Genomic DNA, 72,089 nt, shown 5'->3' on the forward strand with positions numbered 1-72,089 from the left:
AGCTTTGCCTTCACACCGCCTGTCAGCCTGCTCTCTGGTGTCCGGGTGGTCCTAAATCCAGTTGGATAAATACTCTAAACAGCCTACAAAACTCCTCTGAGGTGTCCACATGGTCCTAAAGCACACCACTGGCTTGTTTTGTATCACATTTCAATGATAAAACTGTGGGGGACAAAAATACAATTTCAGAATGTTTGGGAAAGTTGCGTCCCTGCATCTCAGTACAGTATGTGCGGATTTGTGACTTCACCTGGCTACCCCTACCCAGGCAAACAGCTCTGCACCCCCTGCAGCAACTTGCTCTGCAGATACCCTTACCAATTATCAATGAACCTACCAGGTACAACCCCAAATTCGTAAACACGGGCACCCTCATAGATATCATCCTGACCAACCTGCCCTCTAAATACACCTCTACTGTCTTCAACCAGGATCTCAGCGATCACTGCCTCATTGCCTGCGTCCGTAATGGGTCCGCGGTCAAATGACCACCCCCCATCACTGTCAAACGCTCCCTAAAACAATTCAGCGAGCAGGCCTTTCTAACCGACCTGGCCCAGGTATCCTGGAAGGATATTGACCTTATTCCGTCAGTAGAGGATGCCTGGTTATTCTTTAAAAGTGCTTTCCTCGCCATCTTAAATAAGCATGCCCCATTCAAAAAAATTTAGAACCAGGAACAGATACAGCCCTTGGTTCACTCCAGACCTGACTGCCCTTGGCCAGCACAAAAACATCCTGTGGCGTACTGCATTAGCATCGAATAGCCCCCGCGATATGCAACTTTTTAGCAAAGGCTAATTTTTTCAAACATAAATTTGCATCCTGTAGCACAAACTCCCAAAAGTTCTGGGGCACTGTAAAGTCTATGGAGAATAAGAGCACCTCCTCCCAGCTGCCCACTGCACTGAGGCTAGGAAACACTGTCACCACCGATAAATCCACAATAATTGAGAATTTAAATTATTGGAAAGCTGCCACGATCATCCCTCTCTTCAAAGGGGGGAGACACTCTAGACCCAAACTGTTATAGACCTATATTCATCCTGTCCTGCCTTTCTAAAATCTTTGAAAGCCAAGTTAGCAAACAGGTCACCGACCATTTCGAATCCCACCGTACCTTCTCCACTATGTAATCTGGTTTCTGAGCTGGTCATGGGTGCACCTCAGCCACACTCAAGGTCCTAAATGTTATCATAACCGCCATTGATAAAAAACAATACTGTGCAACCATCTTCATCGACCTGGCCAAGGCTTTCGACTCTGTCAATCACTACATTCTTATCGGAAGACTCAACAGCCTTGGTTTCTCAAATGACTGCCTCGCCTGGGTCACCAACTAATTCTCTGATAGAGTTCAGTGTGTCAAATCGGAGGGCCTGTTGTCTGGACCTCTGGCAGTCTCTATGGGGGTGCCACAGGGTTCAATTCTCGAGCCGACTCTTTTCTCTGTATATATCAATGATGTCGCTCTTGCTGCTGGCGAGTCTCTGATCCACCTCTACGCAGACGACACCATTCTGTATACATTTGGCCCTTCTTTGGACACTATTAACAAACCTCCAAACAAACTTCAATGCCATACAACTCTCCTTCTGTGGACTTCAACTGCTTTTAAATGCTAGTAAAACTAAATGCATTCTATTCAACCGATTGCTGCCCGCACCCGCCCGCCTAGCATCACTACTCTGGACGGTTCTGACTTAGAATATGTTTTAGAACATGTAGACAACTTTAAATACCTAGGTGTCTGGTTAGATGGTAAACTCTTCTTCCAGACTCACATTAAGCATAGTAAAACTAAATGCATACTCTTCAACCGATCGCTGCCCACACCCGCCCGCCAGACTAGCATCACTACTCTGGACAGTTCTGACTTAGAATATGTGGACAACTACAAATACCTAGGTGTCTGGTTAGACTGTAAACTCTCCTTCCAGACTCACATTAAGCATCTCCAATCCGAAATGAATTCTAGAATCAGCTTTTTATTTCGCAACAAAGCCTCCTTCACTCATGCTGCCAAACATACCCTTGTAAAACTGACTATCCTACCGATCATTGACTTCGGCGATGTCATTTACAAAATTGCTTCCAACACTCTACTCAGCAAATTGGATGTAGTCAATCACAGTGCCATCCGTTTTGTCACCAAAGCCCCATATACTACCCACCACTGCGACCTGTATGCTCTCGTTGGCTGGCCCCCACTACATATTTGCCAAACCCACTGACTCCAGGTCATCCATAAGTCTTTGCTCGGTAAACTTATCTCAGCTCACTGGTCACCATAGCAGCACCCACCCCTAGCACGCGCTCCAGCAGGTATATTTCACTGGTCATCCCCAAAGCCAACACTTACTTTGGCTGCCTTTCCTTCCAGTTCTCTCCTGCCAATGACTGGAACTAATTGCAAAAATCACTGAAGCTGGAGACTTATCTCCCTCACTAACTTTAAGCATCAGCTGTCAGAGCAGCTTACCGATCACTGTACCTGTACACAGCCAATCTGTAAATAGCACACCCAACTACCTCATCCCCATATTGTTATTTATCTTCTTGCTCTTTTGCACCCCAGTATCATTATCTGCACATCTATCACTCCAGTGTTAATGCTAAATTGTAATTATTTTGCCTCTATGGCCTATTTATTGCCTTACCTCCCTACTCTTCTACATTTACACACACTGTACATAGATTTTTTCTATTGTGTTATTGACTGTACGTTTGTTTATGTGTAACTCTGTGTTGTTGTTTTTGTCGTACTGCTTTGCTTTATCTTGGACAGGACGCAGTTGTAAATGAGAACTTGTTCTCAACTGGCCTACCTGGTTAAATAAAGGTGAAATATATATATATATATATATATTTTTTTATGTGTAAATGTTTGTATGTGTACTGTATGTACATAGGTCTAAAATGTGTCAAGTAAAAACCTTCCTACTGTATGTTTGTCCCTTGAATATATCTGTCTATTTTTTTCATTAAAATTACATTAGCATTAAGATTATGAATAATTCATTAGTCTTAAGTGTGCCCAGATGCACTTAGCCTTCACCCCCCCATTTCTTTCCTAGCCCCTCTGTCTCTCCTTTCTCACACTCCGTGCCCCGTCTCGCTCTTTTCTTACCCCCCCTCCCCCCCTCTCTCTGTGTGTCTCCCTGTGAGTAGAACACATGGTTCATGGCTGGTTTAATGGGATGGAATGTGACAGGTTATGTTTTCATCTGCCTGATATGGAGCCTAGGAGGAATGGTTAGAGAAAGGGAGGGATAGAGATTGAGTGTGGGTCTGGGCAACCATAGTCTAGGTACATCATTAGATGCTTGTCTTGAATCAGTTGGAGATTGTACTTTATACCCCCGCCCCACACACTTGCTACACACACACACACACACACACACACACACTCACACACAGCTAACTATGTAAAAATAGCCTAAATAAAGCCAACACAACATTTTAGCCTGCAGGTAGAAACTATCCTGATAAAAATGAATATCATATAAATCACATTGGCTGGGCATAGACTAGTCCTACCTCTATATGCAGAATCAGGTGCATGTCCTTACTCAACATTGACAAGAGGAATTCAAACAAAATTGACAACTCATAATTGTAATGAAATAAACAAAAACTTGTTTCTCACAAGTGTAGCATAGGTTATGTGTTCTGCAAAATACATGTCCACTCTGACAATGAGAATGGTAACTGACTGTAGAAATAATATATTTAATGCAATAACAGAAATCACCGTAACCAAACAAACATTGCAGATTAGAAATGATGGGAATTACCGCTAAATGTAGGCTACTACTGGTGATATATGTAATGGGGAGTTGATAGACAAAGCAAACAATGGACACAATAAATTTATAAAACAATGAATACCCACGAAATGCCAGGAATGAGAGCATTCTGGAGAGAGATGTGCCTTGTGCATCTGAGCCACAATCCCCATATTCTTGGACTGTGGCATCCCTGCGGCCTCCAATTGATTAGTCCACTGAGACAGGGGCAAATCTTATACAGGTGCCATGTGCCATAAAAATGTTTATTTACGACTGCTCGAAGAAAAAATATGTTTTCAATGCAGACCCCTACTGTCATACAGTATTCCATGTAAGGCACTCAGACCTTAAAGTTGAACAGTATACCTTTAATCTTGTAATAAATGTAATCCAGTGATGCATAACTTGACATTCCTGCCATCCATTTTGACATTGGGGGACGATAACCAACCTTCCAATTAAAGACAATGCATTTCTTAGCTGCTATAAATTCTAGATTACACAGTTTCTTCTTTTATAAGTCTCCAGTATCAACATTTCAAGGCAAACAAAAACAGGGAGCAGGGAGAATCTGTAGACATGCTGATAAAATAACATACTTTTTGCCAGAATTCAGCAAGCCTTCACAAAATCATAACATATGCAAAGATGTCCCCTTTTGTGTTTTACACCTCCAGCAGAGGAGTTACATTATATTTAGTTTCACTGGCATATAGTATGTTCTATGGATGGTCTTAAACTGCATTAATTTATGTGTGATATTATATGAACATGACTGGGCATTCAAACCTGGGTATCTATGCATCATCAGTGTGTCCCAGGTCTTCCTCACATTTTTGTTTGACATGTTTTGTCTCGTCGGGGAAATCCACTCAACCCTTGATACAGTTTTGAAGTGTTTGCTGCACAGAGAGAATAAAGTGTTGTTTCTGCAAAAGTTCCTCTCAGCTCCGTCCCAGACTGGTCTTCCCTGGCTGCCTGACCCTGCTGAGACCCCTATCACCATCTGATCCTGCTCAGATGAGGCATGGAAAATCATTTCCTTGGTGTACATTTACAAATTATATCATCCAAGCATAGAATGGTTCAGTAATTGAAATGACCATTACTCCCAGACTGTAGCGTACCCATTAATTCAAAACGGAACTGTAACGATGTCCGCTGAGAGTCGGGACGCAAGTTCAGGGAGTGAATACCTTTAATTAATAAATGAACCACGAACAGCGCACCGACATGGAACAGGAACAATGACAACTGGGAAAGAAACCAAAGGGAGTGACATATATAGGGCAGGTAATCAAGGATGTGATGGAGTCCAGGTGAGTGTCATTATGCCCAGATGCGCGTACCACTATTGACAGGTGTGCACCATAACGAGCAGCCTGGTGACCTAGAGACCAAGAGGGAGCACACATGACTGGAACTTTGTATCCATTCATGATTGTTATAATAAACTGCAAAATTCACCTGAGCTCCGTAGACTGGTCTTCCCTGGCTGTCTGACCCTGCTGGGATACCGGTCACCATCTTATCCTGCTAAGACATGATGAACATAGTGTTGTGTACTGATTGTGCACCATGACAGTCTAGCCTGCAATATATATTGCAAAATCGTTGGGAAGAGATTTTCGATGTACCAATTCCATGGCACATGGTTTATGAATTGACACCCAAAACAACGGCGGATTCAAAACGTAGAATTTTTCTATTAAAATTACTACAAAATTCTTGCAACCAAAAGAATGTTATGTATATGGGGGATACAACCTTCCCAGCTATGCAGATTTTGCAGCGAGGAGGCAGAGTCGTTTGATCATTTATTTTGTTACTGCCCATATGTAGCTTGTTTTTGGTCACAGGTCCAGGAATGGCTGAAGAATTGCAACATTTCCCTGGAGCTAACTCTGCTGATAGCAATACTAGGTTATTTGAAAAGTCATAGTCAATCGATCAATAATATAATAATTATTTTAGAAACATTTTTATCTTTCATTTACAACCTGTAGAAACTATGAGCATAGAAAGGTTCAGAACTTTTGTGAAGCATCACAGCACAGTTGAAAAATATATGGCAAATAGAAATCCAATATGGATGGTGTTAAGAGATAGATAGGAGGGGTTGAATGGAGCTGAAGGGTGGGACTAATAACAAGAAGATAATAAATATAAAACATACTGGGTCTGTAAAATGTATATAGGTTCAGAACTGTTGTGAAATTGCACAGTCAAATAGAAATCAAACTGGATGGACATCCGAAATAAAGGATTGTCAGGACGAAAAACAACAAAATATAAGTATTGTAAAATAGATTGTGTCTGTAAAATGTAAATAGTACATATAAGCTGGAAGTAGAAGCCTAAGTGTTATTGTTTATTCGTTTACTGCAATTAGGGGAGGGGTGGTAGGGTTTGCGGGGAATAATAAAGGAACATATTTTTTCAAAAGATATGTGTGTATACAGTGGGGCAAAAAAGTATTTAGTCAGCCACCAATTGTGCAAGTTCTCCCACTTCAAAAGACGAGAGAGGCCTGTAATTTTCATCATAGGTACACTTCAACTATGACAGACAAAATGAGAAAAAAAATCCAGAAAATCACATTGTAGGATTTTTAATGAATTTATTTGCAAATTATGTTGGAAAATAAGTATTTGGTCACCTACAAACAAGCAAGATTTCTGGCTCTTACAGACCTGTAACTTCTTCTTTAAGAGGCTTCTCTGTCCTCCACTCGTTACCTGTATTAATGGCACCTGTTTGAACTTGTTATCAGTATAAAAGACACCTGTCCACAACCTCAAACAGTCACACTCCAAACTCCACTATGGCCAAGACCAAAGAGCTGTCAAAGGACACCAGAAACAAAATTGTAGACCTGCACCAGGCTGGGAAGACTGAATCTGCAATAGGTAAGCAGCTTGGTTTGAAGAAATCAACTTTGGGAGCAATTATTAGGAAATGGAAAACATACAAGACCACTGATAATCTCCATGCAAGATCTCACCCCGTGGGGTCAAAATGATCACAAGAATGGTGAGCAAAAATCCCAGAACCACACGGGGGGACCTAGAGAATGACCTGCAGAGAGCTGGGACCAAAGTAACAAAGCCTACCATCAGTAACACACTACGCCGCCAGGGACTCAAATCCTGCAGTGCCAGACGTGCCCCCCTGCTTAAGCCAGTACATGTCCAGGCCCATCTGAAGTTTGCTAGAGAGCATTTGGATGATCCAGAAGAAGATTGGGAGAATGTCATATGGTCAGATGAAACCAAAATATAACTTTTTGGTAAAAACTCAACTCGTCGTGTTTGGAGGACAAAGAATGCTGAGTTGCATCCAAAGAACACCATACCTACTGTGAAGCATGGGGGTGGAAACATCATGCTTTGGGGCTGTTTTTCTGCAAAGGGACCAGGACGTCTGATCCGTGTAAAGGAAAGAATGAATGGGGACATGTATCGTGAGATTTTTAGTGAAAACCTCCTTCCATCAGCAAGGGCATTGAAGATGAAATGTGGCTGGGTCTTTCAGCATGACAATGATCCCAAACACACCGCCCGGGCAACGAAGGAGTGGCTTCGTAAGAACCATTTCAAGGTCCTGGAGTGGCCTAGCCAGTCTCCAGATCTCAACCCCATAGAACATCTTTGGAGGGAGTTGAAAGTCCGTGTTGCCCAGCAACAGCCCCAAACCATCACTGCTCTAGAGGAGATCTGCATGGAGGAATGGGCCAAAATACCAGCAACAGTGTGTGAAAACCTTGTGAAGACTTACAGAAAACGGTTGACTGTCATCTGTCATTGCCAACAAAGGGTATATAACAAAGTATTGAGACAAAGTTTTGTTATTGACCAAATAATTATTTTCCACCAAAATGTGCAAATGAATTCATTAAAAATCCTACAATGTGAATTTCTGGATTTATTTTCTCTCATTTTGTCTGTCATAGTTGAAGTGTACCTATGATGAAAATTACAGGCCTCTCTCATCTTTTTAAGTGGGAAAACTTGCACAATTGGTGGCTGACTAAATACTTTTTTGACCCACTGTATATACAGTGCCTTGCGAAAGTATCCGGCCCCCTTGAACTTTGCGACCTTTTGCCACATTTCAGGCTTCAAACATAAAGATATAAAACTGTATTTTTTTGTGAAGAATCAACAACAAGTGGGACACAATCATGAAGTGGAACGACATTTATTGGATATTTCAAACTTTTTTAACAAATCAAAAACTGAAAAATTGGGCGTGCAAAATTATTCAGCCCCTTTACTTTCAGTGCAACAAACTCTCTCCAGAAGTTCAGTGAGGATCTCTGAATGATCCAATGTTGACCTAAATGACTAATGATGATAAATACAATCCACCTGTGTGTAATCAAGTCTCCGTATAAATGCACCTGCACTGTGATAATCTCAGAGGTCCGTTAAAAGCGCAGAGAGCATCATGAAGAACAAGGAACACACCAGGCAGGTCCGAGATACTGTTGTGAAGAAGTTTAAAGCCGGATTTGGATACAAAAACATTTCCCAAGCTTTAAACAACCCAAGGAGCACTGTGCAAGCGATAATATTGAAATGGAAGGAGGATCAGACCACTGCAAATCTACCAAGACCTGGCCGTCCCTCTAAACTTTCAGCTCATACAAGGAGAAGACTGATCAGAGATGCAGCCAAGAGGCCCATGATCACTCTGGATGAACTGCAGAGATCTACAGCTGAGGTGGCAGACTCTGTCCATAGGACAACAATCAGTCGTATATTGCACAAATCTGGCCTTTATGGAAGAGTGGCAAGAAGAAAGTCATTTCTTAAAGATATCCATAAAAAGTGTTGTTTAAAGTTTGCCACAAGCCACCTGGGAGACACACCAAACATGTGGAAGAAGGTGCTCTGGTCAGATGAAACCAAAATTGAACTTTTTGGCAACAATGCAAAACGTTATGTTTGGCATAAAAGCAACACAGCTGAACACACCATCCCCACTGTCAAACATGGTGGTGGCAGCATCATGGTTTGGGCCTGCTTTTCTTCAGCAGGGACAGGGAAGATGGTTAAAATTGATGGGAAGATGGATGGAGCCAAATACAGGACCATTCTGGAAGAAAACCTGATGGAGTCTGCAAAAGACCTGAGACTGGGACGGAGATTTGTCTTCCAACAAGACAATGATCCAAAACATAAAGCAAAATCTACAATGGAATGGTTCAAAAATAAACATATCCAGGTGTTAGAATGGCCAAGTCAAAGTCCAGACCTGAATCCAATCGAGAATCTGTGGAAAGAACTGAAAACTGCTGTTCACAAATGCTCTCCATCCAACCTCACTGAGCTCGAGCTGTTTTGCAAGGAGGAATGGGAAAAAATGTCAGTCTCTCGATGTGCAAAACTGATAGAGACATACCCCAAGCGACTTACAGCTGTAATCACAGAAAAAGGTGGCGCTACAAAGTATTAACTTAAGGGGGCTGAATAATTTTGCACGCCCAATTTTTCAGTTTTTGATTTGTTAAAAAAGTTTGAAATATCCAATAAATGTCATTCCACTTCATGAATGTGTCCCACTTGTTGTTGATTCTTCACAAAAAAATACAGTTTTATATCTTTATGTTTGAAGCCTGAAATGTGGCAAAAGGTCGCAAAGTTCAAGGGGGCCGAATCCTTTTGCAAGGCACTGTATATACATATATGTATGTATATGTATGCATGTTTATATATATATATATGTGGGTATGAATATATATAAATATATGTATTTACCCCCAAAATATATGGGGGATCTGAAATGATTCAGACAATTACATTGATGGAAGCTACAATCTATCTGCAATATTAAAGCTGATCCACACACTAAATGTAAAAATAAAAGTAGGGAATTAGCCAGGGAAATGGACAGATCAATAACATTATATTGCTATACTGACTAATAAAAAAATCACATTGCACAGTCAAGAAATGTCAAAATATTGGTCTTCAATCATTTGGCAGCTTGTTTCATCGTTTTATTCAGGTCTAGCAGAATTGAGGCATCAATAATAGCTAAAGTTAGTGAGCTAGCTAATGTTAGCCAATGTTTGGCAAGCTCTAATGGTACATCAACTGCCGAAAAACTAGCCAAGTTAATTTACTTCTGTTGAAACAGGACAAAAAGGCTATAAAACATTTCAATACACACAACAGCTGTTAGATGCTGCTACCTGACAGATGGCTAAAGCTGAACTGGCTGTGGTGGCCCACTAGCTAGTTCATTCTCTTCAGGAGGAACTTCAGTCGAGAGAGGATGAATCATGTAATGTTACATGTTACATGTCAGTTACACTACTAGCTCAGCACTGGAAATAAATACTTATTTTTCTGTTAAGTCAAACAACAGTTACCTTGCCAGCTACATCAATCAAATAAAGAGGAGCCTGTTTAGTTTCTGCTCTGCTTGCTGTTACAACCCGGAGAAAACACACAGAGACAACAGCTCCAGACAGCAGCATCGTGCTGGTCCTATAATAATAGCTTTGCCTTCACACAGCCTGTCCGCATGCTCTGTAGTGTCCGCACAGTCCTAAATCCTGCCGGCTGAAACCACCAAACAGTCTACCAGACCTCTCTGAGGCATCTGCATGGTCCCGAAGCACACCGATGCCGCTTTTTGTATCACTCTGCAATTATAAAACTGAGGGGGTCAAAAATGCAACTTTAAAATGTGTGTGTGTGTGGGGCCCCCCCGTCCCCAGTGAAAGTTGCGCCCCTGCACACACACACACACACACACACACACACACACACACACACACACACACACACACACTACATGAGGCCATTACTGCTGGTCCACTGACTCACTTCATTCTGCTGTGTCTGTGCATTCAGAGTACCATTAGCCCAAGACTGTGTGAATAATTGCTGAATGGACCATGTTTTCTGTGCTATCTACTAAGATTCCAAGGCAGGGGGTTGGGGTTGTGGGTGAAGTGAGAGGGTTGAGCACATTAATGGATGTTTAAGCTCAATCATCAAATAATACAGACTACAGCGCCTTACAAAGTGAAAGTTCATCCAGGGGATGAAGAATACCAATATTTTGAAAAGATATAGCCTAGTTCTATATTCGTTATAAAGGAAAATATTCTGTGACCAAGTCATGAGGATAAATATATTACTTATTCATAACACATTTCAAAGCTGTGTGTAATGTGTGCATGGGGTACAGATTACAATTATCGCAACACAAATCAGATTCCTTGAATGCTTATTCTGAAGACGAAATTGAATTTTACTATGGCAACCACGTGTTTCCACAATGTAACATTATCAAAATGTGAATATATTTATCTTTCACAAGGTACGTATTATGCTGCAAGTTAGTTTTACAGACCCACAAGAAAATACCCCATTCAGAGATAATCTTGACATAATGCCCTCTGTAAAAACATGTCATTGTCTTATTGTTGTGGTCTGTCAGGCTCCCTGTAATTAATTTCCTGTCTATCTCCCTGGAGCAAAATAGGAAAGGATAGAGAAAGAGGGATAATGAGCGAGAAAGGGAAAATATGCTTATTCTGTGTATACTCGAAAAGCATGCCCTTAAAAAAGCAACTAAATGTAGTTATTTATTTTCTTCAGTTCATATATATACAGTGCATTCGGAAAGTATTCAGACCCCCTCACTTTTTCCACATTTTGTTACATGACAGCCTTATTCTAAAACGGATGAAATTATTTTAATTACATCAGTCTACACACAACACCCCTTAATGACAAAATTAAAATAGGTTTTTAGACATTTTTGCAAATTTATTCAAATTAAACAGAAATAACTTATTTACAGTACATAATTATTCAGACGCTTTGCTATGAGATTTGAAATTGAGCTCAGGTGCATGCTGTTTCCATTAATCATCCTTGAGATGTTTCTACAACTTGATTGGGGTCCACCTGTGGTAAATTTAATTGATTGGACATGATTTGTAAAAGCGCACACCTGTCTATATAAGGTCCCACATTTGACAGTGCATGTCAAAGCAAACACCAAGCCATGAGGTTGAAGGAATTGTCTATAGTGCTCCGAGACAGGATTGTGTCGAGGCACAGATCTGGGGAAGGCTACCAAAAAAATTCTGCAGCATTGAAGATCCCCAAGAATGCAGTGGCCTCCATCATTCTGAAATGGAATAAGTTTGGAACCGCCAAGACTCTTCATAGAGCTGGCCGCCCATCCAAACTGAGCAATCAGGGGAGAAGGGCCTTGGGAGGTGACCAAGATTCCAATAGTCACCCTGACATTTCTTCTGTGGAGATGGGAGAACCTTCCAGAAGGACAACCATCTCGGCAGCACTCCATCAATCAGGCCTTTATGGTAAAATAGCTAGACGGAAGCACTACTCAATAAAAGGCACATGACAACTCACTTGGAGTTTGCAGAAATGCACCTAAAAGGACTCTCAGACCATGAAACAAGATTCTCTGGTCTGATGAAACCAAGATTGAACTCTTTGGCCTGAACGCCAAGCATCACGTCTGGAGGAAACCTGACACCATCCCTACGGTGAAACATGGTGGTGGCAGCATCATGCTGTGGGGTTGTTTTTCAGCAGCAGAGACTGGGAGAGGGAAAGAGTCCGGATCGAGGAAAAACTGAACGGAGAAAAGTACAGAGAGATCCTTGATCGAACATCTCTGGAGAACCCTGAAAATACCTTTGCAGCGACGCTCCCCATCCAACCTGACAGAGCTTGAGAGAATCTGCAGAGAAGAATGGGAGAAGCTCCCCAAATACAGGTGTGCCAAGCTTGTAGCGTCATACAGAAGACTCGAGGCTGGATTGCTGCCAAAGGTGCTTCAACAAAGTACTGAGAAAAGGGTCTGATTACTTATGCAAATGTAACATTTACGTTTTTATACATTTGCAAAAATAAAATAAACTGTTTGCTTCGTCATTATGGGGTATTGTGTGTAGATTGATGTCAAAACTATTTAATCAATTTTAGAATAAGGCTGTAACATAACAAAATGTGAAAAATGTCAAGGGGTCTGAGCACTTTCTGAATGCACTGTATTCCATCGATTATAACCTCATACATGAATGTGCTTGTATTGACATCAACTGGTTGCTTAAGGGCAAGGAGCTGTATCCGTATAACCACTATTTATTGCCGCAAATATTCTGTGATCCATTTGCAACCACCCCTCTAACCACTCCCTGACCATACCTAGTCTCTAATCTTTCCTGACCCTGCAAGTCTGAATTCATAAATGGTTATCCCACTGTCATATGTGAAAGACAAAGGGGTCAAGGGATATATTTTAGTCACTTTCGCAGGATTTACGGGTATAATATGGGTTGTTGTAGCTCCTGAAGCGTTTTTAGTTTGTTTATTTTACACGGGGCAGAGATTTTTTTTTTTTTTTAAGACGACAGAGAATAACCTCCTGTCCAACCCTATCCCCTCAGTCCTAGTCAACAACAATTGTAATCTCCTTTACTCCAGGTGATTTTTCTTTTTGTGTTGATATTTTAGCCTTATCTCTTGATCACTCTCCATGATCCTCCTGTTTAGTCTCCTTCCTCTCTCACCCTGACAGAAAATATAACATCTGGAGGGACCAGACAAACTATGAACTGCAATCACTTTCATGATATTAAAATTTAAAAAAGGAGCTGATTTGCTCTTATTCATTAAACTATGATAAGTTAAAATGTAATATTGATATTAGTAATCCTTTGAGTCATTTGTGGTCAGCGCATAAACTCTGGGAATTAAAGACACTGTCAAGTGTTAAGGTAGAAAATGACTTGGGATAAGAAGGATAGACTGAACGTATGCATTTGATGTCATTCTAATTACAGAGATGGATGTGATTTTCATTGTTCTTGAGGGAAAACAATCTGAGGTGGTAAATCCCTTCGTTATTTTACGTTGCCTGAACAACAGTAGCCTGCCTATATGTGCTTTTTATTCGACTTTTATGTAGTATTAATTTTGTCCTATTTTCTCTCTAAAAACAATAGGCCATCCCCGCCATCTCATTATACCTAAAGGACTTGTTTACTGATTAAGCATTGTTTTAGACATTTGAAGGAAAGGTGATTTAATCAGTGCAGATTCTCCTTATATAAAACTCTCAAACAAGAACTTACTGTACTGTAGCCTATAGAAGTGATGAAGCCATTGCCATCGTATGTCACCTCAAATTATCGCTTTGAAATAATTGTTGAGGACAATAACAGCAAAATCTGATGTGATGTGTGCTTTGCTCACACTGTATGGAATCAACTTCTCCTACCCTTCTGCACCTTCCAACATCCTGATCGTTTTTGGCCTAATCACAGTCAAAATCCCCTCAGTCCCAGACGTGACTCTCAAACAACCCTGAACTGAAAGTTGATCTTGACACCAGTGAACAAAGGTCCCTCTTTGTATACAGTACTGGGAATGGAAATCCTTTCACAATTGGTCGCCCATTATAATACTTACAGTTAAAGTTTACATACACCTTAGCCAAATACATTTAAACTCAGTTTTTCACAATTCCTGACATTTAATTCACGTAACAATTCCCTGTCTTAGGTCAGTTAGGATCACCACTTTATTTTAAGAATGTGAAATGTCAGAATAATAGTAGCGAGAATGATTTATTTCAGCTTTTATTTCTTTCATCACATTCCCAGTGGGTCATAAGTTTATATACACTCAATTAGTATTTGGTAGCATTGCCTTTCAATTGTTTAACTTGGGTCAAACGTTTCAGGTATCCTTCTACAAGCTTCCCACAGTAAGTTGGGTGAATTTTGGCCCATTCCTCCTGACAGAGCTGGTGTAACTGAGTCAGGTTTGTAGGCCTCCTCACACATGCTTTTTCAGTTCTGCCCACACATTTGACAAGGGACTGAGGTCAGGGTTTTGTGATGGCCACTCCAATACCTTGACTTTGTTGTCCTTATTAAGCCATTTTGCCACAACTTTGGAAGTACGCTTGGGGTCATTGTCCATTTGGAATATCCATTTGCGACCAAGCTTTAACTTACTGACTGATGTCTTGAGATGTTGATTCAATATATCCATATCATTTTCCTCCCTCATGACGCCATCTATTTTGTGAAGCGCACCAGACCCTCCTGCAGGAAAGCAACCGCTTTTTTATGGCGGTTTTGGAGCAGTGGCTTCTTCCTTGCTGAGCGGCCTTTCAGGTTATGTCGATATAGGACTTGTTTTACTGTGGATATAGATACTTTTGTACCCACAACATGACTCGTACAACTCGTACTTCACGGTTGGGATGGTGTTCTTCGGCTTGCAAGTGTAACAGTATAGACTTTACGTCCTTCCCCTCGCCCCGACCTGGGCGCGAACCAGGGACGCTCTGCACACGTCAACAGTCGCTACCCATCGTTCCACAAAAGCCGCGGCCTTTGCAGAGCAAGGGGAACCACTATTTCAAGGTCTCAGAGCAAGTGACGTCACAGATGGAAACACCACTAGCGCGCACCGCCGCTAACTAGCTAGCCATTTCACATCGGCCACACAAGCCTCCACCTTTTTCCTCCAAACATAACGATGGCCATTATGGCCAAACAGTTTCATCAGACCAGAGGACATTTCTCCAAAAAGTACGATCTTTGTCCCCATATGCAGTTGCAAACCGTAGTCTGGCTTTTTTATGGCGGTTTTGGAGCAGTGGCTTCTTCCTTGCTGAGCGGCCTTTCAGGTTATGTTGATATAGGACTTGTTTTACTGTGGATATAGATACTTTTGTACCCGTTTCCTCCAGCATCTTCACAAGGTCCTTTCTTTGCCGTTGTTCTGGGATTGATTTGCACTTTTCGCACCAAAGTACGTTCATCTTTAGGAAACAGAACGCGTCTCTTCCTGAGCAGTATGACGGCTGCTTGGTCCCATGGCATTTATACTTGGGTACTATTGTTTGTACAGATGAACGTGGTACCTTCAGGCATTTGGAAATTGCTCCCAAGGATGAACCAGACTTGTGGAGGTCTACAGTTTTTTTTTTCTGAGGTCTTGGCTGATTTCTTTTGATTTACCCATGATCTCAAGCAAAGATACACTGAGTTTTAAGGTCGGCCTTGAAATACATCCACAGGTACACCTCCAATTGACTCAAATTATGTAAATTAGCCTATCAGAAGCTTCTAAAGCCATGACATCATTTTCTGGAATTTTCCAAGCTGTTTAAAGGCAGTCAACTTAGTGTATGTAAACTTTGTCATGCACAAAGTAGATGTCCTAACCGACTTGCCAAAACTATAGTTTGTTAACAAGAAATATGTGGAGTGGTTGAAAAACGAGTTTTAATGACTCCAACCTAAGTGTATGTAAACTTCCGACTTCAACTGTAGCTATCCATACGGCAATGATAAGAAAAGAGCAGTTCAATGCAAACATGAGGATGTGTGTGTTTGGGCGTGTGTCTCTCTCTGTCTGTCTTTTGGTCTGTCTGGTGAGGGGACTCCCCAAAAACATGACACTTCGCCCAAAGTGATTTTCGCAGCAGGTTAAGAAAGCATTTTTAAACGAACCCTTTTCATAATCTTAATTTAATTCTCCTGCTGCCTAAATTCTCCTAACTTGCTACAAAAAAATCACTTTCAATAATAGCTGTATAGAAATGTTTTTAGATAGTCCCATCTGGTGAGTGGGGTGAGCAGAAGGTCACAAGAGAAAAGAATGTGAAGTATTGGGGAAAGAAGCAGTATGTGTTAATTGTAGGGGTGCCCATGGGGCTGGGGATCAGAAGTGTCTGGTGCGAGAGAGGCAGGTTGAGTGTACCAGGGTTGGAGTAATGGAGAGGGTGTCCATATGCTGAGGCAGTGAAGAAAGTAGCGGAAGATGGGTCAATGGGGAGGGATTCTGAAAGGATTGTGTGAGTGGTAGATATGTGCCAGTACAGAGGGATAGGCCAACGAGTGATATATGCTTCAGTAAGATTGGCTTTGTAGCATACATAGCAATGGTTATCAACTGTACCGCAAAAAAATAGAGCTTGTGGTGGCAGCTGCGGGGAAGTATTTGGATGTACGAGATTTGACTTCAAAAGAGTTACAGTTGAGTGGTGGTGTCCCATCCTTCCAGGCTGTTGGCCTGAGCTAGGACTAGATGGGTTTAAATATTGGAATAGGGTTAGATTACACAGTATTTTATTTTTTTCCCCCCTTTTCCCACTCAAGGTATAAGAGATTTATACCCCAGTCTAGTTGGTGGCGGTAATGCAACATTTATTGGATGCCAAACGCCGTTAAACCACGAAAAAGAAGAAGAAGAAGAAGAAGAAGAAGAAGGAGGAGAAGAAGTGCGGGGTGGAAATTGATGGGTAGGCTGAGTTTGACTGGTTTGTCACAAAGTGCAAATTTTGCCGAACCTAGTTGGAGCGCACGCCCTCACTTATTGTTGTGATTATTTTCTAGCCTCAAATGTTAGCTAGCTATCGTTGCTCACTGGGAACAACACATTTAAGACATAATTTTTGTATCTAAACTAATTGCTATACTTTCGAAAATTAATAAGACAGCCGCTTAATTTAAAGGATATCCTATCTCTTCATTCAAAGGTACAATAGGTAAGTTAGCTAGTTAATGTTAGCTAGATAGCTCAATTTAATGTAGCTAGCTAATTATTTTTTCACAAACGTTATTTCTGACAATCGCCTCAGTAGCTAGCTAGCCATCCCATATATATGAATGCAGCTAGCGTATGTTATGCTGCTAGCTTGTATTTATGTTTTCTTTGCAACCTTGCTGCGATAACGTTAGCTAGCCATTACTGTTTACATGTTTTAGTCAAGGTCAGTTTATACAACATGTACTAGTGTAGCTTTGCAATGTTATTGACCTGACTACGAACTTAGTCATCCGTGCGTGGGTGACTGACGCACCCAGGCAGCCAGCTCTTTGACAGCAGTTGAAAACATACCTAGCAAACCTGTTGACAATTATACATTACTGATGTTAAGTAGGTTTTCGATGGAGTTTGTATAATTAAAAATAAAAATAAATCCTGCAAGCAGCATTCCTTTTGTGGCAGACATAGATCAAGCTATCTCTTTGATCTTGTCCTATAGGATGACACGGGTGCTAACTGCAGCCCCAGAAAGATGACCGGCACCACCCTAGGGCATGGTCAGGATGGGACCAGATGTGCCCTTGCTCAATGAATACAAGCAGGAGTTCTGGAAGCGTTTCCCTCAGATGGTGCTGGGGGGTCCGTGCTTGAAGTTGGGCTACTGCACCCCGCCTTATATCTATGTCAACCAGGCGGTCTTGTTCTTGACACCATGGCTGTTGGGTAGCATTGTCATGCTGCTGTGCCAGCTGCAGGAGGAGCTCCATGCTGCCGTGCTGTCTGCTATGCTCATGCTTGGGGCAGCAGTGGGTGTCCAGGCCCTGGCACTGTATGCAGCCCGCAGGAATGGCACGGTGGAGAGGTTGGGAGTGCCCAACCCTGTGTGCTCTTCCCTGGGGCTGATGAGGAGGAGGTGTAGTTCACCAACTGTGTAGGCCCAGAGACAGTGAGGTTCATCGCCCCAGGGAAGAGGTTTGGGCTGAACGTGGTGCTCCACACCATGCTGGCGAGGACCCTCTGTGGCCTGGGAACATGGTATGTGCTCCTGGGTAGGTTAACTACACTCTACGGCAGTGTGGGTGTAGCCTTTGTGGTCTTTGTCCTGAGCTGGGTGACTGTACGGCAGAGTACTCCCTTATCATCAACACGGCCGCAGAGATGGCCACATTCCAGGCACAGGACACCTATGAGATCATCCCACTCATCCGACCACTCTACATATTAACTTTCATAGCTGTGGACCTTGCTGATAGGTAAGAAATAACAAAATTGGTCTTAATGACTGTTTTGAAACTTATGGATATTTTGATAGGATTGCTTACATTTTGTGATTTGCTTGTTTTTTTCCCTATGCTGGTGTCCAGATTTACAGATCCAGTACCAGAGTTCCAGCTAACCAGTCAGGTTCTTCATGTGGTGTTCCTGGTCCGGCCTCTGCTGTTGGCGCTGGGCATGCTGTCACCTCTGGACGCCCTCCTCCTTTGGGGCATGGAGCAGGCACTGGTGTTCGGTTTGGGCTGCTCTCCCATGTCCAGTAACCTTAGGTTTATTTTGCTTGCTACATCAGTTGTTTTTTTGTCAACATTTAGATGCTGTCTGATTATACTTAAGTCACTGATGTAGTTCCTTGAGCTCTTTACCATATGCCTGTGTGAGCGCCTATGATTCTGTGCTCTCTGTCCTTCCTAAAGGTTGCTGGGGATGTTCGCCATATCTGCATATGTCACTGTTTGTACCTTCTTCATCCCGTCCACCGTGGGTGTGGTCGTCTTCTCCATGGCCATGGGGTTTCTGCTTAGTTTAGATCTCAGACAATTTGGGGCACATTGTAGAGGAGGGCCCAGGGTGACCCGTGGTGACAGTGGATGGCGTAGGGGGGCATCCTCTGCCACTCCCCGCTGGTTTGGCTGGCAGTTGTGCTGCAGGGAGATGCTGCTCTACCTGGGGCTACTGCTGGGGGCCATGGCTGAGGCAGGCCTCTTACATCACTTCCTCAGTCCCTCTCAGCCCCAGAACCTGGCCAGGGGACCTCAAGCTACCTCCTCATCCTCTTCATTTTCTGCTGGGCTCTCGGAGAGATCCAGGGAGCCTATGTTTTTGGAGGAGTATTCCTCAACCCACTGTACCCAAGAGGAATGGCCAATGTCCGGGTGTTCAAGCAGCGCAGAAGGGGTCTCCCCGTGGCTGGGGCCATCAGGAGGGTGCTGCTCAATCTGAGTGAGCTCACCTTGCGATATAGTATTGCTTTGTCATTACTGAAACATACTATTCATGCATCTTAATATATTATATTTAACAGTGACTGTGTTTTACATTGCAGTGTCTCCCTTTGCAATGATTGCTTTGCTGATGCTGGATGGCTCTGTTCAGCAACTCCACACAGCCTCTCTCAGTGTGGGATTCACCCGGGCCTTCAGGATGGTACACATTAATTATTTTATGTATAACGTAAGCATGTACTGTATATCAATCAACCAGAGTTTCTCTCTCCAGTGACTTCATGACCATTGATCCTCTGTTATCAATATGATTTAAGTCATGTTGATTTGAGTAATGGGTCTCTGTGTTGTGCAGGTGTGGCAGAGCTTTGAGGATGCCCTGTTTCAGATGGTGGTGTCAGTGAGGCTGGCTACAGGGGAAACCAGACTGCCTGGGTGGGACAGTATGGGCATAGGGGTCCAGCTCCTTCTGGTAACAACACATTTCAGCATTCATGACATAGGCATGATCTTTTTCCGAAAAAATATTTACAGTTGAACATTGAAATTGAAGTCCTGGTTAAATCTTTAGTATCTCCCAAAACCAGAAATGCAAAGTTTTTGTCTTTCATTTGTCAACCCAGGTGGGCCTGCTGAGTGATAGGCTGCTCCAGTTCCTGTCCAAGCTGAAGTTTGCCCTGACCCTGCTGGTGACCTCCTGGACTGAGAAGAAATAGCGGCTTCAGTCGGCCGGGACCCTCCTGGCCCTGAACGCTTCCCTGTGTCCTCTGCTGCTCTCTGTGGTGTTCCTGTTTGCCATGATCTCTGCTCCTCTGCTGCCCCTCTTCACCCTGCCCATCTTCCTTTGGGCTTCCCTCAGCGTAGTTGGGTTGGGCCCGTGGGCACCGCCTGCCTCTGTCCAGACTCCATCTACTACCAGCAGATGAATGGGAGCCTGGTCTTTGCTTTGAGGAGTACCTTCACCAGGGGATCACTTCGTTTGTGGGTGTCACTCTTTAGTTATTTTCCCCTGTTTCTTATTTGCATTTTCTACAATTCATTGGTGAGCAGTGTTTTCCACTAGCACTGGCTGTCGGCTAAACAGCCGACAGCCAGTGACAGGGAAACGATGCTGGCTTGACTGTCTGCTGTGGGCAGTGTGATTTGTGTGTGCTGAGGTTTGGTTGGTTGTAGTCAAATTTATTTACAAAGAGGAAGGGGAGAGCATGATGCTTTGAATGAATTTCAGGGCTCTACGATGTGACCATTATACTTGCATATGCGCCAATAAGTAGATGCGTACGAACTGAGAAAGTAAGCTTAAGTATGAGCATGTGCGAGTTGTGATTTATAGCAACAACAAAAAATCCATCCATAGCTATTTAATGTCTTTATGCAATTTTGTTTCATAGCTGGTAGCTAATCACACAAAGAACCATAGAAATAAGAATGATTTATTTCTATACAAAGACCTATGTAGAGTCCCATATATCCCAACTTGCGTGCAGCAGCAGTGCCTGGGGCGCTGTGCGCACTGAAATATACATTTTTAGAAGCGCACAACTATAGAAGTTGGTCAAATTTACCAAAAAGTCTACTGAAGTGTGACTTTGTCCTTGTGTTTCTTGGCTATTTACGTTGCCACGCTAGGTTGTTCAATGTTTGTTTGAGCTTGCTCAATTGGTACTAGCAAAGGTATGTCGGAGAATCTGTCAGACATGTGAATCCCACCGTTACCATGGTAATGGCCCGGCCCTTAGAGACAAGCTCCGAGACCGTTTGTCTACAAACCATCAGACTGCTGAACACTTGAACTGGACTGACCACCTGCTCTGATTCTCTGCACCTTAGCACACAGACACATTTACAGTGCATTCGGAAAGTATTTAGAACCCTTAACTTTGTTACAGCCTTATTCTAAAATTAATGAAACCCCCCCCCCAAATCTACACACAATAACCCATAATGACAAAGAAAAAACAGGTTGACATGTTTGTATATTTAATGTAAATAAGGTATGTTTTTTAATTTTAAAAGTATTCATACCCTTTGCTATGACTCAATTGAGCTCAGGTGCATCCTGTTTCTATTGATCATCCTTGATGTTTTTACAACTTTATTGGAGTCCACCTTTGGTAAATTAAATTGGACATGATTTGGAAAGGCGCACACAGATGACAGTGCATGTCAGAGCAAAAACCAAGCCATAAGGTCTAAGAAAGTCTGTAGAGCTCCAAGACAAGATTGTGTCAAGGCACAGATCTGGGGAAGGGTACCAAAAAATGTCTGTAGCATTGAAGGTCCCCAAGAACACAGTGGCGGGGAGATGGAGGGGAATCAACCAGAAGGACAACCATCACTGCAGCACTCCACCAATCAGTTCTTTATGGTAAAGTGGCCAGACGGAAGCCACTGCTCAGTAAAAGGCACATTACAGCTAGCTTGGAGTTTGCCAATAGGCACCTAAAAGGACTGACCATGAAACAAGATTCTTTCTCTGGTCTGATGAAACCAAGATCAAACTCTTTGGCCTGAATGTCAAGCATCACGTCTGGCGGAGACCAGGCACCGCTCAACACCTGGGCAATCACATCTCTACGGTGAAGCATGGTGGTGGCAGCATCATGCTGTGGGGATGTTTTTCAGCAGCAAGGACTGGGAGACTAGTCAGGATCAAGAGAAAGATGAATGGAGCAAAGGCCAGAGATCCTTGATGAAAACCTGCTCCAGAGCACTCAGGACCTCCGACTGGGGCGAAGGTTCACCTTCCAACAGGACAATGACCCCAAGCATAAAGCCAAGACAATGCAGGCTTCAGGACAAGTGTCTGAATGTCCTTGAGTGGCCCAGCAAGAGCCTGAACTTGAACCCGATCGAAAATCTCTGGAGGGATCTGAAAATAGCTTTGCAGCAACACTTCCCATCCAACCTGACAGAGCTTGAGAGGATCTGCAGAGAAGAATGGGAGAAACTCCCCGAATACAGGTGTGCCAAGCTTGTAGAGTCATACCCAAGGACTCATGGCTGTAATCACTGCCAAAAGGCATATTTTGGCAGTGTACTGAGTAAAGGGAACAAAGTACTGAGTAAAGGGTCTGAATACTTATGTAAATGTGATGTTTAAAAAATATACATTTGCAAAAAAATCTAAACCTGTTTTTGCTTTGTCATTGTGTGGAGATTGTACTTCAAACCGGGGAGGCTTGTTACTTTTTTATTTGGCTTTCGACTCCAGGTACTGGGTGAAGTGAAAGTGAAACTTTAATTTCCAGACATGACTTTGTAGCTTATGTACAATGTATGAAATGATAATGGTAAGGTAAACATTACATTTACACCGGCAGTAACGTTGTCAGACTTCCTTATTTACCCACACTTTACAGTATACATTACATACTGCATTAGGTGTTGGGCATATGTTTTCAGTTTAATCTTTAACCCCTATTGTTGGGAGAAGCCATTAATTTTCTAACCACAAGCAGTTAGAACAGAACACCATAGTGCACTCAGTGTTCCAGCTCCGTGTCCTCATGGTTGTTTTATTACTTACTGTGTATGTTGACTCAATCGCAGTGACAGTGAACTTTTAGATTGGTCGAGCAGTGAATGTATGCAGATGAAAGAGCCGGGCGGGGGAGCCTCTTATGGTTTCATATTAAGAGGAATGTTGTTGTGAGTTGCTCAGTAGAGACGCCGGCAGTAATGTAAGCTTGCAGGATCCAGTTGTGATTCCCGAGAAGTGACCCGAATAAAATCGTTCTGATCTGTATTCATTACATCCAAATGTTTCAACACCATTAACCTCATAATACTCTAAAGCCAGCCAGAGCTTCTTCCAAAAAATGTATTCAGTGCTCTATTTGCTGTCAGGAGGGGGCAAGGAAGAAACTGAGCAAGTACAAGCGTAATTATTTATTGACTACTCAAAACAGAAACAGAAATTGCTATAGTAATGTCATCACTCAATTTTGTTTTCTTGGCTAACTGGGGGTGCCTGAGCTGTGATGTTTAATTTAGGCTAAGCGCTTGTTGGGCATGCTATACCCAGTAGAAAGAGGAGAGTTTGTAGTGTAGTGTTCTTTTTTCTCTCCCTTTGCCCCCTCTGTGACATTGGCGGCTGTGCATCAGTGAGCATTGAGCGGGAGCGGAGAACGCACAGCGTGTCATTTCCCATTGCGAGGCAGCGTCGGTGACTATTCCGAGACGGCGCTTTAGGATATGACATTATCTTTGAACACTAGTCAAACTTAAACGAAAGCAACCATCGCTCTGCCACTACAACTTCACTAAAAATGTCTGTCCGCTCGCCCCTCTGTCGACCAAAAATGAAATGCCCCCTCGTACAAATTCCCCAAGTCTACTCCCATGAGAGGAATTAATATTTAGAGACTAATGGAAAGCCGAGGAATATAAGGAATTCACTATTTAGATCTGTGCAGTCAGCCAGTTTAAACTGTATCATGACCTTCCTCTACAACTGAAATGGTAAGTTAATCCGACAGCCAAGTTATCCACAGCCGAAAAGACTCACTACTGATGCAAAATGAAAGGGTTCTGTGACCAGGGGGAACTTATCTATGTATATACTCCAAGCTTTCTCATCTTCAGCCCCCAGAGGATAGCATCTCTTGACTGCATGTCCTATAATAATAATTTACCACTGGGATGACTGTGACCAAGTATAACACCACTCAAAGGTTGCGATGAGAATATGCTATGAATAGGGAAGGGACATGATGCATAATGGAATCAGCCTTACCCAAAATCTTAGCTGTGGATAAGTGTATGAAGAAGCTGATAGGCCTACAGTTGATTTTTTTCCTTCCCTCTGAAGGTTCTCTGGCTCCTGGCTTCCAGTTCCTGGGTTGCTTCCAGGACACCGCATGGTTTGGATCATGATCTTGGAGAGAGGATATGGCTACTGCACAGTCAACATCAAGGTACTGATTCATTAATGGTTATGTGTTTGAATCGCTCATTTGTGGTGAACTCATTTGACCATTTTGTTTCAGGGTCTGGAGCTGCAGGACACGTCGTACCATTCAGTGGAGGCTCGGGGGGTGGAATGAGGTGTTTGAGGGGGCTTTGAGCGGCTTGGTCTCAACCAGGGGTTAAACCTGCACTTGGGTAACGCCCTCACCCCATGTGCTGCCCTGCCTGGCCGCGTCTACTCTGATGCCCGAAATGTGCTTGCATGACCTGAGGAAGTCCAGGATGACTTCCTGAAGGCCCTGGTGTAGCTGCTGCTGAGGAACTCTGTCCAGAGACATAAGACTTTTACTGGGGACACCGGGAAAGGAAAGTAAGTTCCAGCCCTCCCATCTTGGCCAGTCAACTGTCACCCAGCCTTCAGAGGCTGTTATGGTGGAGTCCGTCTCCTCTCTCAAGTTTAGACGGGACAGCTCCAGTTTGACGACCTCCGGTGACTGGTCAGATGAGGATGACCTGTGTGGGGCTCAGCCAGCCAGGAGGACGGTGGTGCTGGTAAGTACGGAGGCCCAGCTGGGGGACACAGTGCTCCACACCAGCCCCTCACTGCCAGGCTCTGTGGAGATGGGCAGTAGGTTTGAAAACATGGCCCTCTCGTCCCTCCAGGCTCTGGGGCTCCCGGCTGTGGACAAGGGCAGGAACCCTGAAGTACCCCCGACAGAGTCCTCCGGCATCTTGGCCCATGCAAACTTTAACTGCCCCCACACTGAGCTGTTCAGTCTGCCCCCTGGGTGGAGGACATCCCCCTTATCATCCCGGTTGCAGCAGCCCTATGCTTTTGTTCCCCGAGTGGTTTCGGTTCACTCTGGGGCAGTTGGCGCTGTCCATTCAGGACAAGGCTTTGGAAGATGTGGCCAAAGCCCTGAAGGAGGATGAGGAGCTGAGGGACCAGTCATGCCTCATCTCCCTGGGGACAGAGTCTGCCTTTACCAGCCCCAGCTATGTCTACAGGGTCTACTGTGGGGACGTGCCTTGGACAGAGGGGCTGGAGTGGCTCTCTGAAAACAAAGAACTTGACCAGCTTGCACTTAAGGCTTTCAGGTAAAGAGGGAAGGGGTGAAACATGGGTGTAGCTGCAACCCAACATATGGAATCTAAAACGTATATACTGGATGTGTGTTACACATATTAAATGTTGCTATCCAAAGCTTGTACCTGTAACTGATCTATTTACCTGCAGGTACAGTTTCAAGCTGCTGTTTGATCAGGTGAGTCTGGGGCCAATAGAGAGTCTTGAGGAGCTGTTCAGCACACTGGAGGAGTATGAGAGGGACTGGTACATCGCCCTGGTGGCTGACAGAGGCTGGCAGGACTGTGTCCTACAGGAGAAACCCTCTTCTCACCGGGCCATGACCTCACCCTGGTAACCACACTACACCTGTGTTTCTGTTACCTTACTAACTCACAGGGTTCTCACTAAAGTAACCCAACAAACAACTGATTAACTATTAACATTGCTTAAAAATGGTTTGTTTATATAGTGTTTTGTGTGGTCTTATCTTTGGGGTGTGTGTATTTTAAACTGAGCTAGTGGTCAGTACAGTAAGTAACCTCTACCTGCCTGTCTCTGTCTCCACAGAGCACTTACACAGGGCTGGTTCAGGTAGGCCGTCCGAATGAGGTGGTGGTGCGTGGCCAGTGGGCTAACCTGTCCTGGGACCTGCTCTACGCCACCAACGATGATGAGGAGCACTACAGCAACCAGGCCCTCCTCTGTCCCCCTGCACCTCCCCTGCTTCTAACCTCAACCCCTTGTTGGGATACGCCATCTTCACTGACTTCCCTATACCCACCCTGCCTCGTGTTTGCCTAACTTTGTCACTGGGTAAGCCCAATGTTGTGACCTGTATATGTGAGCCAATACTGGCCCGCAGTTTTGTAAAATACAAGATTCAATGTATTTGGGGGATTTTAGTTTGACAAAAAGTGTTTCTACAAATAAAACAGGTGCTCATGTCTCAATGTATGAAATCATTTTTTGCTAAATTCAATCTCTCTTGGGCTTAGTGGTCAATTTGCAGTTTACAAGTGAATCTAGTCGCCTACCCCTGCACAAGGGTATCTTAGGAAAGTACCTGGAAGGCAGATTAAAACAAATGGTATCATTCATGCAGGAGCGACATTACCAAAGGTGTGGTACTAGTTCAAACAACTAAATATCAGCTTTCTGGAGAAAACATTTACATGGGATATAATTATTCAGAATACATTTATCATTCTGGAAAAAACAATTATCATGTGTAAATGAAATTTAATCGTGGACAGTCAACACAGTGCCAATTTCATGATAAACTTATTTAGTAATTGTTTTCCCTCAAATACAGTTATGTAATGCTCCCAAAGGCAAAATGGGACAAAAATGTTGATTTTAAAATTATTATTCAGTGTTAAATACAAGGATGTGCCTTTCGGTTGGTCTTCATTTTGTTATAATTTTGTTTACAGTTCTTGTGTAATTGTATATACACTTAACGTTTTCAAAGAAACCTGATAGGCTATTGTTTACTGGAGATTGGTCAGTGCTATAGACATTCATCACAGATCTGTGGGGAGTGCATTAATTATACTCCACCTATCAGACAATCAATTTAATGTTCCTCCTTATTCTGAAATACTTTTTTCCCCATCAACTGAGTCAGCCTGGACACATCCTAATTTCATAGGCTAGAGAAAAATCTTCAATGTCTCTATTTCCACCCTCATCCCTATTCTTCTGCTTTGTGAAGAGAGCTGAAAGGAAAATGTTTTAGGACAGCCAAAAATGAGACAATTGCTTCCAGGTTCAAGTTCACCCATTTCAAGGTGGAGCTCAAGCATTTGGAATGCCTTTCAGGAAGACTTGGGCTTTGGCTTTGTGAAGTACGCAGAGTCTGCGTCCTGTAAAACAAAGCTTAATTTTAAAGTTGTTTTTCGACTGTTAAAAATCTGTATCACAGGCAAAATATAAACATTTTACATTCTGGGGAGACGCTCTGTCACTCAAGAAGTTAAGGCATCAGAACATGGACTTGTCAACAGGATGATGTGGGAATAGGTCATATCTCAGTTTAATGACAGGTGACTGATTCTACTTTATCCATATATGTCCTATGTTCTGAGGCCGATCTTGCTTCATTGTCTGTTTTAGGTGTCTAGATTTCAAATACTGTTCATTGACAGATGAAGAATGAAAACCTGCAAACTCACTAAGTTACCTTTGCCTTTCCTCAGTCTGTATTTTCTCTCCTTTGTATAATTGTTTTAATATATTGACCAAACCTTGAGCATTCCTACACACAACTAAACCACAGTGGTTGGGCGACATTGTCCATTCAAATCCTGACACAAATGTCTGGTCAGTCAGAAAATGACCTTTCTGCGTGGCCCTCAGCTGTCCAGCAGAGGCCACCAGACGTAGAAGTCAGTCACTGCCACTGGGAAGCAGTCATGCCCACTGCTATACCCTGGCCAGTGTGGCCACCCCTTCTCTTTATCAGGCTGAAGCAAGGTCAGTAACAGCTGAGCCCCCTAGCTGTTAAGAGACAGCTCTAAATAGAGTCTGCTTTACTCAAGTATTTGACTGTTCACACGGTTAGTGTCCCCTTATTCCTGGCCTGGAAAGGCAAGGTTAACCTTAAAATGTGAAAGCAAGGCCATGCATAAACGATGCCTAGTGCAGGGATGGGCAATTCCAGTCCTCTAGGGTCTGATTGGTGTCACTTTTGCCCCATCCCCATCTAACACACCCGACTGCAATAATCATGATCTTCAGTTTAGAATGCAATTAGTTTAATCAGCTGTGTTTGCTAGGGATGGGAGGGAAAGTGTGACATCACTCCAGCCCAGAGAACTGGAGTTGCCCATCCCTGGCCTAGTGCGTTTCACCCAACTCTTCCTTGTGTACACCCAACAGTACACATTTTTGATGTAGCCCCAGACAAACTCACCTGATTCAACTCATTGAGGACTTGATTCGTTGAATCAGGTGTGCTTGTCCGGGCTACAACAAAAGTGTGTACTGTTGGGGGTACTGGAGTTGGGAAACACTGCTCTATGGAATACACTGAGCTCTAAGTTATGATCATTCTAATCGGCAAAACTGTAACAATATATAGTATGCAGCTCAGAAAACACATTCTTCAGCAAAATCATGTTGTGAGACCTACAGAAAACCAATACTAACCAGGCCAGCCTTGAAGTTCTGCACCCTCTTCCTGCCCAGCACATCAGTGATGAACCAGGCCCAGGTGGGAGCATACTGCCACACATAGTAGAACAGCAGAAAGGGCTGCTGGGCAATCCACATCTCCTTGGTGCCATTGGCTATACCCACCAGGATGAGACGCACACAACGACTAGTGACCATCTTGTGTTGCTGGTCCCCAGCAGTGGGAATGGCCTTAGATACGGAGGGGATAAGACAGGAAATTAATGTCAACACTCGTACAAAAATGTTCAGTTCAACGGAAGTTAAATCATACTTTAATGACAATTATTTGAAAGACCAATGGTTTTCCCATGAATGCGTTTGTGACATCTTGACAATAACAAAATGTGATGCAATTGCAACGTAAGATGTAAAATTAAGCATGAATTCAGCAATAATGTGAAAAAAATTCAATGTGAATAAATATTCATAATTTGGAAGCAAAACCCACCTTTCCCACTTCTTCTGTGAAAGCATTCTGGACTATCTGTGACTGTACAGGCCCTGGACATACTGTGCTGATGAGTATCCTTGGGTATTCAGTCAGCTCTGTTCGAAGAGAATTGAAGAAGCCCTGTGGAAAAAGTAGATAGATAGATAGATTGTCATCTCAAGATTTTAATCAATCTAGATGTTGTACAACTACAAACGGGCAGAGGGTGGCCCATGATTCATCTCACCTGAAGAGCGTGTTTACTGGCAGAGTATCCGGTTGCCAGAGGTGCCCCAGCCAGGCCGACCACACTGCTTACAGTAACTACACTGCCCGACCCTCGCTGCGTCATGTGGGGCAACACCTGCTTGGTAAGTGACACTGTGCCCAGGAAGTTGAGCTCCATCAGCGCCTGGTACACATCCACACTGGTCTCCAGGCACAGAGAACGCTGGCTTCGGCCACCATTGTTAACCAGGATGTCAATCTAAATGGGCATAGTGCAGAGAGAGACCGGAACAAAGCAAGCCATGTATCACCAATTATCTTATTCTTCAAAGGAATTTATTGAATTCATGATACACTGGTAACAAAATCAAGACTTGGTTGTGAACATTTCTGCCAAAGGTATAATCAAAACACAGATTCCAAGTGGAAACAACCTCATGTCTCAGAATAAGAGAACACGTCTAATAAGACTGCGCTAATATTGGACTTAGCCTTGAACTGCATTTTCATGTGCATAATTTGCCTTTGGGTGCTGGTTGGTAGTAAGCTAGTCTGATTAATCAGGCTGTAATACACAATGAATTGGTATATACAGCAAGAAACATTTGTATACAAAATCATTGACAGTAAATGTTCTTTACAAACCAGAATATTGAATAAAATTACACGTGAACTTACTCTACTGGTTGTCTGTGCGGTTTGACCTTCAGCTGCACAAAATTTGAGACAAAATATCCACAGGAAAGTATTGGATAAGTTAGCCGGTAGGTATATAGTTCAGTAGAATTAAAATGGTATATTCTGAATCAGGGGAGGATGGAGAACAATCCACACCTCAGTAAAGAATATACCTACCGGCTCTCTAAAAAGTTGGGTAAACAATACTTTGCTGTGGACATTTTGTCTTAGAGACAACCGGTAGAGTAAGTTCAAATGTAATTTTATTTAACATTCTGCAAGGAACATTTACAAAATTTTACACACAAATGTTTCAGGCTGTAGATAACAAGTATTTGTGTATTACAGCATGATTAATCAGACTAGTAGTGAGCATGTCTGTTGAATATAATGTATTGTCTTAGAAATAAGGCCAGTCTGGTTAGACTATTAAGTAAATGCGAAGAAATGATGTCCTACATCAGTGGTTCCCAAACTGAGGGGATCAGCAGGGGGTCAAGCCACAGTGGGAACCACACATGCAGAGATCTTCCGTTCACCTACTCTGCATCTCACAAAGACACGGCGGTTGGAACCAAAAATCTCAAATTTGGACTCATCAGACCAAAGGACAGGTTTCCACCGGTCTAATGTCCGTTGCTTGTGTTTCTTGGCCCAAGCAAGTCTCTTCTTATTATTGGTATCCTTTAGTAGTGGTTTCTTTGCAGCAATTTGACCATAAAGGCCTGATTCACGCAGTCTCCTCTGAACAGTTGATGTTGAGATGGGTCTGTTACTTGAACTGTGTTAAGCATTTATTTAAACTGCAATTTCTGAGGCTGGTAACTCTAATGAACGTATCCTCTGCAGCAGAGGTAATTCTGTGTCTCTTCCTTTCCTGTTGGCGGTCTTCTTGAGAGCCAGTTTCATCATAGCGCTTGGTGGTTTTTGCGACTGCAGTTGAAGAAACTTTCAAAGTTCTTGATATTTTCCAGATTGACTGACCTTCATGTCATAAAGTAATGATGGACTGTCGTTTCTCTTTGCTTATTTGAGCTGTTCTTGCCAAAATATGGACTTGGGCTATCTAATGTATACCACCCCAACCTTGTCACAACACAACTGATTGGCTCAAACGCAATAAGAAGGGTTTGAAATTAGAGTGTCTAGTTTGAGAACCGATGCCTCACAAGTCCTCAACTGGCAGCCTCATTAAATAGGACCCACAAAACACCAGTCTCAATGTCAACAGTGAAGAGGTGACTCCGGGAAGCTGGCCTTCTAAGCAGAGTTGCAAAGAGAAAGCCATATCTCAGACTGGCCAAAAAAAAAGAAAAGCTTAAGATAGGCAAAAGAAAACAACACAGACACTGGACAGAAGAACTCTGACTAGAAGGCCAGCATCACGGAGTCGCCTCTTCACTGTTGACTGGTGTTTTGTAGGTACTATTTAATGAAGCTGCCAGTTGAGGACTTGTGAGGCGTCTGTTTCTCAAACTAGACACTCTAATGTACTTGTCCTCTTGCTTAGTTGTGCACTGGGGCCTACCACTCTTTCTATTCTGGTTAAAGACAATTTGCTCTGTTCTGTGAAGGGAGTATTTCACAGCGTTGTGTGAGATCTTCAGTTTCTTGGCAATTTCTCACGTGGAATAGCCTTAATTTCTCAGAACAAGAATAGACTGATGAGTTTCAGAAGAAAGTTATTTGTTTCTGGCCATTTTGAGCCTGTAATCGAACCCACAAATGCTGATGCTCCAGATACTCAACTAGTCTAAAGAAGGACAGTTTTATTGCTTCTTTAATCAGTACAACAGTTTTCAGCTGTGCAAACATAATTGCAAATGGGTTTTCTAATGATCAATTAGCCTTTTAAAATGATAAACTTGGATTATTGGATAAATTTGATGTTATTTTAATGGCCAAAAAAATCGCTTTTCTTTCAAAAACAAGGACATTTCTAAGTGACCCTAAACTTTTGAACGGTGGTGTGTGTGTGTGTGTGTATATATATATACACACATATATATATACATATAGTGTGTGTGTGTGTATATATATATGCATACATAGATAGATAGATAGATCTATCTATACACACATACATACACAAAACAATTTCAAGGAACTCAAACTGAACGCACAAGGTGCAATTTCAAAATTCGGTAGTGAATCATCAGTTCCTCTTGTCATGTTAGTCATTGCATACCTTGCATACATACCCCCGCCCCCCGCCCCAGAGTGAAAATGTTTGGGAACCCCTGTCCGACATGACTAATGCCTGGTTACTTCTTCCATCTATATTGAGTGGTTAATCAATTGGAAATGGTCAGACACTGAATTAAATTGAACTAACTTAAAATCCCAATAAAATAAAGAGCGATAAGGGAGAGTTATTACAAATTATCATGTGTAGTGGTCTTACATTGCCAAAGTGCTGGATAGCAGTTTTCATTTTTGCCTCATGGGATGCTCTCTCCAGCAAATCAAGTGGAAGAACAAGAATATCCTTATCTTTCAAGTTGGAGCGCTCTTGGGGGGAAAAAAATGAAAAATGTTAACTGGTCTGCAAATGAAAGGGCTAGGTGTATAAAATCACACTTACTACTGTGACTGCATTGAAGCAGTAGGCTATGTAATTTAGCATTCTTAACAGTAAAGAGAATTAACCTAATTGTGTGCGAGAGAATACTGTTTTCATTAGACGAGAGAACTATCATCCTCACCCAAACAGTGAAGTTTCACCCTATCCAACTGATCCACACGGCGAGCAGATAGAATCAGACGAGACCCACATCCAGCTAGTTGGTAAGCCAGCTCCTCCCCTATGCCACTGGACGCTCCTGTGACCCACACCACCAGTCCTTTCAACTTGGTCTCTAGAAAACAAGCAGCAGATTGTGTTACTTTTCACAGCAAATACTGAGAAACAGTACTACAACCTTGTTTGTGGAGGGTGGTGAACAGTCATATTGTGCCATACAGTTGTAGCGGTCATATTCACTATCACCTGGTTTCTCCAACTATAATAGAACAGGTCCTTCCACGTTGTTGTAATATCCTCCTATTGGCCCTTGAGGGCAAGCAACCAATGTAATACAAATATACATTTTGTTTATATGACAAATTCTGTAGTCGGACCTCTCTGGATCTCCAGATGTTCCATATCATTGCTGTTTTGCAACATTGTGTGGACATTGCTGTTCAAATCTGAAGGAGATCATGAGAGGTCAACGTCTGCTTGGTGCTCAGAATACAGAACGTGTCATCAAAACAACCTTTGTGTTACATTGGATGGATTCTTCAACATGGAACAGCACTGAAACAATGTAGATATACAAGTGAGAGCAACGTGTAACAGTCTGTATTGAAAGATTGACTCCTCGTACATTGCCACATTGTGACGACTGCCTTGAGTTATTGGTCAATACAAGTTAATTAAGGGACAGGTATGTTACCTGGCTTGCTCCCAAACAAGGTTGCCCATAGTAAGGTCAAGTCAGCGTCCGCAAATAAGAAGCACACAAACTGTACAAGCAAGCAAAGTGCAATTCCTGTGAGCAACGTCACGCCCAAATCCATAGTCTTCTGGCTTGTGTGAAAATGTTATGAAAGTCGCAATACAAGAACAACAGTTATCTGCTCTCCAGCGTTAGAATAAAACGCTGTAATAAAAACGTAAATAACCCGGAAGCGACTATTAATAGAAACGAAAACACTTCCCGGTTACAGTTTACTCAATTAGAAGATATTAAAGACAGATTTAGAATTTAGAAATACATGTCAGGATAAATAGACAGTGTTCATGCTGATATTTGGCGCACTGTGACGCTTTAATAGAGACCGAGAGTGATAAAGGATAATGTGACAAAGAAATGTAGTGAGAAAAATAGTGAGAAAAATAAGATTGGCTACAGCTATTTCCTTACGAAATGTATTTTTGTTTCTGTTAATTCTGTATTTGCCTTTACAATGTTTAATCCATGTATGGGTTTTTGTTTTGATATGACATGCATATCAACCACTGCTAGAGGATATCAACCACTGACTGCCTCACAGGAATGATGTAATGCTTTCAAGTACGCAACCTGCAACATCCGGGTCTTTTTCGATTCCTGTTGTAAGCTGTCTGTCAAGTGAAGAGGCTGGGGCTTTCGGCTTGACGCTATTTGGCCTCAACAGCTCCGGCCTAAAGGTTTAAAGGAGGTACATTTGAAATATACTTTACGTCGCCAAATGAGAAAGTAATGTATCCCTGGTTTACTTAGAACAGGGAGTTCCGCACTTTCACAAATTTATGTACAGAGGGTAGAGGTGCTAGCTAACGTTACCCACAAACGATCAATCTTGTTGGTGTTTCTGTCGCAGCTTCTGCTTGTCTTTACACTTTCAAAACAGCTCTTTCTGATTTTGGTAAGTCACATTTGTTTGTGCCTGTAAGAAACTGTCTACCAAGTTAGTCCGTTAACATTTGCGATTAGCCATACTCACTAGCATTGGGGGCAGCGCGATGAGTCGGTGAGGGAGTGAAGGCCTGTCAATGCTAACGTTATGTGAACGCTTGAGGTTCTTGGGGCCGAGGCCCACAACGACGCAATGTTTTAGTTTAATTGTCATATTGCCGCCGGAGGATATAAGTTAGCTAGTTAGCCAACTAATAAACGCTGTTCAAAACATTGTTGGTTATTTCGTGAAAGTTTTTCTTGTTCTAGAAATTTAACTAGCCCTGGCTCGGTCATTGACTTAGTAAGCCGATGACTAGTTAACTAGTGTTAGCGTGTTATTGTGACGTAGCTAATACCAGTTTACCAGCAGACTTAGCTAGCGAACGTTAATTAACGTTACCTAATACATATTGCCAGCTAGCTATGTTGGTTGCTAGTTAACTATTTAACAGATTGCTAAACCAGTTAGGTAGCCAACATCATTAAAACACCAAGATAGCTAGCTAACGTTTGCTAGCTACACTGTTTATTGTAATGTTTTTAGTTCACGTTAGCTACCTAACCACACAAGAACAACACTTAACTAGTAGTGGACGTTGGCTTGGGACCTTACTAGGAAGCTAGCTAGCTGGATGGATTAGCTAGGTTTTTGCAGTACTGACTGTTTTGTAATGAACTCATGCAATCAATGGCCAACACCTATAACATAGCTCGTTTACCAGATAACGTTAGATCTTCATTGGTAGCTATAGACGTTCATAGCTAGTGCAGTGAGACAAATATTTAGTTTACATTAGTCACCTATTTTTGCAGACTGGTCGCATAGACTAGAGGTAACATAGTAAACGTTAATCCGGGACAGCCAAATTAGTATGATACCTACAGTAAGTTACCAGTCAAAAGTTGACACATCTACTCATTCCAGGGTTTTTCTTTATTTTACTATTTTCTACATTGTGGAGTAATAGTGAAGACCTCAAAACTATGACATAACACATATGGAATGATGTAGTAACCCCAAAAATTGTTTAACAAATCTAAATATATTTTAAATTCTTCAAAGTAGCTACTCTTTGCCTTGACAGCATTGAATTCTCTCAACCAGCTTCACCTGGAATGCTTTTCCAACAGTCTTGAAGGAATTCCCACATATGCTGAGCACTTGTTGGCTGCTTTTCCTTCACTCTGCAGTCCAACTCATCCCAAACCATCTCAATTGGGTAGAAGTCGGGTGATTGTGGAGGCCAGGTCCTCTGATGCATCACTCTCCTTCTTGGTCAAATAGCTCTTACACAGCCTGGAGGTGTGTTGGTTCATTGTCCTGTTGAAAAACAAATGATAGTCCCATGAAGCGCATACCAGATGGGATGGCATATCGTTGGAGAATTCTGTGGTAGCCATGCTGGTTAAGTGTTCCTTGAATTCTAAAGAAATCACTGACAGTGTCACCAGCCAAGCACCACCTCCATGCTTCACGGTGGGAACCACACATGCAGAGATCATCCGTTAACCTACTCTGTGTCTCACAAAGACACGGAGGTTGGAACCACAAATCTCACATTTGGCCTCATCAGACCAAAGAACAGATTTCCACTGGTTTAATGTCCATTCCTTGTATTTCTTGGACCAAGCAAGTCTCAGTCGATGTTGAGATGTTACTTGAACTATGAGAAGCATTTATTTGGGCTGCAATTTCTGAGGCTGGTAACTAATGAATTTATCCTCTGCGTCTTCCCTTCCTGTGGTGGTCCTCATGAGAGCCAGTTTCATCATAGCGCTAGATGGTTTTTGTGACTTCACTTGAACTTTCAAAGTTCTTAGAAATGTTCTGGGTTGACTGACCTACATGTCTTAAAGACATGGACTGTCGTTCCTTTTTGCTTATTTGAGCGTTTTTTTTATTTTATTTTTTCAAAGTTTAACAAGGCAAGTCGGTTAAGAACAAATTCTTATTTCCAATGACTGCCTACACTGGCCAAACCAGGACGATGCTGGGCCACTTGTGTGCCGCCCTATGGGACCCCCAATCACAGCCGGTTGTGATACAACCTGGATTCGAACCAGGGTGTCTGTAGTGACACCTCTAGCACTAAGATGCAGTGTCTTAGACCACTGCGCCACTTCATGTCTTAAAGTTATGATTGACTGTCATTTCTCTTTGCTTATTTGAGCTGTGTTTGCCATAATATGGACTTGGTCTTATACCAAATAAAGCTGTCTTCTGTATACCACCCCTACCTTGTCACAACACAACTGATTGGCTCAAACGCATTAAGAAGGAAATTCCACAAATTAACTTTTTTAACAAGGCACACCTGTTAATTAAAATTCCTTATGAAGCTGGTTGAGAGAATGCCGAGTGTGCAAAGCTGTCAAGGCAAAGGGTGGTTACTTTTTAAGAATCTTAAATATAAACATTTTTGGATTTAATATAGTTTGTTTTCACTATTCTACAATGTAGAAAATAATAAATAAATAAAAACGCTGGAATGAGTTGTCCAAACTTTTGACTGGTACTGTATATAAACAAAAGTTAGTAGAGTCTGCTATTTTAGCCACACCCGTTGCTGATAGGTGTGTAAACTCGAGCACACAGCCATGCAATCTCCATAGACAAACATTGGCAGTAGAATGGGCTAACTGAAGTGCTTTCAACGTAATCCCGTCATAGAATTCCAGCTTTCCAACAAGTCGGTAAGTAAAATTTCTGCCCTGCTAGAGCTTCCCAGGTCAATTGTAAGTGCTGTTATTGTGAAGTGGAAACGTCTAGGAGCAACAACTGCTCAGCCGCGAAGTGGTAGGCCACACAAGCTCACAGAATGGCATCATCGAGTGCTGAAGTGCGTATCGTGTTTAAATATTCTGTCCTCGATTGCAACACGCACTACCACGTTACAAACTGCCTCTGGAAGCAACGTTAGCACAATAACTTGTCAGGAGCTTTATGAAATGGGTTTCCGTGGCAGAGCAGCTGCACACAAGCCTGAGATCACCATGCACAATGCCAAACTTTGGCTGGAAGGGTGTAAAGTTCGCTGCCATTGGACTTTGGAACAGTGGAAACGTGTTCTCTGGAGTGATGAATCACGCTTCACCATCGGGGCAGTCTGACGGAAAAATCTGGTTTTGGCGGCTTCCAGGATAATGCTACCTGCCCGAATGCTTTGTGGCAACTGAAGTTTGCTGGATGAATAATGGTCTTTGGCTGTTTTTCATGGTTCGGGCTTGGCTTGTTAGTTCCAGTGAAGGGAAATATTAATGCTATAGCATACAATGAGATTCTAGACGATTCTTTGCTTCCAACTTTGTGGCAACAGTTTGGGGAATGCTCTTTAACTGTTTCAGCATGACAGTGCCCCTGTGCACAAAGTGTGGTCCATACAGAAATGGTTGGTTGAGATCGGTGTGGAAGAACTTGACTGGCCTGCACAGAGCCCTGAGCTCAACCCCATCGAACACCTTTGGGGTTAATTGAAATGCCGACTTCGAGCCAGGCCTAATCACCCAACATCCTGTGTCCGACCTCAATAATGCTGTTGTGGCTGAATGGACGCAATTCTCCACAGCAATGTTTCAACATCTAGTGGAAAGCCTATCCAGAAGAGTGGAGGCTGTTATAGCATGTAAAGGGGAACCAACTCTATTAATGCACATGATTTTGGAATTAAATGTTCGGCGAGCAGGTGTCCACACACTTTTGGTAGTGTATGGTTACATGCAAAATACTTACTACTTTTCAGCTACCCCTAACCTTAACCCTTTTAGCTAACCCTTCCCCTAACCTTAACCCTTTTAGCTAACTCTTCCCCTAACAACCCCTAGAGCTAGCTAGCATCAGCCACCTAGCAAATGTTAGCCATAACAAATTGGAGCTTGTAACATATTGTACGTTTTGCAAATTCGTAACATATTGTACGTTTTGCAAAATCTTAATGTTGAATGAATTACAATTTGTAACATTGTACGAATTTCAATTCGAAGATATCATATGAAATGGAGTGTCTAGGATTTACCTGCAGAATAATACGAAATACTCTGAGACCACGTTGCAATGCATGAGATCAGCCCTAAAGTGCTAGTTAATCATTTTGCAATAAAAATAATTGCAGATATGTCATCTGCTTCTAAATAATCCCCATCTTAACATTTATCTGGCTAATATTTAGGTGTTTATTTATTAAAGTTGTAGCTAGCTGAACTTAGCAGAATAACAAATGTCAATATTATAAACACGCAACTGACCTAAATTGAATAGAATAATTGTTTCATTCCTGTTTTAAGGGGGATACAATGGGGGCGTTTTTGGACAAGCCAAAGATGGAGAAGCACAATGCTCATGGTGAGGGGAACCGTCTGACCTATGGCCTGAGCAGCATGCAGGGCTGGAGGGTGGAGATGGAGGATGCCCACACGGCAGTCATTGGCCTGCCTCATGGGCTCGACCCTTGGTGCTTCTTTGCGGTTTATGATGGGCATGCTGGCTCCCAGGTGGCTAAATACTGCTGCGGGCACCTTCTGGAGCACATCACCAGCAACCCAGACTTCCAGAGTGCTCTGGAGCCGGAACCCAACGTAGAGAGTGTGAAGACCGGCATCCGCACAGGTTTCCTGCAGATTGACGAGCACATGCGGTCCATCTCTGAGAAGAAGCATGGTGTGGACCGCAGCGGCTCCACCGCGGTGGGGGTAATGATTTCCCCAGGTCACATCTACTTCATCAACTGTGGAGACTCCCGGGGTCTTCTTAGCCGTGGAGGAGCTGTGCACTTTTTCACACAGGACCACAAGCCCAGCAACCCACTGGAGAAGGAGAGGATCCAGAACGCAGGTGGCTCTGTCATGATCCAGCGAGTGAATGGCTCTCTGGCAGTGTCCCGGGCACTGGGAGACTTTGACTACAAGTGTGTGCATGGCAAGGGCCCCACGGAGCAGCTGGTTTCACCAGAGCCTGAGGTGTATGCCATTGAAAGGTCTGAGGTGGAAGATGAGTTCATCGTTCTAGCCTGCGATGGCATCTGGGATGTCATGGCCAATGAGGAACTTTGTAACTTTGTCAGGTCCAGGCTTGAGGTGACCGATGACCTTGAGAGAGTCTGCAATGAAATTGTTGACACTTGCTTGTACAAGGTGAGATTTGTCAATTTATTGTTCACAGAATCGCTAACAATTAACCATTTGCATGCACTTGAATGTTACCACTCGCATGTAGACAGTTCATTTTTCTAAATTTTACAACATTTTGTAACACAAATAGGCATCATGGATAGCACATGCTAAACGTTTTACTTTAAGTCTGTCTGTATTGCACTCGCTCTATGAACAGGGGAGTCGGGACAATATGAGTGTTGTGCTGATCTGCCTCCCAGGGGCTCCAAAGGTGACTGCAGAAGCTGTGAAAAGGGAAGCGGAGCTGGATAAGTACCTGGAAAGCAGAGTAGAAGGTGCAGCATCTTAATATGCGTATAGAAACCTAGATAATACAAGAACCTTGTCATGAATTTAATGTGATTTGAAGCTCGGATCACATATTGTGTATTTCATAGATTGTTTTCCACTTAGAGAATGTGTGGTTCTGCTAATTTCCACAGAGATCATAAAGAAGCAGGGAAACGAAGGGGTTCCAGACTTGGTCCACGTGATGCGGACGTTAGCATCGGAGAGCATCCCTAACCTCCCTCCTGGGGGAGAGCTGGCCAGCAAGTGAGTGAGCTCTTTTGACTGTACCTCAGCCAACTGAATGTTTTTGATGTCGATTAAGTATTAGCAAAATAGAGTAGCATGCTTTGCACGGTAAGGTTTCTTTAGGGGGAGGAATCTATTTCTGATCTCAGGTGCACAGGCACTCAAGACTTTTCACCTAAGTGGTTTTGATAGCTTGGACTTGCTTGAAAGTTTGGGCTATTAGTTGGGCTAATTGAATTTTGCCCTTCAATTCCAGCCTTCTGTTTTCCCCTCTTATGCTCAGCATTTAGCTCGCCTGTATAAACTGTTTTGTTTTCATTGGACTTGCATACAATGATTTTGTTATTGCTTGCCTAGCTAAACCTGCATGGTTGGTAACTTTACTTTTTTGTGTTTTAGACGAAGCGTTATTGAAGCAGTGTACAACAAACTCAACCCATACCGAGGTGATGACACAGTAAGTATCACCCGACAATTGCTATCCTCTCACGAAAGTTTTTTTAATTTGAATGTGTTAATTTGTTTGTCGGTGTGTTTGTGCACATCTGTTTGTATGTCGAGGGGAAAAATAAAATTTTCATCAGCTCAATTTGGAACGTTCAACATATTTAACACTTTAGAATTTGGACCCCCCCCCCCCCCCAAAAAAAAAATGTTTTTAAAGATGAATCAAGGAGAGGCAATATGTATTTAAAAAAATATGTGTATATATATACACACAATTATTCAGACATTATGAATAATGGGATGACATATAGCATGACAATGACATAGCACAGGATAATCCTCGTGTTTGCATTGAACTGCTCTTTTCCTATCATTGCCTTATGGATAGCTGCAGTTGAAGTCTGAAGTTTACATACACTTAGGTTGGAGTCATTAAAACTCATTTTTCAACCACTCCACACATTTCTTGTTAACAAACTATAGTTTTGGCAAGTCTGTTAGGACATCTACTTTGTTTATGACACATCATTTTCCCAACAATTGTTTACAGACAGATTATTTCACTTATAATTCACTGTATCACAATTCTAGTGTGTCAGAAGTTTACCTACACCAAGTTAAACAGCTTAGAAAATTCCAGAAAATTATGTCATGGCTTTAGAAGCTTCTGATAGGCTAATTGACATCATTTGAGTCAATTGGAGGTGTACCTGTGGATGTATTTCAAGGCCTACCTTCAAACTCCGTGCCTCTTTTCTTGACATCAAGGGGAAATCAGCCAAGACCTCAGAAAAATAATTGTAGAGCTCCACAAGTCTGGTTCTTCCTTGGGAGTAATTTCCAAACGCCTGAAGGTACCACTTTCATCTGTACAAACAATAGTACATAAGTATAAACACCATGGGACCACGGAGACACGTTCTGTCTCCTAGAGATGAATGTACTTTGATGCGAAAAGTGCAAATCAATCCCAGAACAACAGCAAGGGACCTTGTGAAAATGCTGGAGGAAACGGGTACAAAAGGCTGCTCAGCAAGGAAGAAGCCTCTGCTCCAAAACAGCCATTAAAAAAAGCCAGACTACAGTTTGCAACTGCACATTGGGACAAAGATTGTGCTTTTGCAGAAATGTCCTCTGGTCTGATGAAACAAAAATAGAACTGTTTGGCATAATGACCATCATTATGTTTGGAGGAAAAAGGGGGAGGCTTGCAAGCCGAAGAACACCATCCCAACCGTGAAGCACGGCGGTGGCAGCATCATGTTGTGGGGGTGCTTTGCTGCAGGAGGGACTGGTGCACTTCACAAAATAGATGGCAACATGAGGGAGGAAAATTATTTGGATATATTGAAGCAGCATTTCAAGACATCAGTCAGGAAGTTAAAGCTTGGTCGCAAATGGGTCTTCCAAATGGACAATGACCCCAAGCATACTTCCAAAGTTGTGCAAAATGGCGTAAGGACCACAAAGTCAAGGTATTGGAGTGGCCATCACAAAGCCCTGACCTCAATCCTATAGAACATTTGTGGGCAGAACTGAAAAAGCATGTGTGAGTAAGGAGGCCTACAAACCTGACTCAGTTACACCAGCTCCTTCAGGAGGAATAGGCCAAAATTCACCTAAATTATTGTGAGAAGCTTGTGGAAGGCTACCCGAACTGTTTGACCCAAGTTATACAATTTAAAGGCAATGCTACCAAATACTAATTGCATGCATGTAAACGTCTGACCCACTGAGAATGTGATGAAAGAAATAAAAGCTGAAAGAGAATTTTCTCTATTATTCTAACATTTCACATTCTTAAAATAAGGTGATGATCCTAAATGAACTAAGACAGGGAATTTTTACTTGGATTAAATGTCAGCAATTGTGAAACTGAGTTGAAATGTATTTGGCTAAGATGTGAACTTCAAACTTCAACTGTATATAATCCTTGTTTGTAATCCACTTTCTATTTGACCTGTAATCCATTTAGCTCGTTACCATAACATCCCTGAATGCATTTAGTTCCTCCCACAGTTAACAGCTGTTTCATGCGTATTGTTTAGTTCACTCCTGAATTGACACTGCAGCCTTTGATGTAAAGATACCAAAATGCTCTATACTACTAAATTGTATTTTCAATTAAGATTATGTTAAGACTAGGCCTTACCTAGGTCTATGAAACTAAACCAGCACTTGCAATCACATTTGTCGTGCTTGATTAACTAGGTGAATCAGTATTAGCTAGCCTCCAGATTGATTTAGGGTTTCTATTACTGGTTGGGTACTGTCATGATCAAATAAGCTTCTTGCTTGAAAAGGAAATGGTTCTTTTGTGGAGCTGTTTATACAGGGGTCGCATGAGCGTTCAGAGATCTGCATTTTCAAAACATAGACCATCAAACTATCAAACCATTTCTCCTGCATTTTATATTGAAAGGCAACAGTTTTTCTTGCTATAAATTGAGTGATAAGTGGCGTGCAACTAGTTTTTCATCACACAAGATAAAGTAATGCAAAACATTAGTCCGAATATGACTTTGTTTTCATCAGATGACAACAGAAGTGCAACAATATTTGGCTAGCAGACAAACGTTTAACTTCGACACAATGAAAAAGCAAGGTATTTTTTTGCAAAGACGATGCATGGCTATTAGATTTCTTATGTTTACCATAGAAAGCTAGCCAGCTACATTTCCTAATGTTTTGCCAAAACGACCAGCTAAAAGTAACCATTATTCCCCGCTGCCATCAGTCGGCTTCCTGTCTGCTGATCAAATGCTGTTCTTGAATGCGGGAATTTGATTGGCCAGAGGATAGATTTCTCTTCCGAGTGGAGATGTGCAACTGAAGCACAAAATTTGTCTGACGCCGAGCAGAAATTAGATCTCCTTTTACAAAACGCAGCAATGTTTTTCTTATCTTTTTCTTTCAGCGTGAAAAATGCAGAATTCATATCTAAACATTTTCATGACTACTCACTCCTACAACTTGTCGTTAGTGAAATGTTCTATTCAAACTAACCAAACTAAACTAATTTAGGCAAAAGGGAAGACTTCAAGAAATTGCTGTTTATACCAGGGATCTCAATCTCAATTCCCAGAAAGCTTTGCTCATGCCTAAATTATTTTCTGGATGCCTGTCCAAGTTCGTAACTAGTTTAGGACAAAATTATCCTCTTGGGTGCAAAGATCAGCACATCTCCAGGAGTTGAAATGGAGACCCCTTGGATGTTGATCCAGTATCTGATGGGTTTTTCCTTCCTTCAAGGACTCAGCATCGACAGACGACATGTGGTAACACAACCCCTACCACTAACACAGCACAGAGTTTACAAACCTCTACCCTCAAGAATCACAGCAGCTCCATTCAGCAGCCTGTCTCCCCACCACTCTGAGCGTTCCATTTGTAAGAAGGGAATATGATGGGAGGAGGAGATGCGCACGCACACACCCCTACACCCCAGATAGAGCAGCACCAGTCAGCTCTGGAGTTCAGGATGCCCTCCATTTTGTCTCACCTTTATTTTCAATCCCACCCATAACCTGTTGGGACTCTGTAGTTATGTTTTAGGTTTTCTTTTCTTTTTTTAATCAGTTAAAACAACTATTTTGGGCTGTAATTTCCTTGTTTGTATATTTCTGTTTTGGTGAAGTGCAATTGTCCTGTACAAAGCCTGTATTTAATACAGCTTGAGTTAAAGTTAAAAGAAAAAAAATAACCTTTATACACTATCAACCCTTTTCCTGCTCTTCTGGAGTTCCAACAAATGTCTATTCAGTGAATATTACTGTTTGTCCTCCAGGTGATATTATCCTCTTGCTCTTTTAAAAAATGTTTTTGTTTGTCTTTGCTCCTTAAGAAACGGGTAAATTGTATAGGTTCACAGCACAGTAAGCTCTCTAAACCATAAATTCTAATATCTACATTTCTTTTGTTTGTATAAAAAACATCTACTTAGTGTAGTAACTATGGTACTACAGTCTTTCATTGTGTGTTCTGTCTTTTGGGGGCAATTCTTGTTCATCACCTGTAAACAACGCAACAAAGCAGTTCCTAGATGCAAATGAAGATGAGCTCACCTGACACCTTTTAACACTTGCTGTGTGTGTGTGTACCTGTGTGTGCCTGCCTGTGGGTGGTGGCAAGTGTTTCTAGGTGCTTGTGTGCGTGCACATGTTTGTATAGAGGTAGGTCTGTATATCTGTAGCTGGCAGCTAATGTTTGCTATGGTAGTGCAGATTATGGCAAATGTTCCTCCATTACTCCTACATACCTATTGTGCACCCGTCTTGTATATCAGTACGATACTACCCTTCACTTCAGAGCTTTGGAGAACACTTTATATGACACTGGATGGATTAAGTTGACTTTTTGCTATTTTTAACTTATGACATCTGCCACAACCATTTTGTAATTCTACTGACATGCAGTGATTTATGCTAGTCTGACTAGTTTACATGTTCATGTCATTCATGTAAGATTTTTTTTAAATAAATGTAATATGTTTCAGATGCACATATTTCAGCTTTATGATGGCCCGGCATGCCAAGTGAAGTTTTCTGAGATTCAGTGCATTTTATTTGTTAAAAGCCTGCGTTTGGTACTGAGAGGTGTTCAAATCACAACATCTATATGATAATCTGATTTTACAAGTGTATAAGTGCCGATTTGTTAAAAACCCTAATTACCACCATCAGTCTGAGTGAACCTTCAATCTTCCCTTAACAATTTCGAGGTGGTATTTTTTTAATTGTTGCGATATTCAACTATACAACCAAGAACAAATCCACTGAATGCAATGAGCTGTCCTAGAGTACCTTATATTTACTCTGAGTGGTTTGGGGGGCTCTGTGTAGAGTCCGCAGCCACTGCACCAGGAGCCTGTGCACAATATGGTATGCTTCTAAAGTGTGTGTGATTTTGCTGTAAGTCTTTCCCTTAAAAAAATCAAATGAATAGTTAGACTAAATCTGTATTTTACATGCAGATGTATTTCTTGGTGATGTTTTTTATTTTGAACTGCATTGCTGCAAGTCTTTTCTGACCTATTGTCAAGGAATAAATCATGTCGCTTGAGTTAGATGCGTGGTTAGCAAGATACTCTTGTTTTTGAATGTTGAATCGATTAGAATTGAGCGCTGTAGGTAAATGTGTCCTAATCCCCTTGGGTTCTGTCCTGTTTGTCTAAATCAGGTTTTCCCAAACTTGGTCCCCAATGCACGTTTTGTTTTTTTTCCCCCTAGAACTACACAGCTGATTTCAAATTAAAGCTTGATGACAAGTTTTTTTTAAATTTTTTATCAGCAGCAGAGTGCTAGGGCAAAAAACAAAACGTGCACCCAGGGGACCCAGGACCAAGTTTGGGAAACACTGGTCTAACACAGGGTAACGTACTGAATTTATAATTTCTCTTTAACCAACTGACAATCTAATGATGTAACTTCTGGCAACAAACTACTACGTTGACTCCTGAATTTGACCCCAAGATTAACAGTTTAGAGATGGCTTGATATGCCACCCTTGTTGTATTTTATCCGTACCTGCAGTTGTTTTTTTTAGAAATTATAAACAATACGAAGTACATCCCAGATTAACTCTTTTAAAAAAAAATGTTTTTCTGAGCTTGCCATATGGACAATTGATACAGCTGTAATGTCAATTATACTTACAATTTCGTTAAAGGGTAAACAAGTCTAACAATGCCTTCACAATTTTAAGCAATGAATCTGATGAAGTGAAGTGATTATGTAGTCATTGTTGAGATGCAATATACCCATTTGGTTCAACTGTCACAGCTACCCAAGTCACTTTTCCAAATTGAGAAAGAAATGTGGTTAAATTGGTAAATGTCTTTCTTTACTGTGATTTTGTGTGAAGGGAACCAAGTTTTAAGAGTGCGAAGAGGCGTGAACAACCGTAATACAAGCCCTAGCTTTTTTAACGTCTGTATAGTTGTTTAGGATCTTAGCTTAAGGAGTGCAAACATTCGGTTACGCTGTTGTCCTTTTTATAAGCTAAAGTATTTTCTACAGAAATACTACAGTATGTATATTGTTTTTCATTTATGAAATGATGTAACCAAGGAAAATCGGTCTTAACCTGTTTTGCAGGTTTATTCTTTTACTGTCTTTTTTTTTTATTTTTATTTTTTTAACAAGACTGGAAATAAATACTTTTTTATTTCCGAAATGCATTACCTTAATCTTTAGGCTAGCCAGACATGTTTCTGTTATCTGTACAACTCAACACTTTTGTGCTGCCCTGCTGTTGTTTAAGGAGTCAGCTTTAAGGTCAGAGTTCTGTTGTCAACACACCAGTTTTAATGTGGGCTACTCGCGTACTGTCGGACTTGCGTAGTGACTAAGGTTTTAGGTTCATGTAAGGCGTCATGTCTGTCATATTCTTATTTAAGCCTCAAAAGGAATATATTTATATTGGAGTAAGAGATTTTAATGCTTGCGCCCATATTGTACATAATATTGATGTACCTCAGTTGTGGTGATACTGTGTGACCCTTTGGCAGTGGTGGGTTGTGTCCCCTTTAACAGGGGGCCTGAACCCAATGTTGCTGACCTTTTCAGCTCACTAATAAGCTCACCGATTTGCCTTACCCAATCTAACTCAACCCCCTAAAGTACTTGTTCATTGGAACACTTCAAGGAGTAATTTCAAATTGTCTTTCCAAGTTAGGCCACTTCTCTACAAAGTGGCATACTATGTTGGTAGTCACATGGTACACCTTTTCCTTTCTGGTTTATATTAAAAACAAATGTTACCTTGTTGAATCTTTTGAAATATTATTTAAATGGTTCAGTCCTGCAGATGTCCTACTTTCAGCAAATGCAAGTGTTAAACAATTGGGTAACCTTGTAAGCATTTGAAATGTGCGTACATGTCTGCTATATTTATGAATGCATTCAAGAATAGCTTTAGTGCTGTAGATAAGTATTGTCTATGTTGATTCAACTGCTTCTCAGAGGCCTCTGTGATTGACTACAAAGTTCAAAAACTGTATATTTTGTATTATGTTCTAGCTCGGATAAAAGAAAATGTTAAAGCTTTGTTCCCTGAACTTTATTGTGCTATGTGAGTCGATTGAACAAATTGTATTCCTTGCTTGTGAATTTATGCGTTCTCGTATTTCCCTGATCTTCTCCTTAGTTTTTTTTTTTGTTGCCTTTTTGAATTTTGAAATAAAATTTCTAGTTTGCAGAATGTACCACTAAATAAATGGGTTGTTACCTTGTATCGCTCTTCTCATTTCATCTCCCTTGATCTGCTCAATTCATTGTCCCATTTTTAACCAGAAATCTAAAGCTCAATGTCAGACCTATCGATTCCTTCATAAAATACCAATGTTTTCAATCACACAATATACTGTAAGACCCAACACACAAAGTACTGATTTAGTGTTTTGTTGATCCAATAATGTGCATATACACAGTGCCTTCAAAGTATTCAGACGCCTTGACCTATTTTGTTGCGTTACAGCCTTATTCTAAAATGGGTGAAATAAATCCTCATCTACATACAATGACAAAACGAAAACAGGGTTAGAAAATACCTTAAGTATTCAGACCATTTCCTATGAGTCTTGAAATTGAGCTCCGGTGCATCCTGTTTCCATTTTTTTTTAATCCTTTGTACAACTTAATTGTAGTCCACCTGTGGTAAATTCAGTTGATTGGACAGGATTTGGAAAGGCACACTCCTGTCTATATAGGGTCCCACAGTTGACAGTGCATCTCAAAGCAAAAACCAAGCCATGAGGTTGAAGGAATTGTCTATAGAGCGCTGAGACAGGATTGTGTCTGGGGAAGGGTACCACAATGTCTGCAGCATTGAAGATCCCCAAGAACACAGTGGCCTCTATCATTCTTAAGTGGAAGAAGTTTGGAACCACCAATACTCTTCCTAGAGCTGGTCGCCCAGCCAAACTGCGCAGTCGGGGGAGGAGGGCCTTGGTCAGGGAGGTGACTAAGAACCCGATGGTCACTCTGACAGAGCTCAAGAGTTCCTCTGTGGAGGTAGGAGAACCAGAAGGACAACCATCTCTGCAGCACTCCACCAATCAGGTCTTTATGGTAGAGTGGCCAGGTGGAAGCCACTCCTAAGTAATGGACACATGACAGCCTGCTTGGAATTTGCCAAAAGGCACCTCAAGATTCTCTGGTTTGATGAAACCAAGATTTTACTCTAGCCTGAATGCCAAGCGTCACATCTGGATGAAACCTAGCACCCTCCCCACGGTGAAGCATGGTGGTGGCAGCATGTTGTGGGGATGTTTTTCAGCAGCATGGACTGGGAGACTAGTCAGGATTGAGGCAAAGATGAACAGAGCAAAGTATAGAGAGATCCTTGATGATAACCTGCTCCAGACCTCAGACTGGGGCGAAGGTCCACCTTTCGACAGTGACTTTCTAAGCACACAGCCAAGACAACGCAGGAGTGGTTTTGGGACAAGTCTCGCTCTCCATCCAACCTAACAGAGCATGAGAGGATCTGCAGGGAAGAATTCAAGAAACTCCCCAAATACAGGTGTGTCCAGCTTGTAGCGTCATACCCAAGAAGACTCGATTCTGTAATCGCTGGCAAAGGTGCTTTAACAAAGTACTGAGTAAAGGGTCTGAATACTTTATTTTTATTTTTAATTAGCTCAAATTTCTAAACCTGTTTTTGCTTTGTCATTATGCGGTATTGTGTTGATGAGGGGGGATTTTTAATACATTTTAGAATAAGGCTGTAATGTAACAAAAGGTTGATAGTCAATGGGTCTGAATACTTTCCGAAGGCACTGTATTCCTAGACCTGTGATGGCGCATGAGGCCATGTTTTTGCATGCTATCTAGATTAAGTGATGTGTTTTTACCAGTCCTCTATAAAGCCTTCCAGATTCTGAACATATTAGTGTTCATATACCCTTGGTATGGAAATAAGGTGGTCTCTAAAAGATAAATTCTAACTGCAAGTGATCCTAGCCAACAGATTGGACCTTTTTTCTTAACTGATTATACCATAGCAGTACCCTATTTTGGACTGCTGCTGTATGCAGCAGTATAACATTATCCACTCATGCATGGACAACAGGAATGGAGTCAATGTCACATAGGTGTACATTTTGTGCATCCATGTTTGTGGGGTGTTTTACCCTGAAGTGGGGGACGATATAGTGTGTAGTACAGTAGACTGGTGATGAATTGCAGTTTTTACTACTGCTTTTATGCAGTGTTAAACACTCACCCAGCTCAAATTAGGATGGGAACGTAGGGTACACTCCCTCTCTTACACAATGCTCACATATTTCATATTATACACATTACTAGCGTTTCCCAAACTCAGTCCTTGGGTCCAAGTGGTGCAAGTTTAGTTTTTTTGCCCTAGAGCTAACCAGTTGATTCAACTAATCATCAAGCTTTGATAATTTGAATCTGCAGTGTAGTTTTAAGGCAAAAAACCAAAACGTGCATTCCTTCGAGGACCGAGTTTGGGAAACGCTGCATAATACACATGCATATGTCCCAAGCACTAATGCTTGGGACATGTGGCCTCGAGCTTAGTGTCAAAGCATTGGCCCTGCCATGGATGTGGCTTGTCTGTGTTTGCCTGTCTGCATCCATGGGGGAGATGCAGCTTGGGATGGTCCAGGGCCGTCCACCGCGACAAATTTGGAACCGTGGCAGGGATTACATTAAATGTCAACATAATGTCATGAGCTGTGTTAGGTTAAACGGTGCTAAGTGCCATGCAATTGATGTATCGGGTATAATTTGCATTGTTATGATGCGTTATGTATGGTCTGGTTGGGGAGGGGAGGTTTTATCTTGTATCCCTGATTTAGCCAATATACAGTTGAAGTCTGAAGTTTAATACACTTAGGTTGGAGTCATTAAAACTCGTTTTTCAACCACTGCACAAATTTATTGTTAACAAACTATAGTTTTGGCAAGTCTGTTAGGACATCTACTTTGTGCATGACACAAGTAATTTTTCCAACAATTGTTTACAGACAGATTATTTCACTTATAATTCACTGTATCACAATTCCAGTGGGTCAGAAGTTTACATACACTAAGTTGACTATGCCTTTAAACAGCTTGGAAAATTCCAGAAAATTATGTCATGGCTTTAGAAGCTTCTGATAGGCTAATTGACATCATTTGAGTCAATTGGAGGTGTACCTGTGGATGTATTTCAAGGCCTACCTTCAAACTTAATGCCTCTTTGCTTGACATCATGGGAAAATCAAAATAAATCAGCCAAGACCCCAGAAAAATAATTGTAGACCTCCACAAGTCTGGTTCATCCTTGGGAGCTATTTCCAAACGCCTGAAGGTACCACGTTCATCTGTACAAACAACAGTACGCAAGTATAAACACCATGGGACCACGCAGCCGTCATACTGCTCAGGAAGGAGACGCATTCTGTCTCCTAGAGATGAATGTACTTTGTTGCGAAAAGTGCAAATCAATCCCAGAACAACAGCAAAGGACCTTGTGAAGATGCTGGAGGAAACCGGTACAAAAGTATCTATATCCACAGTAAAACGAGTCCTATATCGACATAACCTAAAAGGCCGCTCAGCAAGGAAGAAGCCACTGCTTCAAAACCGCCATAAAAAAGCCAGACTACGGTTTGCAACTGCACATGGGGACAAAGATCGTACTTTTTGGAGAAATGTCTTCTGGTCTGATGAAACAAAAATAGAACTGTTTGGCATAATGACCATCGTTATGTTTGGAGGAAAAAGGGGGATGCTTGCAAGCCGAAGGACACCATCCCAACCGTGAAGCACGGGGGTGGCAGCATCATGTTGTGGCGGTGCTTTACAAAATAGATGGTATCATGAGTCAGGAGAATTATGCGGATTATATTGAAGCAACATCTCAAGACAATCAGTCTTAAAGTTAAAGCTTGGTCGCAAATGGGTCTTCCAAATGGACAATGACCCCAAGCATGCTTCCAAAGTTGTGGCAAAATGGCTTAAGGACAACAAAGTCAAGGTATTGGTCATCACAAAGCCCTGACCTCAATCCTATAGAACATTTGTGGGCAGAACTGAAAAAGCGTGTGCGAGCAAGGAGGCCTACAAACCTGACTCAGTTACACCAGCTCTGTCAGGAGGAATGGGCCAAAATTCACCCAACTTATTGTGGGAAGCTTGTGGAAGGCTACTCAAACTGTATGACCCAAGTTAAACAATTTAAAGGCAATGCTACCAAATACTAATCGAGTGTATGTAAACTTCTGACCCACTGGGAATGTGATGAAAGAAATAAAAGCTGAAATAAACCATTCTCTCTAATATTATTCTGACATTTCACATTTTTAAGTAAATTGGTGATCCTAATTTACCTAAAACAGGGATTTGTTACTAGGATTAAATGTCAGGAATTGTGAAACACTGAGTTTAAATGTATTTGGCTAAGGTGTATGTAGACTTCCGACTTCAACTGTATGTACTGAACAAAAATGTAAACGCGACAATTTGTTACAGTTCATATAAGGAAATCAGTCAATTGAAATATATTCATTAGGCCCTAATCTATGGATTTCACATGACTGGGAATACAGATATGCATCTGTTGGTCACAGATACCTTTAAAAGTTAGGGGTGTGGATCAGAAAAACTGTCAGTATCTGGTGTGACCATCATTTGCCTCATGCAGTGTGAATCATTTCCTTCGCATAGAGTGATTGTAGCCTGTGGAATGTTGTTCCACTCCTCTTCAATGGCTGTGCGAAGTTACTGGATATTGTCTGGAACATGATTGTCGATTCAGAGTGAACATGCTCAATGGGTGAGTATGCAGGCCATGGAACAACTGGGACATTTTCAGCTTTATTTCAGAACTTTCAATTCTCTGGCAATAGCTCTGGTAGACATAACTGCAGTCAACATGCCAATTGCACACTTCCTCAACTTGAGACATCTGTGGCATTGTGTTGTGTGACAAAACTGCACATTTTAGAGTGGCCTTTATTGTCCCCAGCACAAGGTACACCTGTTTAATAATCATGCTGTTTAATAAGCTTCTTGATATGCCACAGCTTTTAGGTGGATGGATTATCTTGGCAAAGGAGAAATACTCAGTAATGGATATGAACACATTTATGGCACAAAATTTGAGAGAAATAAGCTTTTTGTGCATATGGAACATTTCTGGGATCTTTTATTTTAGCTCATGAAACATGGGACCAACACTACATGTTTCATTATTATTTTTTCAGTGTAATTGAAATGTACTGTGCCTTGCGAAAGTATTCGGCCCCCTTGAACTTTGCGACCTTTTGCCACATTTCAGGCTTCAAACATAAAGATATAAAACTGTATTTTTTTGTGAAGAATCAACAACAAGTGGGACACAATCATGAAGTGGAACGACATTTATTGGATATTTCAAACTTTTTTAACAAATCAAAAACTGAAAAATTGGGCGTGCAAAATTATTCAGCCCCTTTACTTTCAGTGCAGCAAACTCTCTCCAGAAGTTCAGTGAGGATCTCTGAATGATCCAATGTTGACCTAAATGACTAATGATGATAAATACAATCCACCTGTGTGTAATCAAGTCTCCGTATAAATGCACCTGCACTGTGATAGTCTCAGAGGTCCGTCAAAAGCGCAGAGAGCATCATGAAGAACAAGGAACACACCAGGCAGGTCCGAGATACTGTTGTGAAGAAGTTTAAAGCCGGATTTGGATACAAAAATATTTCCCAAGCTTTAAACATCCCAAGGAGCACTGTGCAAGCGATAATATTGAAATGGAAGGAGTATCAGACCACTGCAAATCTACCAAGACCTGGCCGTCCCTCTAAACTTTCAGCTCATACAAGGAGAAGACTGATCAGAGATGCAGCCAAGAGGCCCATGATCACTCTGGATGAACTGCAGAGATCTACAGCTGAGGTGGGAGACTCTGTCCATAGGACAACAATCAGTCGTATATTGCACAAATCTGGCCTTTATGGAAGAGTGGCAAGAAGAAAGCCATTTCTTAAAGATATCCATAAAAAGTGTTGTTTAAAGTTTGCCACAAGCCACCTGGGAGACACACCAAACATGTGGAAGAAGGTGCTCTGGTCAGATGAAACCAAAATTGAACTTTTTGGCAACAATGCAAGACGTTATGTTTGGCGTAAAAGCAACACAGCTCATCACCCTGAACACACCATCCCCACTGTCAAACATGGTGGTGGCAGCATCATGGTTTGGGCCTGCTTTTATTCAGCAGGGACAGGGAAGATGGTTAAAATTGATGGGAAGATGGATGGAGCCAAATACAGGACCATTCTGGAAGAAAACCTGATGGAGTCTGCAAAAGACCTGCGACTGGGACAGAGATTTGTCTTCCAACAAGACAATGATCCAAAACATAAAGCAAAATCTACAATGGAATGGTTCATAAATGAACATATCCAGGTGTTAGAATGGCCAAGTCAAAGTCCAGACCTGAATCCAATCGAGAATCTGTGGAAAGAACTGAAAACTGCTGTTCACAAATGCTCTCCATCCAACCTCACTGAGCTCGAGCTGTTTTGCAAGGAGGAATGGGAAAAAATTTATCTCGATGTGCAAAACTGATAGAGACATACCCCAAGCGACTTACAGCTGTAATCGCAGCAAAAGGTGGCGCTACAAAGTATTAACTTAAGGGGGCTGAATAATTTTGCACGCCCAATTTTTCAGTTTTTGATTTGTTAAAAAAGTTTGAAATATCCAATAAATGTTGTTCCACTTCATTATTGTGTCCCACTTGTTGTTGATTCTTCACAAAAAAATACAGGTTTATATCTTTATGTTTGAAGCCTGAAATGTGGCAAAAGGTCGCAAAGTTCAAGGGGGCCGAATACTTTCGCAAGGCACTGTATGTACTCTGAATATAGTCCGGTTTATTTGAGAGGAATAGAGTAAATGTATCAGATTTAAAGTAACATAATACCATAAATGAATTAATACTTTACATACCAAATATTTGGGGGGGATGTTATTCCGTCTGTTCTGTCTGTTTCTTTTAAACAATCATGTTAATCATCTGTAAATGTCAGTGTAGTTAGCTGTTTACTATCACCCTTTTGGTGCATCTCAATTTCTGGAATTTAAGTTAGATAACGAAGGTCATTTTTCATTAATATTGCATCTCTTTCACCCCTCTTCCAATAGAGCCCCACAGTGGAGGTGTCATAATACCCATAAAACCTAGCAGTCAAACAGGGAAATGGTTCCAATCGCCGGGGTAAGCCTACACAAAACACAGCCCTTATTTTAAGTGTTTCTAAAATTGGAACCATTTCCCTGTGACCACTAGGTTTTATGGGTATTATGACTCATTCTGTGGTACTCTATTCAGATCTGTGAATGTGACCAGAGGAATGACCAATGTCCCAGTTACTGGTAGAGCTGCATTAAGCCAGCCAGAGGGGGCCAGTGTTATTAACTGTGTCAATTAGAGTTGTGTGGATCCACGGATTCTCACAGACAGTAATGGACTGTGAGGAGAAATTCCACTAAAGTGATTGGTCAGAGTTTTCAGAGTAGTGTCTGAATTATTTGATGGTCAACATTAACATGTTATGAAGTCTCTGAATCCTTAAACACAGTTCTCAAAGACCATGCCAAGAAGTCCCATATTTTAGCTTTTGCTTAAAGTCCAGAAGAGACCATAACTCACCATTGAGTGAATATACTGTGAATGTTACATATTTCCTGTGGTTATTTTTCGATTTGCATTTTGTGGTGTGTGTAATATGGCAGACTCATTAGATCCGAATCCACCTGCATCTCATAATGAATCACGCTGCCCTGATATTCCTCCAAGTCAAAAAGCGGGCTCATCAGCAGCGGCCATCATCAAACGGAGCTGTCCTGTCATCTGCCTGGCGTTGTTTAGCGACTGTCATGCTCTGTTACTCATGGCAGGAACCCATTTGAGCCTGACTAATGCAGACATAGCAGAAAGAGGCTGGGCGGCAGGGCTCAATGCATACTCTGCATTTGGTTTTATACACTGAGGTCACCGAGCCTCTGTATTTGTTAGCTGACTTCGGAACGCAGTGCAAGAATATTTTCTCTGGGTAGTCCGGTAAGAAAGACCTGAAACTGAATGCCATCCCTTTAGTTGATCATTTCTCCTTGATAGTATATAGAATGCTCATGGACAGGTAGACATGCTGACCTTGCTTCATTGATACAGATTGAAGTGGGCCATAGCTCCTAGTAATGCAGTCAACCAAGGTCAATGCCAACAACACTTAATGTCAATAAAAATGTTGCAGTGAATCAACATTCAACCTTTTTTAGGACTGTATGGCTTTTTCTCTTATTTGCTTATACTCCTCTCTCTCGTCTTGCTCAGACTCCCTCCCTCTCCGTTTCCTCTATTCGTGAGTCTATTTGTTGCCCGAGGTCAGTTTGTCATAGAGAGCACAAGCTTTTCTCACTTGGTCACGGTGATTCAATGATATGAGTGTATAAACAAGCGTATCAGGCAGGAATATGACATCTAGCTGTTCTCTTCCCCTCCTCTTCTCTCGCCCTTTCCCCCTCCCACAGATAGACATACTGTACCTCTCTCTCTCATACTCACACACACACTGTTTCCCTCCCGCTTTCTCTATCACACACAAACACACACACATTGTGGGAGTTCGCGTCCTCCTTGTGAGGTGGATTATTCCTGCCCTGGGAATCCCAGCCCAGCTCATTTTATCCTGAATCCCCTGAGATGTGACTCATTTTAAATTAAGATACCAAACAAGACAGCCTCGTTAAGGCGCACTGATGCACCCATTAGCATCAGCACTTTCCTCGTTAGACCCCGTATCAAGATTCTCTCCCACCAAATGATGTCCTGTCATTCCTTCACGCTGACTGGAAGGTTCAGGATTAATGTCAGATATGGCCACAGCTCACCACTGTTGTTATTCTCCAGTTATGGGACTGGTTGATTTCCTTCCTGTTTCAACTTTTATATGTGACACCCCCTTTGTCCGCCCCTCCCCCCTTTCCCCTACAAATGGCACTGCAGGGAAATACATCCATTGTTAGGATCCCCCTTGTTTTGATGCAGCATGACAGTCAAGTTGCATCAGTGATTCGTTCTGTGTTGGGGCATGAAAACCCTCTTCTTATCACCTCTCCTATGTTCATTCGGAGTTTACAGCTTTCTCTGCCTTGTAAAAAAGCCTGGTCCTTAGTCCCAACTTTATGGTTGACCATCAGGGTTGAGTTACATTAAAATTCCAGTCAACTCAAAAAGTGAACTAAATTCAAAATGAATGTCGTTGAAGAGAATTAGAATTTTTGTATTCTTGCTGAGTTGACTGGAATTGAAATGGAATTGACTGCAAACCTGTTGCCCATTGTCTCAAATTTACTGAGTTTATTGTGATGGTTATTTACACGTTTTCTTCATGTAAACTGCACCATTCAGCCCGACTGCTTATTACAACTTTAAAGGCCCAATGCAGCAGATTTTATCTCAATATCAAATCATTTCAGGGTAACAATTAATTACCTTACTGTGATTGTTTTCAATTAAGATGGTCAAAAAGCAACAAAATAATAGCTTCTTAGCAGAAAGCAATTTCTCAAGCAAGAGTTTTGCTAGAACTGTCTGGGAGTGATCTGAGTGGGGAGGGGAAAACGAGCTGTTATTGGAAGAGAGGTTTGAAACTCTCTTTCTTATTGGTCTATTAACTAATTAACCGCCTGGTGATGCCACATAGTTGTTTGAAATATATATAAAACACAGGAAAATCACGGTTTTGACTGCACTGGGCCTTTAATCACATGCTTCCCATATGCTTGCACAAAAGAGTGACAGAAACTGCCCTTGCATGTCCGGTATCATTTCAAGCTCTACCTGCTATTTTGTATGTTCTTTTTTGTGTACTATACTGTTTGTTCTTGTTATTTAAATGTATTGATGAATACATGGCACCTGTTCGGACTAAGCATGATCCGTGTCTTTCTGCCCGTCTGTCAGTTTGTGCTTTCTGCACTGTGGACTATGCTGTAGTGAGGTGGAAGGTTTTCCCTCTGTTTGAATACATTTCATTTATAATTTTTTTCATCGCCTTTCCCGCTACCTCTGGCCTTCAGTCAGTGGTCGTTTTATTCCTCGGAATGCAGAAAAAATGTTTTTTCTTAGTACTGAGAAGGTATGCTTTTCTGTCCCTCAGAATGCAGACAGTTGTTACGTTTTTGTGTCTCTTGTTAACATGCATCAATAATGTTCAGTATCCATGCCCCTGCATGCAGTAAGTTGCTTGTGCTATTTCTCCATCTTTCACCTACATCCTCCCCAGGACATCCTCTTCTTTCGGGGTTTCAGCTAAACCAATGATCTCCGCCCACCTACTGAGATGTTTGCTGTTGTCTATTGTCAGACCTTGAACTGTCTGTGATCAGTGATTTTCTCTCACTGTTATATTTTATGACTTTGAATACTGTTCAAAATGTTGACCACCCCCCTCCTCCCAAACAGGCTGTGAATTGTTAGAAAATCCATCAATGTTTTTCTGCACCCTGTTTGGCAAGAACTGAAGATATATTTTGGTCATTTTTTTCACACATTTCTCCTGTCTGATTCGAACACTTAATTATGCATCCCGCTAGCGGGACAACATCCGGTGAAGCTGGAGGGGGCGCAATTTAAAAAAATAATCATACAAATTATGGATATTAAACATTGAGGTACATACAAGTGTCTTATATCGGTTGAAAGCTTAAATTATTGTTAATCTAACTGCACTGTGCGATTTACAATACACATACACATGGTTAGCGAAATGCTTGTGCTTCTAGTTCCGACAATGTAGTAATAACCAACGAGTAATCTAACAATTCACAACAACTACCTTATACACACAAGTGTAAAGGGATGAAGAATATGTACATAAAGATATATGAATGAGTGATGGTACAGAACAGCATAGGCAAGATGCAGTAGATGGTATCGAGTACAGTATATACATATGAGATGAGGAATGTAGGGTATGTAAACATATAAAAGTGGCATTGTTTAAAGTGGCTAGTGATACATGTAGTACATAAAGTTGGCAAGATGCAGTATATGGTATAGAGTGCAGTATATACATATGAGAAGAGTAATGTAGGGTATGTAAACATTATATTAAGTGGCATTGTTTAAAGTGGCTAGTGATACATTTTTTACATCCATTTTTCCAATATTAGAGTGGCTGGAGTTGAGTCAGTATGTTGGCAGCAGCCACTCAATGTTAGTGGTGGCTGTTTAACAGTCTGATGGCCTTGAGATAGAAGCTGTTTTTCAGTCTCTCGGTCCCTGCTTTGATGCACCTGTACTGACCTCGCCTTCTGGATGATAGCGGGGTGAACAGGCAGTGGCTCGGGTGGTTGTTGTCCTTGATGATCTTTATGGCCTTCCTGTGACATCGGGTGGTGTAGGTGTCCTGGAGGGCAGGTAGTTTGCCCCGGTGATGCGTTGTGCAGACCTCACTACCCTCTGGAGAGCCTTACGGTTGTGGGTGGAGCAGTTGCCGCGCCTTCTTCAGCTGCTGCGCCTTCTTCAAAATGCTGTCTGTGTGGGTGGACCAATTCAGTTGGTCCGTGGTGTGTACGCCGAGGAACTTAAAACTTAGTACCCTCTCCACTACTGTCCCGTTGATGTGGATAGGGAGGTGCTCCCTCTGCTGTTTCCTGAAGTCCAAGATCCTCTCCTTTGTTTTGTTGACGTTGAGTGTGAGGTTATTTTCCTGACACCACACTCCGAGGGCCCTCGCCTCCTCCCTGTAGGCCGTCTCTTCGTTGTTGGTAATCAAGCCTACCACTGTAGTGTAGTCTGCAAACTTGATGATTGAGTTGGAAGCATGCATGGCCACGCAGTCGTGGGTGAACAGTGAGAACAGGAGAGGGCTCAGAACGAACCCTTTTGGGGCCCCAGTGTTGAGGATCAGCGGGGTGGAGATGTTGTTACCTACCCTCAGCACCTGGGGGCGGCCCGTCAGAAAGTCCAGTACCCAGTTGCACAGGGCGGGCTCGAGACCCAGGGTCTCAAGCTTGATGACGAGTTTGGAGGATACTATGGTGTTAAATGCTGAGCTGTAGTCGATGAACAGCATTCTCACATAGGTATTCCTCTTGTCCAGATGGGTTAGGGCAGGGTGGTTGTGATTGCGTCGTCTGTGGACCTATTGGGGCGGTAAGCAAATTGGAGTGGGTCTAGGGTGTTGGGTAGGGTGTCGGTGGAGGTGATATGGTCCTTGACTAGTCTCTCAAAGCACTTCATGATGACGGAAGTGAGTGCTATGGGGCGGTAGTCGTTTAGCTCAGTTACCTTAGCTTTCTTGGGAACCGGAACAATGGTGGCCCTCTTGAAGCATGTGGGAACAACAGACTGGGATAAGGATTGATTGAATATGTCCGTAAACACACCAGCCAGCTGGTCTGAGCATGCTCTGAGGACGCGGCTGGGGATGCCATCGGCTGCAGTGAAGGAGAGTCCGCAGGTTTTGGTTGCGGGCCGTGTCAGTGGCACTGTATTGTCCTCAAAGTGAGCAAAGAAGTTGTTTAGTCTGTCTGGGAGCAAGACATCCTGGTCCGCGATGGGGCTGGTTTTCTTTTTGTAATCTGTGATTGACTGTAGACCCTGCCACACACCTCTTGTGTCTGAGCCGTTGAATTGCGACTCTACTTTGTCTCTAGACTGATGCTTAGCTTGTTTGATTGCCTTGCGGAGGGAATAGCTACACTGTTTGTATTCGGTCATGTTCCCGGTCACCTTGCCCTGGTTAAAAGCAGTGATTCGCGCTTTCAGTTTCGCGTGAATGCTGCCATCAATCCACGGTTTCTGGTTTGGGAATGTTTTAATAGTTGCTGTGGGTACGACATCGCCGATGCACTTGCTAATAAACTTGCTCACCGAATCAGCGTTTTCATCAATGTTGTTGTTTGACGCAATGCGGAACATATCCCAATCAATGTAATCGAAGCAATCTTGAGGCGTGGAATCAGATTGGTCGAACCAGCGTTGAACTCCTGAACACGGGATCTTCCTGTTTTATTCTCTGTCTATAGGCAGGGAGCAACAAAATGGAGTCGTGGTCAGCTTTTCCAAAAGGAGGGTGGGGGTGGGCCTTATATGCATCGCGGAAGTTAGAATATCAATGATCCAGGGTTTTACCAGCCCTGGTAGCACAATCGATATGCTGATAGAATTTAGAGAGACTTGTTTTCAGATTAGCCTTGTTAAAATCCTAAGCTACGAATGAATGAATGCAGCCTCAGGATATGTGGTTTCCAGTTTACACAGAGTCAAATAAAGTTTGTTCAGGGCCATCGATGTGTCTGCTTGGGGGGGGGAGGAGGGGGGGGGGATATATGCGGCTGTGATTATAATCGAAGAGAATACAGTAGCTATTACAGCAAAAGCATGCCATGCGATTGTTTGAGGACAGTGCCCCAAATCAAAATATTTTTCCACTGGCACAGGTTTAATAAATTCACAAATAGCGAAAAGTCTGTTTAGTTGGCGCCATCGAGTTGAGTAACCCGCTCGTTCAACATGCAGAGAAAGGAATACGAAAATCTACTCCTAAACTTTGTTTCAACAAGTCAAAATACGTTTCTATTTCCTCCTCAGATACTATAATATTGCTTACGGAAAGAAGTATGTTCAATAGGAAACCGATTTCAGCAGGTGCGTCTTGTCTTCATCGCGAGTCCAAACATGAATTTCCAAGACTGTGTCCCTGTACTAAAACTGATATTTCTTATTCGTTTTGGAAGTTACAAGCCTGAAACCTTGAACATAGCCTGCTGACACTCTGTGGAAGCCATAGAAATTGTGTCCTGGTAGCTAGAATTCAGTATGCCCTTATGCTTTCCATTGTAAGAACATGGTCTCTCCAAAAAAAATAATTCTGGTTGGTTTTTCTTTGGATTTTCTCCTACCATATCTATTGTGTTATATTCTCCTACATTATTTTTTTTTTCAATTTAAAGTTTTATTAAGTTTTCTTGTTTTTCATTCAACCAACAAAACACATTCCACATTCACAGATGTGACAGGCTTTTTTTTTTTAAATAAAAAAATAAAAAATAAAAAAATAATAATACTTTTGAAAAAATAAAAATACAATTAAAATGAATGATAAAGTCAAATAAAAGCATTTATTTTTCTTAATCTATATATTTTCCTTGGTACATATATATATATATATATACGTACATACATACATACATACATACGTACATACATACGCACATATACATACACATACACACATACGCACACGTACTAATAAACTAAATTAAAAAACATATAACACTTGCAGCAGCACTATCAAGGTTCTTATCAGCTATTTCAAGCATTCGCTGAGACGACGGGCCAATAATTATTTTTTAGGTTTTACAGTACCTTACACAACATGTATCTGCGCATTTCCCTAGTCACCCCGTTCACTCTGTCCAGTTTGAAATATAGTTGAATAGTGGAGACCAGAGTCTATCAAACTTGGGCTGTCTCTTGTGGAGGTCATAAGTGAGCTTTTCAAGAGGAAGAAAGTCAACAATCTGGTCAATCCACATTTTAAATGTAGGAGGGGTATTAGAGGCCCACAATAGAAGAATACATTTCTTAGCAAAGTATGTAATAGTCATAAGCAAATTTTCTCTGTCAGGATCAAGAACAAAGTCCTGCTGGGCATTAAGAAGATAGATACACGGGGTCATATCAAACTGTACCTCTAGTATTTTCTGTGCAGCAGTATGTACAGATTGCCAGAATCTGGCAATCTCCCTACAGCTCCAAAATACATGCATATAGGTTCCGCTTTCAGAGGTACATCTTTTACAGTTAGGAGACATATCTGTTTTCATTCTATGGAGTCTCAAAGGAGTATAATACAATTTGTACAAACATTTGTAATTAGATTCTTTCATTTTTACACTGGTAGAGGAGCAGTATACCCTGTCGCAAACCTCCGCCCATAACTCATCACTGATAGTCAGACCAAGGTCCTTTTCCCAGATTATTTTCAAAGGAGTAAAGGAGGAGCTTTCTTTCTCAGAAAGGAGTCTATAGATGTATGATATTTTGCCTTTAATGGATTGTGCTGTGACAAGAAGGGTTTCAACTTCATTCAACTGAGTTCTAAACCTCCTCTTGGAGGTAAATGAGGAAATTACATGTCTAATTTGAAGATATTTAAAAAAAAATGGGATCTTGGCACCTCGAATTCACTGCAGAGCTCTTGAAAGGATTTCAATGTAGTGGTTTTCTGATGAAATAGGTCTGAAAAGGTCCTGATTCCTAGAGTATGCCAAAGATTAAAGTTGGCATCCCTCAGGGCTTTTGGCAAGTCTGGGTTACCTACTATAGGCAAGTGAGAACATATTTGGGAGGAAATGCCCAGGTATTTCTTACAGTCCCTCCACGCTAGTAGGGTGCTGTAAATCACAAAGGTTTTGGCTATGTTGCCCACTTCACTAAAGTTATTAATGAATATAATTGAGCTTAAGGGCAATGAACCACAGGATTGGGCTTCTATCTGAATCCACGTTGACTCTTGTCTGTTTGTGATCCATGTTAGCATGTTGCGGATTTGGGCAGACCAGTAGTACAGTTGAAGGGAGGGAAGGGCAAGACAAGATTAGATTCAGGTTTTGATAAAGTGGAAAACTTGATCCTAGGTTTTTTATTGCCCCATATAAATTTGGTGATGCTTTGGTTAGTTGTTTTGAAGAAGGAAACTGGGAGATAGCATGGGAGCATCTGAAATAAGTAGTTTAGTCTAGGGAGGACGTTCATACGGATTACATTAATTCTTCCTACTAAGCTAATTGGGAGGGAGATCCAGGTTTGGAGATCGTTCTTGATTCGATCCAGGAGTGGAAGATAATTTTCCTTAAAAAGGCTATTCAGATCTGGTGTTATGAAGATCCCGAGGTATTGAAACCCCTGTGTTTTCCATTGGAAAGGACAAAGTGTCTTCATAGAGCTGGTGAGTGTAATATTGAGAGGGCAGACAGTGGATTTGTTAAAATTGATCTTATAACCTGAAAACTTGCCATACTGAGCAATTGTGTCTAAAATGAGAGGGAGGGATTTCTCAGGGTTGGATATGTAGAGCAAGACATCATCCGCGTAAAGCGAAATCTTGTGCTGCAGGCCACCTGCAGAAACACCCATAATACTTGGATTGCTCCTTATCAGCTCTGCCAGAGGCTCCGCCCCCAACAAGTAGAGCAGCGGGGACAGCGAGCACCCTTGTCTTGTGCCCCGTTCCAGAGGGAATCTGTCAGAGTTCAGTCCATTAGTAGTCACCATGGCATTTGGATGAGAGTATAGTGATTTGATCCATTTAATAAAATTTGGGCCCATATTGAACTTTTCTAAGACTGAAAACAGAAAGCTCCACTCCATCCTGTCAAACGCCTTCTCAGCATCCAGTGAAGCCAGCAGGACAGGGGTCTTTTGTGCGTTTACTTGATCAATAATATCAAAAAGACTGCGAATGTTATCAGAAGAGTATCTGTCTCTAATAAATCCAGTTTGGTCCGCTTTTATTATTTTGGGAAGAAGAGTGTTTAGTCTTTTGGCGAGCAATTTGGTAATTATTTTATAGTCGAAATCCAACAAGCTTATGGGCCGGAAGGACGAGCAGGATAGGGGGTCCTTGTCCTTTTTTAGCAACACTGTAATGCGAGCTGTGTGCATTGAGTCTGGGAGAACTCCGTTTTTGCAAAAATCTTCCAGCATTGGCATGAAGATAGGGCTGAGCTGGGGCCAAAAAGCTTTGTAGAACTCTCTGGGGAATCCATCTGGGCCTGGGGACTTATTAGGTGGCATGGAGGTAATTGCCTCCAGGATCTCCTCAGGAGTGAAGGGGGAGTTGAGATCTTCCTGGTGGGTCTCTGATAGTTTAGGTAGCGAGATTCCCTCTAGGAAAGAGTGGAGTTCTGCCTCCGTGTGTTTTCTCTCAGAGGTATATAGTTTGCAGTAAAAATCATGAAAAGTTAAATTGATATTTTTTGGGTCATATGTGACCTCGTCCTCTGCTGTTTGGATAGCCATGATTGTACGCTCTGACTGCTCCTTTTTTAATTGGTAAGCAAGCAATCTACTGGGCCTATTGCTATACTCATGGTATTTCTGTTTAGTAAAGAAAACTTTTTTTTTATCTCCCGAGTGTAGTCCAAATTCAGTTTGGCTTTGGCTGCTTTAAGATGACTCCAGGAAGTGCTGTCTAGGGATTGTTTATGTATTTTTTCACAGCATTCCAGCTCCCTCTCAAGATCTAGCCTGTGTGCTTCCATTGCTTTTTTCTTAGAGGAAGCATATGCAATTAGATGACCTCTTAGTGTGGCTTTAGCAGCGTCCCACATTGTGGCCGGAGAAACAGGAGAATCTTTATTGTCTTGTGTGTAGTTGTCTATCCATGTAGTTACCAATGTATGGAACTCGTCATTTGATAGCATGGAGGTGTTGAATTTCCAGCTCTTTAACCTCGGGATGTTTTTGCAGAGGTCAAAGCGGAGGTGGACAAAGGCGTGATCTGAAAGTGCTATGGGTCCGATTGTACATGTGGCTGAATTTATGAAACTCTTTGGGATAAAAATGTAATCTATACGGGAGTAGGTGTTATGGACATTAGAGTAGTATGTATAGTCCATAGATGAGCTATTATTCTCTCTCCAGATATCTATCAGTCCCATCTCTTTAGTAAGAGAGTTCAACATCTTTGCAGATCTAGGATTTGTGGTGGGGACTTGAGATGATTTGTCTAGGGTTGGGTTAAGGGTACAATTAAAATCTCCAGCCACCACGCCAAAGGAGACACAATGCTCATTGAACAGGGTTATGATTTTTGACATGAAGGCAGGAGTATCTGTGTTAGGGGCGTATATGTTTAATATAGTAATTGGTTGACCATATAGTGACCCAGTTATCAAAATAAATCTCCCCTCCGGATCAGATATGTTTTTGTCAATTATGAATGGAACATTTTTATGGATAAGTATGGCTGTGCCTCTACTGTTTGATTTGAAAGATGAGAAATACACCTGTCCCACCCAAGCTCTGCGGAGTTTGGCATGTTCAGCATCACAGAGGTGTGTCTCTTGTAATAGCGCAATGTCTGCTTTTTCCTTTTTTAGAGCACATAGTATCTTTTTTCGTTTTATTGCATGTCCTAGACCATGGCAGTTCCATGTCAATAGATTTAATGTACTAGTCATCGTCATCGAGCAGCAATCAAACTTTAGTGCAAGTCATCGCTGGGTAAAAGTGGATAGTAATTACAGCTGCGTTCACATAAAAGGAAAATAAATGGTGTACATAAAATAATAATCTCTGAACACCCTAGCCGAGTTCCCAAACAACTCGACACATCCCGTTGGATCTATTACCCCCCCGCTCAGTCTCAATTCTGTGTTCCGAATAAAACAAAAACCGGGAACAGTTAGCAACGCACAACGTCTCCCTCTCCCCACCAAAGAAATGCCTCATCCTCTCCACCCCGCATTGAGTAAATAACACAGTTGCCCTCGTCCAGACCACAGTAAAAGAGGGGAGAAAAATAAAAATCAATAGCCCAGCCTACATATACCTCCCCCAAGGGACATAGGGAACCCCAGGTAATAATAGCAACAACAACAAAAAACAGGGAAATAAAAGTAGGCTGAAACATTAGTAGGCCTAGGTTAGGCTATACAGCCCACCCCTCTCAGTTAAAGGACAATAAATATAAATTGGATGCCTATAATGACATTTAGGGGGTGGATCTCTGGATATCGGCTATATGTCGTCTTACCTCCTTTAGTAATGGCATTAATCGCATTTAGTCATTGGTCTGTTTCTCATTGGCCAGGATTGTCTTTCAAAAAACGTTTTGCCTCTTCGGGAGTTTTGAAGTGTCGCAAGGCTCCTTGGTGAAGAATCCTGAGCTCGTTTGGGTATTTGAATCCCCTGAAGATGCCTCGGTAAATGGAGTATTTCTTCACTTCGTCAAATTCTCTGCGCTTTCGGCGTATTCCAGCTGACAGGTCCTGGTGTAAAGCGAGTTTGGTGTTTCCCACTGTGATGGTGTTGTTTTTCGCCGCCTGTAGGACTCGTTCCTTGTCGGTGAATCTCAGGAAACGTATGGTGATTGGGCGCGGTGGTTGTCCGGCTGCTGGTGGGGGCCTCAGTGCTCGGTGAGCTCTCTCGAGTTCTATGGGCTTGTCGGTGGGCAGGTGGAGCCACTCGGGAAGTTTGTCTTGCAGGTAGCGGATCAGTGGCATGTTTCCCTCTTCTTTTTTGCCCAGATTGAATAGAACACAATTATTCCTTCGCCCCCTGTTTTCCAGGTCCTCTGTTTTCTCTTCCAGATGCTCGATTTTCTTTTTAGCATATGCTATTGTTTCCATGGCATCTGTCAATAAGTTTTCCATGGATAGGATTCGCCCCTCTGCCTCGTCCAGGCGCCCCGCGTTTATGGTTATCTTGTTGTTGATGTCAGGCAAAGCGTTTTCCAGGATTGTCACCTTGCCCCCTATCGCACTGAGCTGAGAGTTAATGGCATCTAATTTGGTGTTTAGTTCTGTACGTTGGGATCTCAACTCAGAAAGGATGTCTTCGACAGAGTGCGAGGTTGGCATTCGTTGTGCCTCGTGGGGAGCGGCTTCTCTTGCTCCTGGCTAATGGCGCTAGTTTTTTCTGAAGCTAGCTTCTTCTTGGAGGCTTTTTCCGTCGCTAATACTCGAGTCCGGGTAAAAATGTCACATGTAGTGTCGCCTTTTGTAGCCGCCATGACTTTTTCTTACTAAAGCTAAATGAGTGTGAACTTGGAGTGGAGTTAAGATTAGGAATTGGAAACTACTTGTGCGGAGCTCTTAGTTCATGCGGCCATCTCGTTCAAGGGTCACGTGATCCCCCGTCCTCCTACATTATTTTAACATTTCTACAAACTTCAAAGTGTTTTCTTTCCAATGGTACCAATTATATGCATATCCTGGCTTGAGGGCCTGAGCAACAGGCAGTTTACTTTGGGCACGTCAGTCAGGTGGAAATTGAGAAAAAAGGAGCCCTAAGACATTTTAAATCATTCCAAACAATGGGCTCAATCGTGAATTGAGATGCATTGGTGCAACCTCTGGTTTCAAGGGCATATGTGCTCAAACGTCAGGAGTTTGTGTGCTCAACTCAAGTCAGTGTATGGCCCATTTGTGAATAGTGTGTCGAGCACTTCAACTTGGACAAGACCAAGACATTCTATGTCGTCTCAGGGATGTTTGAGTAAAGAGGAATAGGATTATTCAAGAGTAGTCTGTGGCCCCTGAGAGGTTTTATCTGCTCGCTAAGTACAATAATATTTTCATGGTAACTAAAAGGACTGGCTGATGCAGACATGGTTCCCTATCATCTCCTTCTAGCTTCTAAGCCACAAGACCATCCAATGGTGCTGATCTGAGAGGCTTCCAAACAGCCAATCAAGCCGACCTTCTCAGAAAAATAGGGACCCTAAAGATGTGATATCTGTTCTGATGACCACAGTATTTGGGTTAGCACTTAAAACTCTAAATGGTTCTCTCTTTATGATGTACTGTATTTTCACAAGTGCTTTGAATGTTCATTTCAATTTGTTGCAGGCACACTGATGAAACTACGTCGGCTAGTTGATAAACCGCCTCTACCCTCCGTTCTATTTGCAAACGTACAATCACTGGAGAACAAACTGGACGAGCTCCATTCGAGACTATCCTATCAACTTGACCTGAAGAACTGTAATATCCTCAGTCGTGGCTGAACAAGGACAGGTGTAACATGCATCTGTCTGGTTCTTCTATGCATAGGCAGGACAGAACGGCAGCTTCGGGTATGCTCAAGTTGGGAGGTGTGTGTCTCTTTGTTAACAATAGCTGGTGCGCAATCTCTAATATTAAGGAAGTCTCTATGTTCTGCTTGCCTGTTTAGAATACCTCATGATAAGCTGTAGACCATACTATTTTCGAAGAGCGTTTTCATCTATTATTTTCTTAGCTGTCTATTTACCACCTCAAACCAATGCTGGCACTAAGACTGCACTCAATGAGCTGTATAGTTATAAGTAAACAAGGAAATACTCCTAGTGACCAGTGATTTTAATGCAGGGAAACTGAAATCCATTTTACTTCATTCCTACCAGCATGTATTCTGTGCAACTTGAGGCGAAAAAACTTTAGATCACCTTTCTACACACACAGAACCGCATACAAAGCTCTCCCTCACCCTGCATTTGGCAACTATGACATAACTCTATACTTCTGATTCCTGCTTACGAGCAAAACCTCAAACGGGAAGTTCCAATGACGCGCCCAATACAGAAGTGGTCCGATGAAGGACTGTTTCGCTAGCACAGACTGGAATATGTTCCGGGATTCATCCAATGGCATTGAGGAGGTTACCACATCAGTCACCCACTTCATAAGTGCATCGACAACATTGTCCCCAGAGCGACCATACATACATATCCCAACCAGAAGCCATGGATTACAAGTAACATTCACACTGAGCTAAAGGCTAGAGCTGCCACTTTCAAGGAGCGGGAGACTAATCCTATCCCTTATATGCTCGCTTTGAGGCAAGCAACACTGAACCATGCACGAGAGCACCAGCTGTGTAATCAGGTTCTCTGTAGCCAATGTGAGTAAGACCCTGAAACAGGTTGACATTCACAAGGCTGCAAGGTTAAACAGATTACCAGGACGCATAATCTGACCATCTGGCAAGTGTCTTCACTGACATTTTCAACCTCTCCCTCACCCAGTCTGTAATACCTACATGTTTTAAGCAGAACACCATAGTCCCTGTGTCCAAGAACGCCAAGGTAACTGGTCTAAATGACTATTGCCCTGTAGCCCTCACATCTGTAGCCACGAAATGCTTTGAAAGGCTGCTCGTGGCTCACATCAACACCATCATCCCAGACACCCTGGATCCACTCCAATTCGCATACTGTTCAATGACGCGCACAACTCCAACACCACCATCAAGTTTGTTGACGACCCGGTGGTAGGCCTGATCACTGACAACGATGAGACAGCCTATATTGAGGAGGTCAGAGACCTAGCAGTGTGGTGCCATGACAACAGCCTCTCCCACAATGTTAGCAAGGCAAAAGAGCTGAAAGTGTCACGCCTGCTCCCGCTCTCCCTCTCTGGTGCTCTCTGGTGCTCCTCACAGAATGCTGACACCACTAAAGGAAGCATCAGCGAGTGGTTGGTAACGTTGGGTCCGGGTGCCGTCACCGATGGAACTGGGGGTGCCTCAGCTAGCTCGTCGGGCTTCCACACCTTAGCTGGCTCGAGAGGTCTTCTCGCCTCTTTGGGCTCAGCAGGCGTCCACCCCACGTCATGTTTCAGCTGGCCCGTCAGGCTTTCACACCTCAGCCGGATCGTCAGGCTCCCACGCCTTTGCCGGCTCGTCTGGCTTCCACGCCTCAGCCAGCTTGTCCAGCGCCACGCCCATGCCTCGGCTGGCCGTCAGGCTCACCCAGGTGGGATGCCGGGTGGCGCCCCTAGAGGGGGAGGGGGTACTGTCATGCCTGCTCCCACTCTCCCTCTCTGGCGCTCGAGGGCGCCATGCTGCCCTTCATTACGCACACCTGCCACCGTCATTACGTGCAGCTGTGCAGTATTGGACTCACCTGGACTCCATTACTTTGTTGATTACCCCTTTTATATTTGTCTGCTCCTCAGTTTGTTCCCTGTGTCAGCAAGGATGTCGTTATTTTTCCCCTGTCCAGACGCTGTTCCTGTTCTGTTATATGTCTGTTAATTAAATGTTCACTACCTGTACCTGCTTCTTAACTCCAGCATTGATCCTCACAGAGAGTGGACTCCAAGAAACGGAGGGCCGAGTTCGCACCCATTCACATCAACAAGGCTGTAGTGGAGCGGGTCGAGAGCTTCAAGTTCCTCTGTGTCAACATCACACCAACACAGGCATGAAGAGGCTGAAAAATATTTGGCACGGGTCATCAGATACTCAAATGGTTATACAGTTGCACCATTTGGTGCCTCTTGACTGTCTCCATTACCGCTTGGTATGACAACTGCTTGGCATCAGACCGCAAGGCACTACAGAGGGTGGTGCGTATGGCCCAGTACATCAATAGGGGTGAGCTCCCTGCCATCCAGGACCTAAATACCAGGCGGTGTCAGAGGAAGGCCCTAAAAATGGTGAACGACTCCCGCCACCCATTTCGTAGACTGTTCTCTCTGCTAACGCACGGCAAGCGGTATCGATGCACCAAGTTTGGAACTAACAGGACCCTGAACAGCTTCTACCCCCAAGCAATAAGACTTCCAAATAGTTCATTCTGGTAGCTATTTGGTTAACCATTTAACTATCTGCATTCAGCCTTTGCTTTCATTCAGCCACATGAGCATTAGTGAGGTCGGGCACTGATGTTGGGCGATTAGGCCTGGCCCTCAGTCGGTGTTCCAATTCATCTCAAAGGTGTTCGATGGGGTTGAGGTCAGGGCTCTGTGCACGCAAGTCAAGTTCTTCCACACAGATCTCCACAAACCATTTCTGTATGGACCTCGCTTTATGCACTGTGGCTTTGTCATGCTGAAACAGGAAAAGGCCTTCCCTAAACTATTGCCACAAAGTTGGAAGCACAGAATCGTCTAGAATGTCATTGTATGCTGAAGCGTTAAGATTTCACTGGAACTAAGGGGCCTAGCCCGAATCATGAAAAACAGCCCCAGACCATTATTCCTCCTCCACCAGACTTTACATTTAGCACTATGCATTCGGGCAGGTAGTGTTCTCCTGCCATCTGCAAAACCCAGATTCGTCCGTCAGCCTGACAGATAGTGAAGCGTAACTCATCACTCCAGAGAACACGTTTCCGCTGCTCCAGAATCCAATGGCGGTGAGCTTTACACCACTCTGGCCGACTTTTGGCATTGAGCATGGTGATCTTAGGCTTGGGTGCGGCTGCTCGGCTGTGGAAACCCCTTTTATGAAGCTCCTGACTAACAGTTCTTGTGCTGACGTTGCTTCCAGAGGCAGGTTGGAGTGAGTGTTGCAACCAAGGTCAGACCATTTTTACATGCTACGCGCTTCAACACTCGGTGATCCCGTACTGTGAGCTTGTGTGGCCTACCACTTAATGACTGAGCCGTTGTTGCTCCTAGAAGTTTCCACTTCACAATAACAACATTTACAGTTGACCGGGGCAGCTCTATCAGGGGAGAAATTTGACAAACTGAACGGTGCCATGTTGAAAGTCACTGAGCTCTTCCGTAAGGCCATTCAATGTTTCTCTATGGAGATTGCATGGTTGTGTGCTCAATTTTATACACCTGTCAGCAACGGGTGTAGTTGAAATAGCCGAATCAACTAATTTGAAGCGGTGTCCACATAATTTTGTATATACAGTGGGGAGAACAAGTATTTGATACACTGCCGATTTTGCAGGTTTTCAAATCAAAATCAAATCAAATTAATTTATATAGCCCTT

At 42.4% G+C, this 72,089-nt stretch overlaps 2 protein-coding genes and 1 pseudogene across 4 annotated transcripts; 2 read left to right on the forward strand and 1 right to left on the reverse strand.

The window, feature by feature from the left end:
* Nucleotides 1-17,121: 17,121 nt before the first annotated feature.
* On the forward strand, nucleotides 17,122-26,362 carry LOC110504208 (annotated as a pseudogene).
* Nucleotides 26,363-26,445: 83 nt separating this feature from the next.
* Nucleotides 26,446-33,762, reverse strand: dhrs7 (dehydrogenase/reductase (SDR family) member 7). 2 transcript variants are annotated; one of them, XM_036962647.1, is made up of 7 exons: nucleotides 33,512-33,762; nucleotides 32,780-32,932; nucleotides 32,479-32,585; nucleotides 29,533-29,655; nucleotides 29,187-29,309; nucleotides 28,712-28,927; nucleotides 26,446-27,426 (listed from the first exon to the last, which is right to left on the reverse strand). In XM_036962647.1, exons 1-7 carry the CDS (start codon nucleotides 33,633-33,635, stop codon nucleotides 27,379-27,381), a joined length of 894 nt encoding a protein of 297 aa, XP_036818542.1. In that variant the 5' UTR covers nucleotides 33,636-33,762; the 3' UTR covers nucleotides 26,446-27,378. The 2 variants fall into 2 exon arrangements, with proteins under 2 accessions (XP_036818542.1, XP_021440629.2); XM_021584954.2 differs by having other exon boundaries at nucleotides 29,416-29,655; nucleotides 33,512-33,760.
* Nucleotides 33,763-34,104: 342 nt separating this feature from the next.
* ppm1aa (protein phosphatase, Mg2+/Mn2+ dependent, 1Aa) lies at nucleotides 34,105-47,858 on the forward strand. 2 transcript variants are annotated; one of them, XM_021584952.2, is made up of 6 exons: nucleotides 34,105-34,259; nucleotides 38,780-39,625; nucleotides 39,822-39,939; nucleotides 40,087-40,198; nucleotides 40,580-40,637; nucleotides 43,880-47,858. In XM_021584952.2, exons 2-6 carry the CDS (start codon nucleotides 38,789-38,791, stop codon nucleotides 43,907-43,909), a joined length of 1,155 nt encoding a protein of 384 aa, XP_021440627.1. In that variant the 5' UTR covers nucleotides 34,105-34,259; nucleotides 38,780-38,788; the 3' UTR covers nucleotides 43,910-47,858. The 2 variants fall into 2 exon arrangements, with proteins under 2 accessions (XP_021440627.1, XP_021440626.1); XM_021584951.2 differs by having other exon boundaries at nucleotides 34,132-34,466.
* The last annotated feature ends 24,231 nt before the right edge of the window (nucleotides 47,859-72,089 follow it).

This window comes from Oncorhynchus mykiss, chromosome 25 (assembly GCF_013265735.2).
Source record: "Oncorhynchus mykiss isolate Arlee chromosome 25, USDA_OmykA_1.1, whole genome shotgun sequence".
NCBI lineage: Eukaryota > Metazoa > Chordata > Actinopteri > Salmoniformes > Salmonidae > Oncorhynchus > Oncorhynchus mykiss.

Coding starts and splice junctions, on each gene's coding strand:
- dhrs7 (XM_021584954.2), bottom strand. CDS start 33,635: ATGGATTTGGGCGTGACGTTGCTCACAGGAATTGCACTTTGCTTGCTT. Junction 32,933..33,511: donor CTTGTTTGGGAGCAAGCCAG/GTAACATACCTG, acceptor CTTGTTTTCTAG/AGACCAAGTTGAAAGGACTG. Junction 28,928..29,186: donor TCACAGAAGAAGTGGGAAAG/GTGGGTTTTGCT, acceptor TCCGTATCTAAG/GCCATTCCCACTGCTGGGGA.
- ppm1aa (XM_021584952.2), top strand. CDS start 38,789: ATGGGGGCGTTTTTGGACAAGCCAAAGATGGAGAAGCACAATGCTCAT. Junction 39,940..40,086: donor CCTGGAAAGCAGAGTAGAAG/GTGCAGCATCTT, acceptor TAATTTCCACAG/AGATCATAAAGAAGCAGGGA. Junction 40,199..40,579: donor GGGGGAGAGCTGGCCAGCAA/GTGAGTGAGCTC, acceptor TTTGTGTTTTAG/ACGAAGCGTTATTGAAGCAG.